Source organism: Oryza brachyantha, chromosome 6, assembly GCF_000231095.2.
Source record: "Oryza brachyantha chromosome 6, ObraRS2, whole genome shotgun sequence".
Taxonomy (NCBI): domain Eukaryota; kingdom Viridiplantae; phylum Streptophyta; class Magnoliopsida; order Poales; family Poaceae; genus Oryza; species Oryza brachyantha.
Genome location: NC_023168.2, coordinates 17,324,255 through 17,394,543, shown reverse-complemented (window position 1 = coordinate 17,394,543; position 70,289 = coordinate 17,324,255). Strand labels below are relative to the sequence as shown.

Here is a 70,289-nt window from a genome sequence, read left to right as displayed (position 1 = left end):
ATACAGGTAAGAGGGAGCTCCAACTAGAGCTTTCCCTTCCTCTGTCTAGCTCTCTAGAGTCTGGTATGTGTTCGTCCCTCCTTTCCTATCCCTTTCTTTTTTAGACATGTCCCTTCTTTTATAATAGGGGCAATTTCGTTCCTAACCTTGTTTCAGGTTCTAATACTGATTTTACCTCTCTTTTTTAGGGTTTTCGTTTTTGCCCTTGCTTTTTTTAATTGAACGAACTGGTTGCCCGTCCTTTGAATGGAAGGACTAACGGTGTTAAATGACATGTTAAAGAACTATTTTACCCTTTCATGAGAATGTCATTTTTATCCTTGTTTTTTTAGTCATTTGTGTTGTTATCTTTTGTTCTAAATCATAGCAATATGCAAAATCAATCACATATAATTTATTCCCCTTGCAGATCCAGTCTGATGACAAAATATACTTTTAGTTCTATGTATGTGAAAGTAAATCCTACTCATTGATTTTTGGAGTTGAATGCATATGAAAAACATAAGCAGAGATTTGATGCATATACAGTAAAGTGTGAAATCCACTGCATCAAATCTATCCACCCCAAACATACCCAAAAGGAAAGTGCCAACGCACAATACAACATATTCTATACATGAGCTCTATACATGAACTGTATTCATCTGGTTGGATTTATTTAAGGCACATGGATTGTACAAAGAAGTAAGTAGCAAAAAAGGGAAAAAAAAAGCTTACTGCTGCTGCGTACACAGCAAAAACAAGTGCAAAAAAGAAAAAACAAGCTTGCTGCTGCTGCGTATACAGCAAAGAACAGGTGCAAAATGGAAAAAAAAACAAGCTTGCTGCTGCTGCTGCGTGTGCAGCACCCCGGCAGAGGACAGCGCGGTAGAGGTCGGCCCGGCTGAGGACAGCACGGGGGAGGTCGGCGCGGTGGAAGACGCGTGGGGGAGGACGGCCTGGCGGACAACGGCGCGCCTGCATGAGTACTGGGTGCGTGCTTGCACGGGTGAGGGCCAGGCCGACGACGCCGACGCCGCGCCCTCTCCCCGCCGCCGTGCCCCCCTCCCCACCTCCGCAAGCCCCATTGCCGCACCCCCCCTCCTCGCCGCCACAAGCCTCGCCGCCGAGGCCCACGAGCCGCCGCTCGATGCCTCGATCCTAGCTCTCAGCTCTATCTTCCCTTCAGTATTTACCACTCCCAGGCCCCAGCTACTTAAATTTATTCAGCTCTCAACAGGATAACATGGTCATTTATTATTTTAAAAATTAAATCTTTTATTTTTTAAACTAAATATATTTGACAACTAACCGTCAACATAACTTCCATCCAAAATAGGGGCAATCGGTTCATTCGGTTAAAAAAAGAGGGGCAAAAACGAAAACTCTAAAAAGAAGGCGTAAAATCAATATTAGACTTGGACGTAAGGGCAAGAACAAAATTGTCCCTATATAATACTAGCAAGGATGCCCGTGCTTCGCTACGGGTAAAAAGAATCATTACATTTTAAAAGACACCACTAAAACATATATGAAATTCAGAATTAATTAATTAATTAAGTTAACCAAATGATAACTATATGTCATGTTTGCAAAATTTAATACACAATCAAGCCCATAAAGAGTATAAGTTAATCATTGCATATCTTTATTATACATGGTTAAATAATAGACATGTAACTGTGAAATTGGTTCATAATTTGTAAAATTATTTTGCATTATAATCTAACAAAGATAAATTGGATGGTAGACCACTTGGGCAAACGAAAGACCCGCATAGTGCACGCGACGTGGGCGACGCGACCTGACCGACTCACTTGGGCGAGGCAGACAGACAAATAAAAATACAATCAATTTTTATAATAGTAGATAGCAAAAATATACGTGTGTTGCATGGGGTCAAGTTAATTTTAGTTGTGCAAATTAAAATAAAATTTTAAATAAATTTTGAAAATAAAGTACGCGTCGAGTTAGGAATAGTAAATTATTGTCAACATACAATTGAATTGATTTGGGAAGCGTACGTTTTATCGAGAAGCTTATATTTGAGAATAGTAAATTCTGTTCAACATCTTAAGCAAATTAAGATAGGTGATATTTCGACTATAAAGGAAGATGGAGGCACACTAAACCCTATTATCAATTTTCAACCAAGTTTTGTATGTCCTACACCCTTTAATTTTTTTATTTAATGCAAATATTCAATTTTAAACTTTGCACGGTGACGGCTACTGAGAACCTTTTAATTTTCATTTTTTTACAAATCTTCTTATTTTCTCTTTTCTCTTTTTCCTTTTCTATCATTTCTTCTTATTTTCTTATTTCTTTTCCATTTTTCTTTTCACTTATCCCCCGTACAAGCCATTTTTCTCGTGCAATTCTAAAACGATGGACTAAAATCTGAATTAGATGTGATATTACGTCCGATTTAAGCAAAACATATGCTTGAAATCTAAATTGGACGTGAATTTTATGTCTGATTCAGGCAAAACATATGCTTGGTTTATTTTAAAAAACATGCAAACCATCGTGTGCAATTTTATTTTCAAAACTTACTTTAATTTATATAATTAAAATTAACTTGACTCGGTTATTTAATTTTAAAAAGTTATAGAGATACGATGCGTGGAGCTTGCAGCTAAAAAGCCAAAAGAAAAGAAAATTTTAAAAAGATAGCGTCGTCCGCTCTGTAGCTGATGGGGTTAAACTCAGGACCTCTTACCTGTAGAGGCAGGCCTTATCCACTGTGCTACGAATTCGTTTGTGAATTGGATTGATTGAGAGAGACATGTATAAGACAAGGTCACGACACGGTCCACCCCGCAACGGATGACGGAAACAATATTCACTTTTATAATAGTTAAGATAAGGGGATACCATAGTGCTATGGATGAGATGGCTACAATAGCCTATTGAATATGAGGAAAATGTCTTCTTGATGGGATTGACGAAATTGGACAGATGTATCCTTTTTCCATGGAGATATCAAGAGGTGTCCCATTAGCTTAAATGCATGGTATGGAGAAAAATGTGTCAGACACTATGTGTATCTGACACGATGTACATACAACATTGACTGCGGTAGGTGCAACATTAAATTTGGCAGGTGGAGCATGTGAGGGGTCCCATAGAACCCTTCAAAAGGACCTTGTTGCTGGGTCCCGGATGCTGCCTCATGCTGGGAGGCGTCGGGCTCAGAGAGCCCAACCTCCTAGGGGGACGTCTCCGCCAGCTTGACCGAAGGGGCCGGCTATCGAGGCGTCGGGCTTAGGTCGCCTGACCCCTCCTTTGGCGGAGGATCCTTCCGTGCCACGAGTGGACGAGCCACTGGTGTGGGGACATTTTAAAACTGTTGCTCCCTTCATCCCATAATATAAGACACAACTATCACTAACACAAATACCAAAAAAGAATTATAACCACCTCCTTATTTAGATTACCTAGGTGCATGTATGCATGCATGTAATGTGGTTGGACGTTTTGATAGTGAAGAATTTAAAATAAATCAAATTTAGAGAAAAGCTAGTTAATGAATGCTTGCATGCACGATATATATTATGAGACTATAGAAAAGAATAGTTATCCCTTATATTATGGGATGGAAGGATTATATTGAAAAACTATAGATTTAACATCAAACTTATTACATATTTAACTTATGTTGTTGCAGAACTATAGATTCAACATTAACTTTATTCAAAGGTATAGAGTTTAAAAAATACATCAGGATAACTATGCTAGCATGAATCTCTACAATCTGTAGTTAAGTGACAAGTTCATTGCTAACTCTGTAGTTTTGCAATACTATGGATTGAATCTGTAATTTTGCAATTCAATGCTAAATGTGTAGTTTTCGACGCTAAATGTCTAGTTCTGCAATATTGTGGCTTAAATCTCTAGTTCTATGATATTTGCCAAAGTATTGTAGCTCTATGAAATTTACTTATATATATGCTGGAACCTTATGTTGTCTTTTGACCAGTAAAACAAATTCTATAAATGATCAGGACCATGTGAACCTGTGTTGTTTCGCATTGTGGATATGATTGCCTTCTGTCTCTTTTCCAAATGGCTCAATAACATATGCAGAATTTTTTTGGTCCCAATAATATTTTTAGTACAATCATATTATAGTATCTTCATTCTGAAGTACGTAAAAGACTAAAATCAAGCTGACACCAGCTTATTGAACACATCAGGCTCCAAGTTTGCCTTTTCTTTTGTTTCTAATAAGCTCCTGAAAATTTCTTGTGTGTTCTTATGTTTTTTTGGTCTATTGACCATGGTTATAACAATTCATGACTTGAAACATTTATGATTTACTTGTGATATTCCACAGAGGATTTTTTTTATCATGGCCGAGGTTTCAGCAACAAGTGGTGTAGGATGGATTATTTCGCCAATCATTCGGAAAATGGTTTCTGCGGTGCGATCGTATATATCAAGCCAGTTCAGCTGGAAGTCTGAGATGATGTCCGATCTCAAGAATCTGGAGGCCACTTTGGTAGATATTCTCATGGTGATTGACAAAGCCGAAAAACAAAGTAGCAACGACATTAGTCAAGTGATGTCATTGCACCAAATGAAAGATGCAATCTGCGAAGCTGATGATTTCTTGGATGAGTTTGATTATATGGTCCAAGAAAAGATTGAACATCTAGGCATGGCTTCTGCTGTTCTTTCTATTGGCAAGCGTTTAGTTAGAATTGAAAAGCTCAGATCAAAATTGCAAGAAGTTTTAAAAACATTGGGCAGAGTTAGATCTTCTTCAGGTATGTTTGCTCAAGTTATGGCAGGGGAGTCCTCTAGCTTCAGTCATTCTCCTGACTGTGTCTCAACAAGAGCCACAGGACCTATTTTGCACGAAGATACAATTTTTGGACGAACAAAGGAGATTGATGAACTAACCAGTCTGTTGGTGAGGGAATGTGATGAACATTCATGTTATGATGGACAAACATTTAATACAGTGGTGCACTCTATTGTTGGTGTTGGGGGCATCGGCAAGACTACACTAGCTCAAGCCATTTATAATGATGAGAGAATAACAGAGACTTTTGATCTGAAGATATGGGTTTGTGTCTCTAATAATTTTGACAAAACTAGAATAATTAAGGAGATCATAGCATGTATAGATGGTGGAGAAAATATTGAATTCACCAATTTCAATTTCAGCATGCTGCAACAAAAGCTTCGACGTAGCCTGGATTTAAAAAGGTTCCTTTTGGTGCTGGATGATGTGTGGTTCGATGAGAGATTTGGAGAATATAGGAATAGTGAAATGTGGAAGGAGTTGATAGCTCCCATAAAAAAAATAAATATAAGTCCCAGGGCTCTATACACAAAGAGGACAGGAAGCAAGATACTACTGACAACCCGGGCAGAACTGGTAGCAAAAATGCTAGACTCAAGAACCCTATTCTTTTTACAGGGACTTGGAAAGGATGATAGCAGGATGCTCTTCAGGAAATGTGCATTTGGAAACATGAATCCTGCAGATTATCCAGAGTTGAAAACAATTGAGGACCAAATTGTTGAAAACCTTAAAGGCTCGGCTCTAGCTCTTAAGGTAATAGGAGGTCATCTAAGTGGAAAATACAATACTCTTGATTGGAACAGAGTTCTTCAAGAAGGTGTACTCAATCCAAATGACATTATGACAATCTTACGGTCAAGCTATGAAAGTTTGCCAAAATACCTCCAGCAGTGCTTTGCATACTGCAGTTTATTCCCCAAAGGTTATTGCATTGATCCAAAAAGGCTGATCCATATGTGGACAGCTCAGGGGTTTGTTCGCCAAGATGAAAACAACACCAATACTACTCTGGAGGATATTGGTAGAGGATATTTCAATGGTCTGCTTGATAGATCATTCTTCCAAATGCTCCGACGTGGGGACCAAGTGCACTATATTATGCATGATCTAATGAGTGATCTGGCACTTCATGTTTCTGGGAGTGAATGCCATAGGGTTGAACACGGTAGTCAGTTTGAGTTACCCCATTATATTAGGCATTTGTCTGTTTCTGTGGAACACTTGGAAAATTTTGTGAATTGTGATCGTTTGAGAAGATTACGCTCACTAATAGTTCTTAACAAGTCTTGGTTTTGCTTCAATTTCAATTTGACTCATGGTATACTTTGCAAGCTGAAGGGGGTGCGGGTGCTGGATCTAAGTGGCTGTTGCATGAAACGCTTACCTAATGCTGTGAGCAATCTCATTCACCTGCGTTTCCTAGCTATACAGCGCACATGTTACACACTACCTAAATCAATCTCTCGACTTCGGCATCTACGGGCCTTGTTTGTGCAGTATCATTCATGTTATTCATCTCAAAAGTTTTGCTCTCAGCAATGTTCCTCACGCAATTTTTTCAATCTTAGACGGGGGCAAAGGAACACATCTGGACGTTATTTCAGTCTCCCTGAAAGTATTAACAAACTCAGCAACTTGGTTCATGTTGATATAGAGAGGTCATATGCTCTGATGCTAACAGGCAAGCATCAACTTCCATGTGTTGAGGGTTCAGGAGAATTCCATGTTGGCAAGAAGGGGCAAAGTATAGTTGGGCTGGAAGATCTCAATGCACTACGTGGAGAGCTTGCAATTAGATTGCTGGAGAATGTGAAAACAGGAGAGGAGGCTGCAAAGGCCCATCTTGACCTAAAGAAGCACATAACAAAGCTGGAGCTGGAATGGGGATTGGTTGAAAATGATGGTGACACTAGCAATGACTCTAATTTCGATGTGCTTAATGTCCTAAAGCCACACCCTAATCTTGTTGATATTACTATAAGTGGATACCCAGGTGCTAGATCTCCCACTTGGCTAAATTCTAGTTGGCTGAGCAGTTTACAACTGATTTGCCTACGTGATTGTAAAAGATGGGAGGTACTGCCACCTTTAGGGGATCTACCATCGCTGAAAACTCTTGAAGTTCGGAGAATGAAAGAGTTAAAAGTTCTTGGTCAGGAGTTCTTTGGCCTAAAAGGATTCCCATCATTGGAGAGGCTTCTACTGGAACGCTTGCCCAAAGTAGAATGGAGTCTAGTAGAGAATTACCAGTTGTTTCCTGCCCTCATACATCTCTCAATTGCTGGATGCCCAAGGTTAAGACAATACCCCACCTATCTGCGTACCCTCAGACATATTGCTATACTTGATGAGGAACAAATCCACTTCAAGGTTTTTATGGACAACTTTGAACTCACAAGATCATTTTGCTGCATGTTATCAAGCTTCTTCCATGTCTTGCATGCTCATCACCTAGAGTTTGTGGAAAATATGAAGATCTACGTAGATCATTTTGTACACATTCCTAAGGCAGCTTTCAATAATATGAAATCACTCAAAGAGCTCACAGTACATGGCTTAGGACCATCTTGGGAGAATACATACCCCATAATTAGCACTCTGTGGGATGAAAGTGGGGCTACTGCGCTTCCTACATCACTTCAATATCTTGAGCTATTGAAGTGTCACATGCGGGCCAGTTCTTTATCCAAGTTTCTGAGCAACCTCATATGCCTTGATACATTATACCTAGGACCTTGTGAAACAGTTGGAATGCCGTGTCAATTACCACTAAGTGTGCACCAGTTGAGGACGCTTAGGCGGTTACATATATTTGGCTGTGGCTGGCTAATTTCACTTGAAGGATCTGAAGCACTGGTCTCCCTCAAAGAGTTCTTTTTGACCAATTGTGATAATTTGGAGTCTGTACCAGACATGGAGAACATGCCATCCCTCCAAACTTTACGTCTACGGAGTTGCCCCCAAGTGACGCGACTATGCCAGTCTGGTTGCCACACAGCATTGCAGGAATTGAGAATTGAATCCTGTGATGGGCTAGCATCACTAGAAGATTTGCATGACCTTGTTTCCCTTAGAAAGATGAAAGTTGCAGAATGCTCAGCTCTCATAGCACTGCCTGATATGGACACCTTTTATTCTCTAAAGATTCTGGTCATTCATCGATGCACTCAACTTAGGGTACTGCCGAGGAATGGTCTTCCTGTATCACTGGAAGTCTTCTTCCTGATAGAAGGCCATCCATTATTAGAAAAACAGTTTGAGCAGAAACATGGTCCTGACTATAACAAGGTTGCAGCCCTTTCAGGATGCATGTGTCGTAAAAAGGAACGTAAGTTTACTTTGTATTCACTATTTTAAATTTAATGTTGGAAAATGGAAATATCTTGTTCATTTATTGTGAAATATGAAAATTCTTGTTGATACAGACATAGATTTTAACTGTAGTCTGGTGCCATAACCTGCTTCTTGCAGTTGAAGTATGGGAGTACTGGAGTAAATTCTGAATTGGCAACCAAGCGGAACTTTTACTTTAGGATATCAAAGTTTGGTAAGAAACATTACACTTTTGTTTTGCTCAAATTGCAGATTGTAATGTCTTGCAATTCAAATTACAACTAGTAGACGAGCAAATACACACTCTAACATATGTAAACAATCGTATGACCACACATTAGGACAGTTTCAAGAAGCACCTGAAAGCACCATTCAGTCTTTAGCTGGAGGCTAAATAAGGATATCAAGAGTCTTTCTGTTCACTATTCTGGATTAATTAATGTACTAAGAGCAGTTTCTCTTCTCAGTAATTTGAGGTGCAATAGCTGATTGTTATGGTGATAGGCTTGACCCTATTGTTTCTATCTGTTTCATCATTCTTTTAGAATGCACTGTAATCTTAAGGGGCATTTGGGCAATTTCTGAGCTGGCAACCGAGCTAAACTATTAGTATAGAATAGTTCCAAGTTCGTCCAAGTGACATAACACACCCACATACACCAATGCACCATTTGAAAATGCAAGTTTGTAGTGATTGTTTATGGTTTCCTGATGTATGCAGATGGCTTCTTGGCGTTTTTGTTGACTCGAGTGGAGATCAAAGAATTTTTGAAGATCAGTGTGGTCAAAGAATTTGAAGATCACAATAGGTTGCACTGGCTTGAGGAGCGATCTAGTTCTCCAGATAAACTTGGGTGTCAAAGGGGTAAATGGCCGGCGTCCCTGCGTTTATGCTGCTGTTCCTGCGGAAAAGTTCCAACTGCATGCTAAGGTTTCGTTTTCCATGTGGCATGTTACTGAAAAGATGCACCTTTTGGTTTCTGAAATATGCAAAAATTTGCCTATGATTCAATTGGCAAAATGCAACAATGATCTCAGTAACATGTCTATCATGCTGGTCCACATGTATAGTTGATGTGCACATATATTACAGATCGCAGCTGTCTAAACAACTGCTCATGCTCTCGACTTTAATTAATAATTAATATTTTCTCGTCTAATCATACATGAGCAGAAGTGCTATGTTTATGTGCCAGAGATGCAACACGTTAATTTTTTTGTCTCTGTCTGAGACGTTGTCGCAATACAGCTGATTCAATGATTATGTTATGGTCTTATAGAGGCTTGAATATTTTTTTTGATACTGAATTCGAAATTGCTTTAAGTTTTAAATTTGAAAACCCACTTGAATTTGACAGATAAGATTAGGGATGGGCAGAAAAAACCGAAACCGAAAAATCAAACTAACTGGAACCAAAAACCAATTTTTTTTGTTCACTAGGTTGTCGCCAGTTGGGACTAACCAAAATAATTTTGGTTAATTCTGTTATAGTTATCGGTTAACCAAAATAACCGAACTAATATAAATAACCGTATATCAAAGCATAGTACCCGTAAAACCCGTCAAATCATACAATTATGATGCTATGGTTAAAGATATATTTGTAACTTAGTGTCATCTTCGGTTGTTGGACTATGAAAAAAGGCATAGAAGTAGGGAGGTGTTGTCATTTCTTATTGCAGCCTTAATATATCAAATTTCGGTCATGACTGAAACTGAATTGCTTAGTTCTGACTTTCCTAAACTAATTTCGATATTGATTTTCTGATAAAATTAATTTCCCCTGTAATAGATCTAAACAAATACCCACCCTAAGAGACGGACCTTGCTTAAAAAACTCACGACTTCATTGCACTAAAAGATTTGTTATTGTTACTATCTCCATTCCATAATAACTTTATTTTTCGATTTCTACGTCTAATGTTTTATCATTTGTCTTATTTAAAAAAATTATACAAAAACTTAAAAAATTTTGTCACGTATAAAGTACTATTCATGTTTTATCATTTAGTAACAATTTAGTAACAATAGGAATATTAACCGCAAAATTTTTAAATTAGACGAAGAGTCAAACATTGTATCAAAAACTGAAAAATAAACTTATTTAAGGATGGATGAAGTATTTGTTTTGAGCAAAACACGCTAGTGGTACTTAAACTTATGAGTTATGTTATCAAACTTCTAAAAATACATGCATGTCTCTAAATTTGTTGAAGTAGAGTATGTAAATTAGGACTGAGCTGTCCTCTAACAATCTTTTATCCGAAGCATGGCTTAGGACATGCTCAAAGGTAAAGCCTATTATTGACTCTTAACTAACCCATATTAATAACAAGAGCCTATTTTATAATGATACGTACAAAGGCAGAGCCAGATATGTTTTCTTCATTAATGCAATAAAATATTTTTTTATTATACTAGTTTCTTTTTTATCCACTATCATGTTTCCTTTAATAAATGCTACGAGTCGACTCTAAGCCGTTGACAACACCTTTTCTCTCTCCTTTCCTCTCTTTCCTCCATGTTATCCAATTTGCTTATATGGCGATTGAGAGAGTCAGTTAATAAGCGCATTTGTACGTGCCCTAATCGATATAATCGATCAAAGCAAAGTTTCTTACTTTTGGGTGATAAATTCCCTACTTAACTCGGTGCATAGAGTATTGCTTTCATACGGAAGTCATTGGTTCAACCTAATAATAGATAGGTAGGTAAAAAATTACAGATATTATTGTGCTTACTTCCCTTCGCTATGTAATAAAATGGCGAGGATTTCCTTTTCCATCACTAAGAAAATCTGTAGTTCCAAGCAATGAGCTTGAGTAAGAGACTATAATGATATCGGAGCGAGGGAGAGAGGTGTAAGACATCAGCCACATCAACACCTTGGAAGTTGTTAAAAAAAAACACCATGTAGTTTTACATAGGGACGCAGTTTAGGCCTACATGACATCCTAGGTTTATGGATCTACTCCCTTCAATTGTCACAATCATGCTATATTGCCATGGGAACAAGACTTGCAGTGTATCAATGCCAATTTCCCTTAAGCTAGGCAAGACTTTCTCGTATTCATAGATTCATAGATTGTTCAGAAGAGATTAAAGTTTTCCAAATATACTTTACACCCTTATCTTTTCATCTATGTTTATACTTATAAGCTAAAAATTTAAGTTTTCAACCTTAAATTTGGAGTTTTTTTTGGAGTTTTTTTTATCATAGTATATTTTTCAGATCGCTAAGACATGTATATAAAAGTTTTTATCACAAATATTTCTGTTTGTAAATATGTTATTGCGCTTATTCGTGGAATAAGCGAAAATATGAGCACCTTAGTGTCTATTAATAAATACGAGATGAATGAACGTGGTAGAGCAGATGGAGATAACATAGAAGGAAATTGACGGAAAACGATTGACTTGAGAAGGAGTATTTATATTTAGAACAAATTTACAGTCCGTGAATAGGTACCGAGATATATATTTTAGTGGTAACTTCTCAATTACCATAAAATTACTCTTATATTTATTTTATTGTGGATACTGTGAAAAAAAGTTTGAGTCATAGATATGGCCATATGGGTATGGCTAAAGTGCACGCGGCATAGTAGCACCTAATCACCATCATTAGCGCTCATCATTAATTAATTCATAACTAATAATTTTAACTATAAAATAATAAATAATTTGAGCTGAAAGTTCCAAATTTAGGGTCAAAAAATCTCAATCTAATCAAAAGTTTGAATTAAAAGTTTCAAAAATAAAGTTGAAACTTTCCTGAATTATTGATAGAAAATCTACCCTAGTTGTTCAAAACTTGAATTAAAAGTTTTTGAAATTGGAGTTTAAAGTTTCAAATTTGATTTTAGAGTTTTAAAGTTTGGAGCTGAAAATTTCAAAATGGAGCTGGAAATCTTGAACCGCATCCTTTCCTCATGCATGCATGGGGCCCACCCCTTCGCATAATTGACGTGAGCGCTTATGGCGTGTACACCATTAACATCATGAGTCATCAAATATTTGGATGGAATAGATACCTACTTTTTTATAAGAATATGCAATGTAGGGTGGTACTCTCTTCGTTTTTTAACGCTCAATCGCTAATAGCTTTTGTATCTACGTTTTACTATTTATATTACAATATTTAGAAATTTTTAAATGCTTAAAAACACCTTTTGTAATAAAACAAATTATAAAATTATTTTTTAAATATAACAAACAGAATGAACGATTTCAAATAAAAAACATACGTGGTATTGTTTATTTTTTAATATTGTAAACAAAAATAATTTATAAATAAATTTTTATATTCAACTACAGATAAAAACCTTCAAATCAACTCTAAATTTAAATTGAGAACTTTCTTATTATTCTTGGAAAATATCTCAAGCTTCCATACTTTTTAGTGTAAATAGTGCAGTACCTTGAAGTATATTGTATCTTGAGCACCAAAAATTTATAGATATCTTGAGATACTTTTTAAGTATGGTAAAAAACCCTTAAATTTAAGATAGAAAATTTAAATTTATATTTTTTGCTTAAGCATAAGGGAGACGGGGCTGAAAAGTCGAGGTCTTCGTTTCAAAAGAAGAAATATAAAGGAAGTCGAGGTCTTCTGAGTTCTGTGCATCCCCTTTTGGATCCTAAATTTCTAATCTATTAATCCTCCGTGCTCCGGTCTGGTTACGCGTCAAATCTGGCTTGATCAACGAGGAGATTGGAGCTGTGATCCTCCCAGTCAGGTATGTATTTGGTTTGCCCTGTGACCTAGTTTTATTATTTATCCTAGAACTCGTCGCGGTTCTGCGGAATCGCGCTCATCGTGGCGCAGGATTCGGTCCTTTTATTATACATACCCTTTGTTCATTTTTGCGAGGAAAGGATGATACTTTATAGTTGAATCCACAAAGTTTTTTTTTTGACAACTTTAGTTTATTTTGGGGGCAACATGGAGAGATACTTCAGCTGATGCTTTATTTGGATTTTGGAAATGGAGATACAAGTTTGGATTTTTTTTTTCGAATGGGGATGCTTCAGTTGATGCTCATATTAGGAATGGAGATGCCAGTTTGGAGGCCCAATCGTTTTGAATACGTACATGACGAATTGTCGAGAGGCCCCTTTTCGGAATATTTCAGGAAACTGATGTTTCTTCCCTGTTTGGGTATCTGTCCTAGCCTTAAAAACCGAGATAAATTACAGCCAGTACTCCTCCTAGAGGCCTAATGACTTGATAAAACAAAACAGAAGAACAGAGTATAATGGGAAAATTATGTACTTATTACAGTTGTAGTATATCTGACAGTAATCTTACATGCATTTGAGTAATGTGAATGTTATTTCTGAATAAATGATCTTACCAATACATGATAGGTACATCAGTTGAAAGCAGTAGGGAGAAACTGAAGAAGAGCCAAGACAGCCTATAGAGCAACATGGCCACTATACCACTAGGCACTGGCGTTGGATGGGTTGTTTCTCCAGTCATCAAGCTTATGTTTGAGAAGGTCCAATCGTATATATCAACCCAGTACAAGTGGCAGTCCAATTTGGAGGATGACCTTAAAAAGCTTGAGACCATTTTGACTGAAATCCTTTTGGTAGTAGGCACTGCAGAAAGGCAGAGCACACTTGATTTCAATCAGCAAGCTTTACTCTGCCAGCTGAAGGATGCCGTCTACGACGCTGAGGACATCTTGGATGAATTTGACTACGTGCTTCTGAAAGCAAATGCTGAAAAGGGAAAGCTAAGAAGCTTCAGCTCCAGTTCTATTTCCATTGCGAAGCGTTTGGTTTGCCATGACAAGTTCAGGTCCAAGTTGGGAAATGTGCTTAAAAGCTTGAGTAGAGTAAAAGAATGTGCTGAAATGCTTGTCAGAGTGATGGGAGTACAAAACTCTAGCTTACGCATGCTACCTGAGCCACCTCAATGGCGCATCACCAGTTCGTTTTCACTTGATGAGTTTGTGGTTGGTCGTCAAAAGGAGCAGGATGAATTAGTAAATCAATTGTTGGAACAAGTTGATAGACCTCAGCCAAGAAGCAAAAGAGAAAGATCAGCATCGCCAGAGGTAATTACTATAGTTGGCAGTGGTGGAATTGGAAAAACTACTTTAGCTCAACTTATTTACAATGATAAAAGAATAGAGGATAATTTTGATATGAGGACATGGATATGTGTCTCACATGTCTTTGATAAGGTCAGGATCACCAAAGAAATCCTAACATCTATTGACAAGAGGATTGACCTAACGAACTTTAATTTTAGCATGCTGCAAGAAGAGCTCAAGAAAAAGGTAACAACGAAGAAGTTTCTGCTTGTGTTGGATGATGTTTGGTATGATGAAAAAGTTGGGGGGGCCATAAACGCTGATAGGTGGAGAGAATTATTTGCTCCTTTATGGCATGGGGTGAAAGTAATCAAGATTTTAGTTACAACAAGAATGGATATTGTTGCAAATACATTAGGCTGTGTCACTTCATTCTCTTTAAGCGGTCTAGGGGGTGAAGATAGCTGGGAGCTTTTCAGAAGGTGTGCATTCAACACTAGAGATCCAAATGAACATCTGGAACTGAAGTCTATAGGTGGACGAATTGTGCAAAGATTGAATGGCTCAGCATTAGCTATAAAAACTGTCGGTGGGCATCTTAGTTCAAACTTCAACAATAAAGAATGGAACCAAGTTCTAAAAAGTGATCTATCAAATGAGAAAGATATTATGACAATTTTACGTCTAAGCTACGAATGCTTGCCGGAGCACCTTCAGCAATGCTTTTCGTTCTGTGGATTGTTCCCAAAAGGTTATTATTTTGAGCCTGACATGTTGGTGAACATGTGGATAGCTCATGAATTTATTCGGGATCATCGACACACTTATAGAAGTTTGAGTAGCACAGGAAAAAGTTATTTTGATGAGCTGTTATCAAGATCATTTTTCCAGGCACTTTTGTATGGAGGTACAGTACATTATGTTATGCATGACCTCATGAATGATCTTGCTGTCCATGTATCCAATGGCGAGAGCTATAGAGTAGAAGCTGACGAACCTGAAGATATTTTGCCAGAAGTTCGACATCTGTCTATACCGGCAGAAAGAATTGACCTTCTTCGTGTCTGTAAGCTGCAAAGGTTACGCACACTAATAATTTGGAATAAAGACAGTCCTTTTTGCTCAGGAATTTGTTTGGAAGCAGATGTTTTCAAGGAGTGCAAGAGCATGAGATTATTGGACTTGAGTGGTTGCTGCTTAAAAAGTTCACTTGACTTTATAAATCATATGATACATCTTAGGTGCTTAACACTTCGAAACACCAACCAGCCACTACCTGATTCTCTCTGCGGTCTTCACCATTTACAAATGTTGTCTGTACAGCCACATTCATGTTTTACAAATACAAGACTTGTTATCTTCCCCAAAAACCTGGATAAAATGAGCAGCATTTTGCATATAGATATTCATAGGGACCTCCTTGTTGATTTAGCTTCTGTGGGGCATATGCCATATCTTCGGGCTGGTGGAGAATTTTGTGTTGAAAAAACAAAAGTGCAGGGATTAGAGGTGCTAAAGGACATGGATGAACTTCAGGAATTTCTTATAATCAAGTCTCTTGAGAATGTGAGTAACAAGAATGAGGCAACTAATGCTCAGCTTGTTAACAAGAGTCAAATATCTAGATTGAAGCTGCAATGGGGTCCTAATATCGATAGCAAGTCAGATGAGGAGTCTGATGTGCTTAATGCTTTAAGACCTCATCCTGGCCTTGAGGAATTGACTCTTGGTGGATACCCAGGTTGCAAATCTCCGTCTTGGCTGGATTCCAAGTGGCTGTCTAGATTGAAACACATTAACATTTATGATTGCACATGTTGGAAGTTGCTTCCACCTTTAGGTGATCTACCATGTCTCAGGGAACTTCATATTGATACAATGAACGCATTAGAGTGTATAGGCACATCTTTCTATGGAGATGCTGGCTTTCCCTCCCTGATAACACTAGGATTGACAGAATTGCCAGAGCTGGAAGATTGGTCTTCTGTCGATTATGCTTTTCCTGTTCTTCATGATGTATTCATCAGCAGGTGCCCAAAACTGAATGAACTGCCAGCAGTCTTCCCTCCACCTGTAAAAATGAAAGTTCTCTCATCCACAATCGTTTGCACGCAGCATACTGATCATCACCTGGACACATGCATCAGTCAAAACGTTAGTTTAACCAGCCTTGTGGGTATTTTTCATCTTTGTCACTTGGATTCTGAGGATATTGCAGACATCAGCTTTGACAGAGCAGACATGTTGAACGATGGGCTTAGAGATTTAAGCCCCATTCTTCCATCCCATGGAGGACCGTTTATCGACTGGTGCTCTGATTTTCACTGTACATTTGTGAGGTTAAATGAAATGGAAATGGTAAGTTGCCCCAATGTAACATCATTGGTGGACTTTGGGTTATTTCCTGCTCTCCGGAACTTGATCATAATGGATTGCCCAAATTTGAAGGAATTGCCAGAGAATGGCAACCTAACAGCATTGTCAAAGGTTCTTATAGAGGACTGCAACAAACTTGTATCACTTGGGAGCCTAAAAAACCTTTCTTTCCTCACCAAACTGGAGATCAGAAATTGCCTGAAGTTAGTGGCTCTGCCTGAGATGGTTAACTTCTTCTCCCTCAGAGTCGTGATCATACATAACTGCCCTGAACTTGTTTCCTTACCGGAAGATGGTCTTCCTCTGACCCTTAACTTTTTGTATTTGAGCGGATGTCATCCATTGCTAGAGGAGCAGTTTGAATGGAATCATGGTGTTGAGTGGGACAAGTATGCCCTGTTGCCGTCATGTTTGTATGTTGATAAATCGATAGAATATAGTCAAGGTAATTCATAGCAGTTTGAATTTTTACAAGGGTAGGTCTAGCAATTTTTTTTGTTGCAAAAATATTACCACAACTGACTGATTTGTGTTAGTGCCAACCTATTGCAGATATAGCTGAGGAAATAATTCTTGAGAATGATATAATCGAGCTGTCAATTCAGACCAGTGTACTGCATCCAACTGATTCTGCAGCAAGCTCTTCCCGTTTACTTCAGTGAACTGTCTGGGCTATCTATCTATTGTGGCATAGATCGAGATGGAAAAGACCGAGCATTCCGTGCATTGAAGCTCTAGGTCTGCCCGGTGATTACTCATGGCATGTTGTTGCACCTACCTGTCACTGTGCTGACCCAGCAAAAAAAATCCACCTATGTGTTTCATTTTAATCAAGCCAACTTATTATGAGGCTTGTGCATTTTCGCAATCTAAACCTATTGTTTATGCATTACAGAGCATTCACCGTCCCTTGCCTGCATTTTATACTTTTGCCCCAAGATGTAATATGCTGAACTGCTAGATTGTGTTCATGAATTGATTTCTGAACATGCTTGCCACGTCATTCACTTATTCGGTCATTTACAGAAGTTACTAGTTCTGTCTGTGTATGTGTAGCTGTACTACTGTAGCATGTACATTTTTCTGCCATGTTACTTTCGATAGGAGGATCTTCAAGAAGGTGCGAGTTCGTGCGGTCAAAAATGGTGTACAGGCTGATCTCGTGATTCCTGTGTAAGTTCATACTATGCAAATACTCGTCTTCAGTGTCGATGTCTGCTTTTTGTTTCCTGGCCAATTTTCAGAGAGAACAGAGCGGCTATCTACTCGTTAAAACAATTCTCAATTCTTCTTGCTGAATCATTCCACGAAGCAAAAGGTGATGTAGCTTTTGATCATTGTCTTGCACTGTTGTTGCTTATTTCTTCGGGTTTTATTCATTTTTCTTGTTCCTTCACAATATGATATCATGATAGTATTATTTTAATGCTCATTTGACTGATTAACTCTTTCTGACAATAGAAGGGAAAGATTTACCTTTTCTGATCTGGTCTTTCAAAATGCCATGTTTTCTAAAGATTTTTGTGCGATGGATTGAAGCTCTTTGTGGCTGTCCAAATTGATCACAAGATTAATTCATGTTTATCTAGTGCTCCCATGTACTATATCACTGTATGGGGTTCTATAATTTGCCAGAGTTTTATAAGAAAATGGATCTGTCAGTGGGAGATTCTATTGGTAAGGCCTGGGTGGTAAGTACTCCTTCCATATTTTTTGTACGACACCGTTGACTTTTAGGTCCACGTTTGACTTTTCGTCTTATTCAAAAAAATTATATAATTATTAATTATTTTGTTATAATATGATTTATTATTATATGAACTTTAAGTATACTTTATAATTTTGCATATTTAGATATAAATTCTGAATAAGGAGAACGGTGAAACGTGATTCAAAAGTCAACGGAGTCATATAAAAAAAATGGAGTGAGTACATGATAAAATGGGCTCTTTTTTTTAATCATGATAAAATAGGCTCTTTGAATAGGCCGAAAGATTTAGGTGATTTGGGTTTTCGAAACACTGGTTTATGAATGCTTGCATTATGTGTAAATGAATAATGAAGCTAGAGAATGTGGTGTCTGATATCTGCTATGAGCTACTGCGGTAGTACTTGGTGAACCATAAGAGTTTCTTTAGGAGTTCTCCTGTTGGGGATGCCAATTTTGGAAAGGTTTACATGAGAATAAGAAATGGATATAGATATTTGTTGAGAAAGAGGTTCATGGAGGGGAGGGGAGCACAATTTTGTAGTGACGTGGTGTGATGAAGCGCCCTTGAAAATCACTATCCTGATCTGTAAGAGATCAACAAGCATCCGGGGGCTGTGGTGGTGGATCTGTATGACGAGGGAAGATGGAGTTCAGAAGAACCTTGAATGGGACCTGATTTGAGAGAGAAACTGAGTAGAAATGTAGAATTCAGCTAGATGATTATCCTGACAAAGTGGTTACACCGTACGATAAGAAAGGCAGACATACTACCAAATCTATGTACATCCTCATCTCTTTTGTGTCATTGTGTGTGTTTACTGGGATGCAGAAAGTGTGGAAATCTTAAAGTACCTTTGAAAATAAAGCACCTCTATATGATAACTAGGAATAGGTTTCTGTAAATGTGTGGTAAAAGACTATCAATCACGTTATGTTTCGATGCCCCCTGCCGAAGTTTGCCTGGTGGGTGTACTGAGGGATGGACCACATTTTTAGTCTGACAAACAATTTTTGATGGCTACTGTTTGTTGGGCCTTGTGGTTGATTTAGGAATGGTTGTGTTTCTGAGAATATTCCTTTTTTGACATAAAAAAGTAGAGGTGACTCTACCTTATAGCCGAGTAAATGAAGTATTACAGGTTATACTAGAATTTACAGAGTAGTCTATACAAGTTAGTCTAGGTTTGTTGTTGAAGCCACTGTGCAATTTTTGCTTTTGTTACAGAATTACTTCCGTGGCACCAGAGGGTGAGAGTCTCTCTTATCTGTTGAGTTGTATTTGAAATTTGCAATGGTTGCCCTTTAAAAACTCTAGCGTTTTGTACTTTCCAAAGTGTATAAGCACAAGCTGTGAACCAGATTGGTTCGTTTCTGTAATTCATACCTTTCTTCAATTGAACTGTTAGCCAGGCTTATCAGGTTTAATTTTTTCCATAGCTTCGATGCTGTTTGACATGTGAGAATAATGTGATCTGCTGTCTCTATAGCCAGGCAGGATAAATTTAATGATTTGACACTTTCTTCGTTGGTCAATTGTTTATGTTGATACTTGTGATTATGATATATAGGACCATTTGAATCAATGATAGTAGGTCATGATGTCAAATAATCAAACCTTAATTTTACTAGTGTTAAAAAATCAAATTTCTCATTTATAAAGCATTGCCTTTCGTACATAGATGCCTCATGCTACAAGAGAATGAAGATCGAGCTACCCTGGGAAAGTGGTGAGATGCGATTATGGACTATCAGCTGAGCTCGAGTCCTTTTCTGTTTTTCCCCTTTGTTTTCTGAGAAATTTTACTGTTATTAAGAAAGTACAGATATTTTCTTTGGGCTTTCTTGCAAAGCCGAATCAATGCAACTGATCTCCTATCTTAAAAAGATAATAACAGCAGCTGAGCGTGACAGAGTGGATGGCAATTGTGGCAGGCATGCAGAAGCACACATGATTGACATTTCTTCAAGGAGAGACATTTTTTTTTGGGGCAAGATTTAGCAGATGTTCATCTGCCATATCACCAATCACATCTGGGCGTGGTCACAAGCGAAAGCCGAAGCGCAGGAAGAAGAAGCAGAGCTTGGCGAGGACGACGACCGACTCGATCACCCACAGCAGGTGGAACACCACGTTCTCGTACAGCAGCTGGACGACGTCCACGCGCCGGAGCCCGAGCCCAAGCCGCCGCCTCCGGCGCAGCACCGCGGCGGAGAGCGCCCGGACGCGCCGCGGCCACCCGCTCCCGGCCGCCGCCTTCCTCCGTATCCACTCCCTCTTCCTCCCGCCGCTCATCGCCGGAGATCGATCGATCGATCGGGTCGGGCGATAGCTTCCGAGCTCTTCTGTGTGCTGGTCGCCATGGCTCTGCTGTGTCTCGAGCTTTTTATGCCGGATCAACACGCGGTTTTGTGCTCGCGCCTTGGGCAAAAAAATACAATTTTTTGGAGTTGAAGCAGGCAAGCAGGCGAGACCTTTTTTCTCGCTAAACCGGCGGATTGGCGTATGTGATTAGCAAAGAATTCTTTGAAAAATGAGGCGAGGCTGGTCAAGGGATGAAAGTCGCGTGGACTCGCTCGGGCGGCAGCTTCCTGAGAGGATCATGGAGTAGGTCACCGTCTCCACCTCACCTCGCACGAACACCATGGCCTTCGTGTCCTGTTCTGTGTGCCACTGTGAACACATTACTGGAGACGGTGAGGCCGTCTGGCCGTAGCCCGTGTTCGTATCGTCTTGCAGTAATAGTAATGTAGACGGTCACTGTTCACGTGCAGTAACGTAGACGGTCACTGTTTACGTGAGAGTAACAGCGCAAAATGCCATGAAAACGCCGAAATTCGGTAGACACACAAGGTTTTTATTTAGAGTATTTTTCTCATCCTTGAGAAGATACCATAAAGTATCACTGTTTTCTATATAAAATTTAGTACCTACCTCCTTAAGGATAAGAAAATTGCTCTTTCATTTACGGTAGCGACTACTGCAGCGCTTGATTTAAACCGGTCGCTTAATTAATCATATACTAATCTGTTACTATATTTTCGTACCTCCTTAAGGATAAAAAAATTGTTCTTTCATTTAGCACTTGATTTAAACCAGTCGCTTAATTAATCATATATTAATCTGTTACTATATTTTCGTGCTGGTAACTTAACCCACCAAAGAACGGCGCCTTGGCCCTCGGGAATCCATGATCTCTACTTGGGAAAACAAGCGGGACCGCAATCCAAATTAGCCCATAATAATTTTGTAACATCCGATCCATTTATCTCCAACTATAGTTTGTGCCGCAAGCTGGTCAAGATCCATTTAGGCCCACCGCTATGTTGCAAACTTGTTTTGGGCTTTTTGAACACGCTAACCCATCCGGCCTGAGAAGTCTAATTCGCGCGCGCGTGCTAGGCGTCTCTCCTCGCGAACACGCTCGGACACGCGTATACGTCCATGCATATATATGAAACGAAGGGCCACGAGCAGCAGACGTGGCTGATAATCAAGGGCGGCCGGTCGTTCGCTCGTTGCACCAACGTGTCGTACTAACACGTACACATCTCGACGTCTATGGATCTGTTTAGTTGTCTGTATGAAGCCTGTCTCACATCCGCTCGTACAACTGGCATATGTTTGGTTGCCTGCACGACTCTCAGGGTCTGGCCCAGTGCATACAAAATAACTCCTCAGCCAGGCCAAGAGAAACGCATGGATCAAGCGTCTCTCCTCATCCAGGTTGTGTGCCTACAGGGGTGGGGGCGCGTGGGTGCAGGGGCGAGAGGGGTCGTGCACGCCTCACCTTCCTCGGCCCCATTCGTCCACGCCAGGCTATACTGATGCAAACAACCAAGCAGCTACATATGTAGCCTCGTAGCCAGGCCACACTCAGCCTGGATAAGAGAGATGGGCCAGGCTAAGGCGATACGAGTAACCAAACACACCCTATTTGTATCTGTATCTCCAAAATGCATATATATGCATGGACGTATAGGGGGTGCTGTTCATGGGCCGGTCTGTTTATGCTATATATGGTTTTTTACTTTATAGGTATAAAGTTTTCATGTATAAAAATTTTTATATTAAGTTTATATCAATAATATATATATATAATATTTATATCCTTTTGTGTTTGTATGTATATGTATATGTGTGTATATATATAAGTTTGCATGTATAAAGTTTATTAGTTTATATGTATAAAGTTTATATGTCTAAAGTGTGTGTATATATATTAAAGTTTATGTGTATAAAGTTTGCATGTATAATGTTTATATGTATAAAGTTTATGTGTATATATATGTGTGTGTAAGTTTATATGTTTAAAGTTTACGTGTATAAAGTTTGTATGTTTAAAGTTTACGTGTCTTGTGTGTATATATATAAAACTAATATATGCACCTCTCTTATAATAAGCTATTCTATGCCCCCTCCCCTCATAAGGCCCAAACCCTCTCCCACCCCTTCCAAAGGCCCAAAACCCCTATTCTAGCCTGGTCAAACCCCTCTCCCGCCGGTCAAACCATTCCTTTGACCCTCCTTCACACCCCACATTTGTCAACTCTCATCTATCTGAAAAGTATAGTAACACGAAGGCAAAAGTATTGTAACATACCTTATAAAATGCAGTAACAACGTCAAAATATAGTCATGACGGATCTAGTTTTTTAAATCACATTTTTTTAACCAATGTGGTGAAAATGGTTTTGAAAAATAATATAAAACATATGAGATATTGTTTTCTAAAGATTAAGAATACAATATTTTTTAGCTCTCTCACATGCATTAGTTGTATTGGAACAACATTATACAGTCATAATGTTACTTTATTTATATCATGATGTTACTGTATTTTTATTACAACGTTACTACAATTGTGTAACACACACATTACTGTATGTATATCACGATGTTGCTGCACTTCTATCACGACATTGCTGCAATTGTGCAATAACAATACACATATTTTATAGCAACATAGCGTTATTAATACATAGAAGGGATATTTCTTAAGATTTAGAACTTTAAAGAACTTTATCTCTCACCTTATATATTATTTTTTAAGAACTTTTGTACCATATTATTTGAAAAAAGTTGTTTTAAAAAAGTAGATCCTTCATGAGTATGTTTTGACGTTACTGCAAATTAGTTGTCGTGTTACTATATTTTTGTCGTCGTGTTACTGCACAATTCCTGTGAGGCGAGATGTGAGCTTAGATAGACATGAGGGGAAGCCCATAAAAGGGTTGACCCACGGGATTAACACTTTGATCAGCCTTTAAATGAGGTGAGGATGATTTTTGGACCTTGAGAGGAGGGTTGGAAGTGAGATAGGCCTTGGGAGGCCTTGAAAGAGAGGGGGTGTAAAATAACTTATACTAAAGGGTATACATATGAGTAGTTACTCTCCTCCATTAATGGGTTTGGGTCTTTGTTTGTAATATTATTTGATCTAATATCGTTAACAGAAAAAATAGTTGCTTGCTACTTCTCCGGATTGAGAAACAGAAAAAGAATCGTTGTTGGCTGCTTCTTCGTATTGCATCAGAAAAAACGTTGCTGCTTCTTTTTTTTTTTATCTGTTCTTTTGTCCTCCCCGACCTCCACCGCTCGGCTGCACTTCCCCTCTCCCTGCTCCACCGCTGCCAGCATGAACCCGCGCTCGACGCTCACGCGCGGGCTTCACACCGGCGACCCGCTCTGCCCACGGTCAACGCTCCTGCGCGGGCTTCACGCCGGCGTCCCTCTCCGCCTGAACGGCTGCTTTGCCACCCCCATGCCGGTTATGTTTTTGATTGTCTAATCTGATATATATTCACTACATTTTCTTATGATCTTGCATAGTTTTAGGTAAAAAAGGTTTGTCTAGTCGTACTTTTTTATGTGGACATGGAAATGTATCACACACCGCCGGCAGCCACGACGGCGGAGATGCAAGAGGTGGTAGTTCTTGTTTTGTTTTCACTAGAGCCCTTCCTACTGCTAGAGCCAAAAAGATTTATCAGAGCAATCCTCATGTTACTAGATTTTCAAACACCATAAAAATCACCAGAATCAACGGTAAAAAATCAGACCAAGATAAAATTTACACCAGATGTTCTCCTACCATTACGTCTGATTTGTTTCTAGATCTTGGAGAACAATAGAAGGAACTTGTGAAGGAGATGGGTTTTGATGGTTTGTTGAGCGTGAAGGATCATTGCTTCCTAGAAAATGCAGAAAAAATATTGAAATGCAGATTCTGGTATTGTAAACAATCATATGTTCTTCTATCACAAACATAAACATCTGAAAATTTATTTCTGCTCTATGCAATTAGCAGAAACAAGCATCATCTGTCAAAAATTATTTCTGCTCCATGCACAACAATATTTAGTTGCACACCAACTACCCTTGTGCAATAAGCATAAGCACTGGTGGTGATTCAGTTGTAATGGTGGTGTCCCAGTAGGTTGCATTTCACTTCTTTCCTTTTCTGACACATTTTTTGTATTACTGATGGGTCAGTTAGGATGAATTTCAACTGCCCAAAATCTTTCTTACCTAGAGCCAGACTGTGATTGTCTAATCTAAAATTCAGAACATATGAACAGTGTTGAATTCTAAATTCAAAAAAATGCAAAAAAATTCTTTAAACTGTACATTGAAACTGACAGAAGAATACAAACATATATTGCACCTGTAAGAATTGCTGATGGTGTATTCTCATGCATTGCCTCCGTAAAAGTTTGGAAAAGCCATTCGAACGCTTCAATTGTTTCTTCCCTCAACAAGGCACATCTAAAAATTGATGTATCTATTTACTCCAACAAATATTCCAAATGGCATGTTGTATCTATTAGTCCGATAGGTGGATCAGAAGTGATAGCATGAGGTACTTGTGAAGGAGATGGCCGCCCACCAAATGATTTTACTTGATGACGCAGTCGATTCGTTGCCGCCGCAATCCTCTTCCACCGCCGTTGAAAACTAATCGCTGCAAACTAACCTACTGGTCTTACGGGTTTGCATGCATGCATGCAATTCAAAATGATTGGTTTGTTTTTTCTGCAACATTCGTTGTTGCTTCTCCGGATTTGAAAAGCAGAAAGGATACCTGTTGGCTGCTTCTCCGGAATGAAAAACAGAAAAAAAAAACCTCAGGTGGCTCTAAAACCCGATATCCGTTATACGGTAAACTTCAGGGGACATGTGGGACATGTGTCAGATGCTTAGTGTAGGAGTAGTTACTATTTAATTCTTTTTTGGGCCCACCTAGCTGGGCTAGCCCACCTTGGCAACCCAAAAGGGAAAAAAATTAAATAGGAAAAAAAGATGCGCGGGCTAGTCTTCACGTGGGCTGGTTACGTGGGTTGCATGGGCTGGTTACGTGGGCTGGTCTTCACATGGGCTGCTCAAAAACTGTTCGCGCGCGGAGGACGGCCCGACTCGCGAGCGGGCGAGCGTTGTCTTCTTCTTCGCCGGTTCGCTCGACGGCGCTCGCGTTTGCCTCCTCGTCTCCCTCGCCGCCGCGACGCGCCTCCACTGCCGCCGACGAATCACGCCGCCGCAGGTGAGCTTCTCTTCCCCCACTAGCGTTGGCTTGGGTTATTGAGTTGTAGATCACAAATGCGGAGCATCCCTGGTGTGCGTGAGGATCGAACGGAGACCAGCAACAGCCGCGGCCGCGTGAGGGGATTCGGGGAGGGAGGGCCGCTGGTCGTGGTCTGCTCGAGGCAGGCCGCCAAAGATCGCCGGTGCCATCGTAGATTCGGAGGAGGGGAGGGGAGGGGATGCGATCCCAGATCCGGTCGGTGAGGGAGTTTTAGATGTTACAGCTCAAAGGCAAGGATCATTTTGGAGAGGGAACGAAGGGCAACGGAATAGTTCTTCCTGATTTATTCGGATTTTCCCTATTAGTCATTTCGAAGAGGCAAGCACCACTGTGTATTTCTGACTCCTAATGCGAGGAAATTTGGTGCACTGGTAGCTACTGTCCTGAATGACTTTTCATTCACAAGATAGATCTCAGTATCTCACCACTCCTGTTACCTCTATTTTGAGTTCGATTTTAGGCTACCTGTTGATCATCATGTGTCTAAGCCTTTTTTAATCAACTCTGTCTAGTGGTACCAGTAATCGTGTACTCAGTGCTACATTGAATGAGGTGTCTCACTTGCTGTTGAACCACATATAGATACCATAATGTGGTTGAAGATGTTGGTCAGCCTGACACAAATTTTGCTTTGGTGCTAATGCAGAAACATTTTTTATACTTTCGGACTTTCCATTGTTTCAGTAGACACTGGGAATGCAAATCCACATCGGCTCACCAAAAGCATTAGCTAGTTTCCGTTGTTTCATTTTATGGTGTTTAGTTAATGATATCATACTATGCTATTTTCTCCCTATTTTTATGTATAATTTTATCCCTATTCAAGTTTTTACCTTATCGTTCTCAGTTGGTAGCTGTAATATGGCTACTGGTCATATCTTGATTATTTTACAGTATTAGGATTGACATGAGAATATTCAACTGCATTTGGTTGACACTGTTTTTTTTAGAAATTCTATTGATCTAACAGAGTAACAAATGGACAATAGTGATTGGTTTCTTAGTATATTACTTTCATTTTTTTTTTGAGACACTGTAGGGGATACTTGTTAAGGCTGTAGATTTCAGTTTAGCTCTAAAGATTGATTTCTGAGTGTTTTTTTATTCGTTTCTGTTTATGCAGTTACCATGGCAGCAATGAACAGTGACCTGGGAGGACTGGGAGGCAGACCTGCTCCTTCACAAGCTAACCCTTTTGAAAGTGCTTTATATGGAGCTGGACCTGGACTCATCCGAAGTGGGTTAGGAGCATATGGCGAGAAGTTTTTAGGTTCAAGCTCTGAGTTTATGCAAAGCAATGTAAGCCATCATTAAGATCTCATTGTGGGAAACATATGCAGCCTATATTTGTGTAATGCATTTTCCTCAGAGCCTTTGAATCTTAACTTTGCTTCATCACATGGACAGATCACTCAGTATCTATCCAATCCTCAGTATTATTTTCAAGTCAACAGTCAGTATGTGAGGAACAAGTTGAAGGTGATCTTGTTCCCTTTCCTGCACCGGGTAAGGTTTAACCTCTACATTCCTTTTTCTCTTTGGGGTATTAAATGCTGATTGCAAAATTTCATGCAACCCATTTACAAATTCCCTTCCTCCAGGGACACTGGACAAGGATAACTGAACCAGTGGGAGGAAGGCTGTCATACAAACCTCCAATTCAAGATATCAATGCTCCAGATCTGTACATTCCTCTGATGGCTTTTGGCACATATGTTGTAATTGCTGGATATGCGTTGGGTGCTCTTGGGAGGTAACTACTTGTTTAGTCTTATACAACTTTTTAGTGCTGACTCACTTAAGTAGGGAAGAATGAACACTGCATTTAGTGGGTGAGTGACAATCGCCAAGATATGCACCTCTAATCAGTGAGAGAGCTTGAAATAACAGTAATTGTGTTCAGAATTTGAAGAGAAGGATATGTGGATATTGGAGAAATCCTAAAAAGTACAAGTAACTAAAAATTAACTTCTGTGCTGCATCATTTTTTTTCTTGAATGATGCATTCTTGAAACATTTCTGATTCAACCAAGTGTCCCACTAATAATATTTACTGATTATACAGGATATTCTCTATTCATTGATACATGTTTGAAATTCATTTTCCCTGAATGCAGGTTTACCCCAGAGGCACTTACTCTACAGTTCACAAAAGGATTACTTGGCTGGTTTCTGCAAGTAATCCTGATCCGAGTTCTACTGTACACACTGGGAAGTGGTGAAGCGCCATTGCTGGACATTGTGGCCTATGCTGGGTATGGATTTGCTGGTACATCACTTGCTATGCTTGTCCGTGTCTTCTGGAGCCCATCATACTATTTTGTACTGCCGTGGTTCTCAATCTGCACCGGTGTGTTCCTGGTCAAGACGATGAAAAGGGTTCTTCTGGGTGCACCAAGGAGCTATGAGAGGCATCCCAGTCGGAATCACTACTTTCTTCTCTTCCTTGCAGTCGTGCAATTCCCCATGCTCTTCTGGCTAGGCAACATCAGCGGGTGATATTTCAGTCTTATTTTAGAACCCTGCAAAACTCAGTTTATTCAAGGTATTGCTATCGGGAATAGGTTTGAGATTCAGGCTTATCTGTCGTTCATGCTCTTGTGGAGGTGGTAAGTTGCTGGACAAGAAATTGTATAACAAATGACTGTCGTTCACCCATTTCTGTCTGGCATCAACTGAGGACCAATGGATACACGGATGTTCTTATCGTGCATTGTCACTGTTTTGCTTTTTGTATATGGGAGTATGGGACTGCTTTTCTTTTACTTGGTGACATGTCTATAAAATCAGATGACAGCATTCCTCCCTGTGCATTTACATTGCTTCTAAAATGTTATTCTACTGCGAGCTGGGGATATTATGGGTCCGGCGTGTCAAAACGGTCGGTCGGAAATTTCCTTACCTGTCAGTCAATATAAGGACCCGTTTGGCACATATTTTGAGTGAAGTTGACGGAGCTGCTTGATCTGCCACTCATGCTACTATATATTATTAGTAATATTTATATTGTGTGTTAACTATCATATAGTATTTTATAACCATATAGTTGTGTTGTTGAAGTTCAAAAGAAAAATAATCAATATTTAATGGTTTAATCATGACTACACATAATCCGCAAGGCTATTATTGTCAATCTACTTTTTATTCTCTTTTTTAGGAGTTCTGGAGCAGACTAAGCTAGGCAAATAGTTTTGATCTGCTCTCCGGCTTCCACAGGAGCAGCTCTCACTGGAGTGGAGTTTGGAGCTAGAATATGGAGTTTAGAGCTTTACCAAACAGGTCCTAAAACATAACCTACACTTCATAACTTTTTTTTGTTTGCTTTTGTTTAGATTTTCATGGTTGATCCAAATGGGATGTTTCTCTTTATGGATTTTTAAATATATGTAGAGATTTAATATTGGTAGACATTATTTTGAGTTGAAACATATTGTGTGATTGTTTGTTTTTTGTTCATGAAAAATGTCAAACAATATATTTACAAATAAAAAGTACTCTGTAAATAAAACTTTTTATATATCATATTTTTAGCACTCTAAAGCCAAGACTAAAAAATAAATTATGGTAAAAAAAACTCTAAAAACAACGTTACAAATTTAAATTTTGGCCGATAAATATAGGCAGAAACAAAAAGATGGGGGTGATGCTCTCTTTAGTTTAAATGTTTAAATGTTTGATGTTGTTAACTTTTGAACACATTTTTTTTATCATACGTCTTATTCAAGTTATTGTTTATTTTTATTATGATTTGTTTTCTAATTACATGTACTTTTAGGCATGCCTTATGTTTTTTATTTTACATATTTTTTAATAAGATGAACCTTCAAACGATTAAAAAATCTATGTTGTCAAATATTAAAAACTAGCACGGTTTATCTCAAAATTAAACACACAAAAAGATGCACGATAATTTATGGATTGAAAAATACATCTAATGGATAAGGGAAAAAAAACAATCACTCTAAGTATCATGGTCAAAATCCTGAATAACAATTGAACCCGATTATTCCCGCCACTCATCTCCACCACCCCGAACATCCATCCTCGCCGGTGACCGGCGATCGACGGAGCAACCGATCATGAGCACCACGGCGTGGCTTGGGCGGCGGCGAAGTCCTGCGGCTGCGCCCACGCGTACGTGAACGTCACCGGCGACCCGTTGGCCACCGGCATGCCGTCGTTGACGAGGCAGAGCCCGAGGTCCTCCGCGCGGATCTTGCTCTCGTCCACCGGCTCGACGCTCTGCACGCCGCCGGGGCAGCTCACCCGGATGCCGTTCTGCGGGCACGCGCACCCGTTGGCGACGGTCACCTCGTACTCCGGCTGCCCCTCCACCACCTTCCCCGTCCTCGCCGTCGTCACGGTGATATCCGACAGCTGGCAGCCACCGGCGGCAATGGCGGCGCCTGAGCGTGCTGCATGGCAGCTGATGACGGCGGCGGCGCCGACAGCGAGGAAGAAGAAGACGGCGGCCTTGGCGACGTAGGCCATTTCTGCTTGCTGATTACCACCCTGTACAAGCTTGATGCTGATGGGGTTGGCTTTGGTATGGAGTGGAGGATTGAGGGGATTATATGTAGGCCGAGAGGATTAAGAATTTAAGACGATTAGAGTGAAATTTGGCGTGTGATGATTACCTGCCAGCCTCGTTGCTAATGTTGCTAGCTTTCTCAAAATTATTACTTTCCTAATTTTATTAACGTGATTTGGTTTCTGATCCGATCGAGCATTAAGAGCTTTCCTGTATTGGTTCAAATCAAGATTGATTCGTCTTAATTTTAGCGGAGATTTGATTCTATTCTAAAATCTGAACCCAACTTAATTTAGCAGTAAACTGGTATTAATTTCATTCCCTTTTAATGTGCTTGAAAGCCTGTTACCTCAGGTAAGTTTTCATGCTTCTTTGAACTCATTCATGGTGTAATGACAGACTATCCGAAACGAAAGGAACCGAATAGGGGCGAGCCTAGAAGAGGGCAAGAAAATGTTAAAGATTTGAGCAAGAAAAGACAAGAGTGCCCTCTTCCTGTGTCAAATGGGATCCTATCGTGTGATAAGGCACGATGTATATCGAATGTGTCCCAAAGGGGGTGTTTTTCTTTTCGATAAAAAAACTAAAAGTTTGTTAGCTTGTCTAATGTAATGATTTTTTAAATCATTAAATTTAACTCAATTCGTGGAAAAGACTGTACAATTAGATATGCAGTCCCCATTACATAATACCAACGGTTCGCTTCCATAAAACTTTGAATTTTTTTACTCTAAAAATTCTTCCAGATTAAAATGTAACAATTGATTTTTCATTTTATATGTTATTAATAGACACCGAACCATTATCATGGTAAAGCTCTTTCAAATACAAATATACTGTAAAGATATGCTTAATTATAGTTGGTCAGAATCTAGCAAGTTTGACCTTTTCAAAATCAAAATACACCTTAAAAATCATAGGAGATACTGTAACATGTGAATCCAGTATGTATGCACAGAAATTTTATATCTCTCCTCCGTCAAAATGTAAACATTTTTAGAATTCAAATTTGTACCTCTCTAATTTAATAATTCTTATCGTTTTGACCAATGGCATGGTATATTAACATAATGAACCATTGTTCAACCATGGTATATTAATGCCATGATCGGTGGAGTTTTTCCTGATGGGACTGTGCAGCAGGAGGCGGTCACAGCGGCGAGTAGAGCTGGATAACGAGCCGGCTCGGCTCGGTCCAGCTCGTTAAGATAACGAGCTAGCTCGACTCGGCTCGTTATCGTAACAAGCTAAGAACGGGGAGCTTGTCTCGGCTTGTTATAAAGCTCGAGCTGGCTCGTTAGGCTCATGAGCCATGCATAAAAAGTTAACATAAATAATTTTTCAATAGGTTATTCAAGCAAATTTTTATTTTAAACATGCAAATCATATAAAATTGTATTTAAATATTAAAGTTTGAACCAGCAAATCACATGATGAACCTATGAAGTACTGAACACATGTATTTCAGGGTGAAATCAATGAACGCCAGTGAATCTTGTGTCTTTGGTCTAGCTCGTTAGGCTCGCGAGCAGCTCATGAGCCAGCTCGAGCTGGTTTGCTATCTCTAACGAGCTAAAATGCTAGTTCGGTTCGTTTGAAATGAAACGAGCCGAGTCGAGCCGAGCCGAGTTTGTCACGAGTCGAGCGAGCTAACGAGCGACGAGCTTTCTGTCCACCCCTAGCGGCGAGCAGGTGAAATGCCGAGAAACCGAGGAGTATGCAGTGCCGCTTTTGTCCTATAATAATTTTTTTCCGTATATAACATTTAACCATTTATCTTACTTAAAAATTTATACAAAAATTAAAAAAAATAGTCACACATAAATTATTATTCATATTTTATCATAACAAAAATATTAATCGTAAAAAAATTTAAATAAGATAAATAGTCAAAACATTGTATTAAAAAATTAAAAAAAAATCTTATTTCGGAACGGTGACAGCAGTAGTACGGCAGCAGCGGCGGCGCCATTCTCCACGATGTCGGAGCTAGCTGCCGGAGAAGTTGCCGCTCTGCTCCTCATACGTGTAGGAGTATTCTTGTACGGCGAGTCTGTCCATGTGGTTTAAGGCAGCCGACTGGCGATCCGAGTTCGCCGGAGCAGTACGATACGCGTTGTACGGGTTGACGTTGCCCGGTGAGAGGGGATATATCGTAAAATTTATTTGATATTATATTCTAGTACACATAATGGAAAATAATGAAATTTATTTGGGTTGTGCAGGTACTATTCATTTGTTGGTTTTATTATTTTTATTTCTCTGGTTGTCGATTGAATTAATGTTTGTATGTTTGTGTATACTTTGTATTTGGTTGTGGTGTTGGGTTGAGTTAAGATAGAGCCATAACACTCCTAGATATGGTCGTTCGGTTTGGAGACGAGTGAGATGCGTTCGATAGGATTTCCACCAAAATCAGCCGGACCGAACATGGAACCAGAGTTGCTGCCCACCATGAATCTGCCCGCATCGGAGCGACGCTTGTGGGGTATTTGACCGAACATTGAAGGTGTTAAAAGTTGTCCATTCCATCTCACCTCCATCCCTTCTACTACTTCGGTTTTCATTTAGATGTTTGATTTTTTTTATAACGTTTGATTATTTATCTTATTTTAAAAAAAAATAGTATAAATATAAAAATGATAAATCATGTTTAAAGTTCTTTTAATAATAAGATAAGTCAGAAGCAAAATAAATAATATTCTTGATAATTTTTTAATAAAATAAATGGTCAAACATTATAAGAAAAATATCAAACATCTCACGCTATAAACAGAGTGTTAAAAAAAAAACATCAGAACCAACTTACACGATTGGGGGAATTAATGGTCGATGGATGGAAGAAAACAACAGGGTACCGTAGGAACTATGTTGTGGCTCACACGATAGAAGAGAAAGAGAAATGCTTGTTTATATGGCTTTGCTACCTGTAAATTACTAACCTTGTTTAGTTAGACCTCAACCTTGTTAGACTTTGGAATTAATGGCGACGAGTCCACGTAGCAACCGGGCTGGTCACGCAGCGCCTCGGCATCAACCACGCCGCCCTCCAGCATCTGCACCACCTCGTGCATCGTCGGCCGGACCGCCGGGTTCGGCTCGACGCACCACAGCGCCACGCGTGCGAACCTCTCCACCCTCTCCATGTCCGCCGCGGCGGCCACGCCGTCGCCGTACTCGTCGACGCTGGGCAGCATGAGCTCCGTTCTCCCGGTGCCCACCAGTTGTCCCGCCCACCCGAACAGCGTCACCGTCTCGTCGCCGCTTCCGCCGTCGTGGTGGTCCTCCGGAGGGAGCGGCTCCTGGCACCTCCGGCAGGAGATGATCTCCAGCAGCACGACGCCGAAGCTGTACACGTCCGCCTTGGTGTCCACGCGGGTGTCGCCGCGGAGCCACTCCGGCGCGATGTACCCCCTCGTGCCCCTCACGTCGGTCACCGTGGCGTGCACGGTCTGGTCGCCGATGAGCTTGGCGATGCCGAAGTCGGTGATCCTCGGGTTGTTCTTGCCGTCCAGCAGTATGTTGTCCGGCTTGATGTCGCAGTGGATGATCCGCGAGGCGCACCCTTCGTGCAGGTACTCGATCCCCTTGGCGATGCCGAGCGCGGCCTCGGCGCGCCAGCTCCACGGCGGTCGCCGGCCGGGCCCGAAGAGGGCGCCGCGGAGCGAGCCGCCTGGCATGAACTCGAACACCAGCATCCGCTCCGCGCCTTCGTTGCAGTACCCGATCATGCGGACAAGGTTCCGGTGGTGGATCTGCCCGACGGACTGCACCTCGTTGGCGAACTCCCGCTCGCTGTACTCGTTCGAGTTGATAAGCCTCTTCACCGCGATGAGCTGTGGCTCCGGTGACCTCACCGTCCCTTGGTACACCTCGCCGAAGCTTCCTTTGCCGAGCAGCTTCGCCTTCGCGAAGCCATTGGTGGCTTTGTGGAGCTCCTTGCTGCTGAAAGATCGCACGCTCGTTGTCACCGGCTGCTGGCTCTCTCTGTTCTTGCGGCGGTGGTTGTGTGCCAGGATGCCACCGGCGATGATGGTGGCGAGCAACAGAAAGGCCAAGCCGACGATGGCGACTATGTAGGGCGTCTTTGCTCTCGCCGGTGGAGGAAGATTACCCCGAGTACGACTAGTACGCACCTTGACGAGCGCCTTCGTCGTGACGTCATTCGCCTGCCGCCCGTTCGTCAGCGCCGCCATCTCCACGCAGTTGGTTCCTCCGATGAGCAGCGCGGCGGCGCAGTAGCAGTCTTTGAGGCAGTACTCCCGGCACTGACTCTCGTTGGTTGACAAGAACTTCTTGTAGTATATGGAGGCCTCCCATGTGGTGCTGGGCAGCTCGACGAGCTCGAACTCGTCGGAGTCGCCCTTGCCCTCCTCGCCGCCGCACGTCTGCGGCACGAACGCCGGCGTGCAGCCGCTGTCCTTGTGCTGCGCGTCGGTGTAAGTGTACCCGCTCGGGCACACGCAGCTGAGCCGGTCCTTCGTCTCCACGCAGTACGAGCCCGGTCCGCACATGCCCTGCAGGCCGGACGTCCTCTTGTTGCAGCCGTCGCTGGGGAACGCCCCGGCGATGGTCCAAGATGCGTTGCCGGCGCCGGCGCCGGCGACATTCTTGGGGCTGACGTAGACGCGGACGATGCCGTCGGGGTCCATCCTGGCTAGTCGGTAGTAGCCGCCACCGGCGGTGGACGTGGAGGTCGCCGGGGGCGAAATCAAGCTCTGGACGCTACCGTTGTTGAGAGTGTAGTTGAGGCGGCCCTGCTCGTCGAAGGTCACCGTCGTGTTGCCTTTCGCGCTGTTGGTGTAGGCCTGCCAGTAGGCGTTGTCCGGGCTGTTGCCGGAGAGGAGGTCGACGTAGAGCACGACGTTGCCGTCGGTCTGGATTCCCATGCTGAAGCGGCCGGTGGTGAACTCCGCGTCGGCGCGCTTGGCGAAGAGCTTCCCCTCGAAGCGGGCGTCCATGGCCAACGACTGTCCCGGCAGGAGCGTGTCCGTCGGGTACCAGAAGCTGTCCCACAGCACGTTGCCGGAGTCCCCGAGGAACTGGAGGCTGCCGGAGTCGCGGAGCACGAGGGCGGAGCCGCGCGCCAGCCGCGCGATCGGCGCCCTCCACAGCACGCGGTTGGCGGCGTCGGCCAGCGCGAGCTGGCCGTCCGCCGTGACGCTGAGCGCGGACTGCGCCGTGCCGACGGCCGTGTCGCCGGACACCGACTGCTTCACGAACCACACCACGGACTGCGGCGCCGGAGGGGAGGACGCATTAACCCCGCCGCTGCCGCTGCCGCCGCCGGCGTTGAAACGGAACCACGTGGCGAGGATGAATTTTGCCGGGTTGTCGGAGCCGAGGGAGAGGAAGCCGAACGCGAAGTCGCCGGACGGGCTGGTGATGTAGTTTGGTGGCGCCAGTGCGGCTCCGGCGGTCAGGTTGGTCTCCCGGGCCTGTGCCGCGGCCACCGGCAGACGCGCTCGGTGCACCAGCGCCGCGGCGAGACAGAGTGAGAGGCAGCAGCGCCAACGCGCCGCCATGATGGCTAAGCTTAGCTAGCAGCAGCCAGCAGGTGGGGTGGGGTGGGTCTGGGTGCAAATTGTGTTGTGCAATCTTTAATCTATGCTGTCGTTGACGGGTCGTGGGGATTTTACTTTTTTCAACTCTCAGTATTTTTTAATTTTAAAATGCAACCGCTTAATATTTTATTTATGGGTCGGGTGGAACGTTGAAAAGTTTAATTTCATTAATTAAATCCAGTCTTGATAATAATTTAAAAATATATGTAAGTTAAAAAGCTCGTTCATACACGTTCTTCCCACGAGCCTTCCATGCATTAAACGCATGTTTGACAATAAAAAATTAAACATTTGATCAATAGCGAAGTTGTTTATTTATATATAAATCTTTTACTCGCTCTGATTTTTTTTGACTTTCTGATACCCTTCGTCTTATTTAAAAAATTATATAATTATTGATTATTTTATTATGTTTTGATTTATCATTAAAGTAACTTTAAATATGATTTGTAATTTTGTATATTTAAATAAAATTTATAAATAAGATAAATGGTCAAACGTAAATAAAAAGTCGAGGACGTCGGAAAAAAAGGGAGAGAGTACTGCTTAACTAGACTACCCCATCTGATTAAACAAATCAGGATGCCATTAGAAACCATTGTCGCGCGAGTATAACTGGCGTATTCAAATTATTTCTTTTGAGCATATTCGTATTATTTAACATGTCAAATAAAAATATATCGCGAATGTTTGAATCTATAAATAAGATTTAAAGTGGTTTAGTTATAAGCATATAAGTTACTTGTACCGATAATCAATCTATACTACTTTTAAAGTAGCACGGTGAATCTGTCCGACACCACTCCATCATTAAACTTTTAAAATTCTGAAACTACTGTTCATGCTTTGAACGAGTTAAACTTATCAACCAAAAACGTCTAATTAAATCTAAAATTTATAATATATTTGTCTTTTTCAATGGGTTGATGCGGCTTTCTTTTTTATTCCGTAATTTTGCCAGTCAAGTCAAAAGAGGGCACGGCCAGGTCAATGGGCCAAACACGTCATGATTGAGGATTTAAGGCTGACGATGGTTTATTGCAGCTACTCTGCCGTCATGGTTGTCTCTAGCGTGCCAGTTTGAAAAACATGCTTTTAAAAGATTCGTCTAGCGGATTCTCATTTATAAAATTAGTTTTTTATTAATCTATATTTAATACTTTAAATTAATGTCTAAACATTCGATATAACATAAAATAAAAAATTTAGACGCATCTAAACAACTCGGAACTTGCGTTTCGATTCATACAGTTGTTGCAACAACCCATGATTTGAATGGGTAAAAACGCCTCCGAAAAATAACCAAAATTTAACACCGGCGACGCGTCGAAACGCCAGCCGCTCGCTCGCTCGCTTGTTTCCGTTTTTCGCATGACTCAATCGTGCTTTCAAAAAAAAAGAAAAAAAAAAGCGCCACTGAGGCCGCCGTCCTATGTTCCAAGCTGGTCAAACTCGCTCGCTGGCCGTGTGTCCTCTCCTGTCCGGCCCGATCCATGGTGCACGCGGATGTCCCTATGTTTTGGAAACAGAAGACCTCTTAGCAAAACGTGGATTGATCAGGGCCAATATGGACCATACCGAGAGATGATGGTAAGCCTTTTTTTAGTTTCTCTTTCTTTTTCTCCTTCTCGTTCAAGCAATCCGTTAAGGAGAGCGAAAACCAGCCGTATCTAATACGAGTTGTACATAATGCTTCTCAGCCTAATACAGAATCGCCGGATTAACCGGTTGGTTTTTCAAAAAAAATATCATGAGAATTATTTTTTTTTGAAAAAAATAAAAAATCTAAAAAAGATCATGGTGCCACGATGATTGTGACATAGCTTTCATAAAAAACCACGATAATCGATATCGCGAAAATCGCCACAATTACCGTCTCATATACCGTGATTATTATTTCACCAAAATCACGACAATAATCGCTACCTACGGTACAGTTTGAACTTTAAAACTGTGATAATTTTATCTTAAAAAATTAAATTCAAATTCATATGATTTTCATATGATTATCATGATTATCGTCGATAACGGTGGTATCGTTGGCGTGTAGTTTTGAAACACTGTGACTGACTCGTCTTCTTCGTGCTAATTTTAACTTGCATTGCATTTGATTTTGCACCGTGTTAGTCGGGTGAGATCGTGAGCCTGTCTCGACGATCCAAGTGAACCGTCCTTCTCCATCGATGGGTTGTTACTATCTAAAGTACCAATAGAAATTTCTCAGCAATTTATGTCTGACTGCTTGGGAAAATTTTAAGAATCAGGGTGAAGAAGACTAGCACAAGAGGGGTCAAGAGAGGACCAAGAAAAATCTGAGAAATATGAGCCAAGGCGCTGTCTGGACTATTCCCCCTCAATCATGATACAGAAGTTATACTCTCTCTGCTCATTTTTACTTGACGCTAGATATTTTTCAGATACAACTGCTTGTCATTTACTTTTTTTCTTTTGCAAAAGTTGTATTAGTATTTATAAAGACAACGTATTATCAAGGTATTTGCATGCTAAATATATATTATTTGTATTCATCGAAACATTGCAATTTTAAAAAAATATGGGTCAAAGATTAATTTACACAGGTCAACCATGTTAATTAAAAACGAACAGAGGGAGCATTATAGGCTAAGTATTGAGTTATCCATAATACAGAACTCACACTGTTCCAAACGACTTTAATTAATTGTAGCATTGTCAGGAGTTTAACTGCTTGAATTCTAAGTCAGGAAAACAAATGACATGGTAACATAAAATCTAGAACATTATAATTAGGGATTTGTTTTAGTCCAACAAAAAGTACCTTGAGGTACCAGTAACTCGTGATACCAAATTATTTTTGATAATTGGATCTAACAGTGTACATCATACTTAGCTAGATCCAATGGAGAAACGTTTTTGGTACTAGAGGTACCGGTACCTTGAGATACTTTTTGTTGGACCGAAACAAATCTCTTATAATTAATACATGACATTTAGAGTTATACAGGTTGAGATGGCGCATACCCATTGAAAATGTTGTAATGAGATTTTTTTTTTCATATGTTCATTTTTGATGCATATGGTTCTGTTGATGTTTCAATATTTGAAACTCCTTGTTTCGTACGTTAGAGCTAAATGTTTCAAGTGTTATTCAAATTTGTTTCACCATTTTATTATTTTTTTGTTTCAAATTTTATCCGTGTTTCAACCATTAGAACTTGTTTTCCATACGTGAGACAAATATGTTTTAATTAAGAATGGACGGTATTTCATGTTTTAATTATTTTAATTGTTGTAGTTTATATAAGTAACTCGATTTTGTTTGGTTTTGAATGAATGTTTCATAGACGGTCGTCACGGTACGATGTTTCACACTAGTACACTACCTCGACTGAGTTCAAACGTGAGTAAAGAAGAAAACAAAGATATCACATAAAACGAGGTATTTTATTAGTGAATAATAAATCTAGTACTATTTGTTGGAGCAAAGTCCAATAGTAATATAAAATCCCTAAGGCCTGTGGGTTCGCTGGATGGTAGGGTGTGCCACGTCAGTGTATTCTCTCTTTGCGTATGTCTGGCTTTGTACTGTATGTGTACGTACACGGCAGCAGAACGTGGTCTAGACGGCGTCGTCTCCTGTTGTTGTATGGTTCAGGCCCTCCTGTATTTTTTATTGGGCTGTTGTACTTAGACGTAGCTCCCCTTCCTTCATCATGATTAATTCCTAATCACATTAGTTGGCCCATTTGTTGGCCCGTTGTCTCGGTTTACTCAGCGGCTCCAGCCAGCAACGCTGCATCGATCAATCGGCATCTCCGGCATCCCTGTACGACGCTTGCGGGGCTGAGCGATTACGCCGCCAGCTGCGCCTTTCTCCCTCTGTACTACTCGCCGGATTGGGCGATGTTGCCGTCAGCCTCCGCCTCCGTTCCCGTAGTGGGTAGTATCGGAGGCTACGCTCACAAATCGACTGACTTCTCTGCCCTCCCCGTACGGTGGTCACCGGATTGGTCGACGACGGTGCTGAGCTGCCACGCCGTACGTGGTAGTGGACGCTGTAGTCAAAAATCCCCTTCTCGACTGGTCCGGCCGCCTATCTCCGTTGCGTGCTTCTTGGTTTCTCCGGTGAGGTTCTCAGCTCTTTCATCTCTATCCTTTTCCCCTTTCTTTCAGTTCAGCCTCTATCACCTAATAACCTAGCCATCCTTTCGCTGTCTTCTTTGCTTCATCATCGTTCGCAGCTCGATTTGCGATCTTCATCTACAGATTACCTATATTGCCGGTTTGGTTTGCTGTGGCCGGTTCCTGCGGAGGCCCTAGGGGCCTCCACTCTACCCAGCAAAGGTTAATAGATTTATCTATTCTGTGTTACATGTATTTACTTACATGTTACCATCTTTGACAGCCTTATTGCTTATTGCTCTTTCGTGGTTTCTTCGTGGGGTTTTTACTTTGTTCTTCCTCCTTAATATACATTGCTCTTTGATTTTTCCTTTGTATTCCTATTTGTTTGCGTCACGTCTTAACATTTTATCGCCATGGTAGTGACCTACATCTGCTTTGCTTCTATGGATATTCCTGGTTCATCACAGCAACGCACACGAAGATGTGGTATATATACTCCTTCACCTCTCTATTTGTGCTAGGTGTATGCATTTATAGTCCCGTAACTTTGTGTTGGATTTGGTTCTTCTTTCTTAACTTTTTCTGACATTTTTGTGCCTCCGTTGGCAAAATGGTTACTATATTAGTACCATTAAGTTTGCTCCATCGAGATGGTGACGCACAGTCTCAGACGGGTGGTTCTGCGACACTATTAGGTATGGTGGTTGCGTAAATAATGCACTTGGAAACATTGGCATAAAACAACCATCAGACGTCGTCTCAGCGATTTGCAGACTTGCCAGTTCATTATATAAGTTATGTTTGCTCACTTGGTTGCACAGCCAGGACAGAAAAGTGTTGCTTCTTTTTACCGTGCATGTCAATTTTTTCCCTAGCCGCTCAGCCTATGGCCTTAAATTTCGTTAATCAGGACCACTCACGGTGCCTTCATCTCAGCGTCGACCAGTCAATAGTCAGTATATTTAGCAGAGTTCCTTCCATACCACTATGCACTTCTGTTCTCTCTAGCCATCTGTTTGCTGACTACGTGTGTCTGCTCCATTTTTTTTTGTAGGAGACCATTTTTACCCCATTGTATCACCACATATTGCCCGCCAAAATCGATCGAGGAGACGTGCTATCAACAATATGCGTCGTTCTATCTGGCGGGCCACCTTTTCACTAGGTTTAATTTTTTCATTCCTGTTACTTATTATATGCTTATTACACATTCAGTCCATCAATATAGCATTATTCCATTCATCGTTACTGTTATCTACGATTGACCTAATAGCACTTACGTTTTCGAAGGTTACATTCCATCTGGTCCTTACATTCCACCTATCCACTCTCTACCGAGGGAGTATGTTTCGGCTGTCAAAGGTGACAAACCTCCCTTTGTAATGGTGTTGTCTCTTTTATGCTGCCATGTGACTATTGTACTAGATGGGATCGTTCTTGTGTAATTAACATTATCTATGTTGTTTTCTCTAGCTACATATCCACACCGCTCATACTATGGTGCGCCTGATTATACATGTACCCATTGCTTTGCGGTCTTTTGGTATCAGGAAAGGGTTCAAAGTCAGAGTTCATCTTCAGGTCATAGGATTGCCTACAATTTATGTTGTCGTCATGGAAAGATAGCTTTGCCTACATATAGGGACTTTCCTCCTCTCCTACGAGATCTTATATGCTTCGATGGCACAACCCGTTCAAATACCTTCATGCGCTTGATTCGCCAGTATAACTCTTTATTTGCGTTTACATCTCTTGGAGTTAACATTGATACTGCTATCAACACTGGTGTTGGACCATATGTCTTTCGTATTAATGGTGTTGTGCATCATCGTATTGGTTCTTTATTACCACCTGTTGGGAGACGGCCAGAGTATGCTCAACTGTACATATATGACACAAACAATGAGTTAAATAACCGACTCAATCTTTTTCAGTATGATGGTCCCTATCATGATTAGCCTGATCCTTCCATTATCAATGAACTTATACATATGCTAGACACACACAACCCTTTGGTTAGGCAATTCAGGCATGCACGTGATAGGTTACTCTCTCCATCCGCTCCTGATATTGCTATTAAACTAATTGGGTCAACCAGGTCACAGGATAGTCGATTTAGTCTTCCTACCTGCAGTGAGTTGGCTACTTTAATTGTTCCAGCCTCATCTGCTGAGGTATCCAAATTTGATGTCATTGTTGAGAAACAGTCGGGCGAATTAAAGAACATATCACCGATCCATCCTGCATTAATGTCTTTACAGTATCCCATCCTTTTCCCATATGGTGATCCAGGTTTTCATCTTGGTATCCAGTATAGAGAGGTTGATGATGAACCCCCTGGTGCACGTACAGATGTTACACAGCTTGAGTACTATCGTTATCGCTATCACTATCGAAGAAACCAACCAAATCCATTTATTTGTTGTGGCCGTCTCTCGGATCAATTAATTGTGAACTCATTCTCAAGCATTGAGGCAAGCAGATTGACTTTCCTTCTTTTCAATCAGAAAAAACTTCGCTCAGAGACATACCAAGGAATATCTGATGCTGCTTGCCATGCAAATGCAGCAGGAAAGGATATCGGTATCAAAACCATGCTCCCTGCAAGTTTTATTGGTGGGAGACGATATATGGTGCAGAACTATCATGATTCCATGGCAATTTGTCGAGCTTATGGGCCTCCAGAGCTATTCATCACTTTCACATGTAATGCTAAGTGGTCTGAGATCATAGAGGCCATACAGTGTGAACCAGGCTAGCGCCCAAGCGATAGGAGTGACATGGTCCGTAGAGTATACCACATTAAACTAACTGAAATGCTCACTGACATCAAGGATGGCCATGCTTTTGGTGCTGTCCGTGTTGGTACATTCCTGCTCACTTCTATTATCTCTATATATGCCTTTAACCTTATTTACCATCTACTCATGTTTATTTTCTGTCTTTTATAGTTGTTTACACGGTTGAGTTTCAGAAGAGGGGACTACCTCACGCACATATACTTGCTTGGTTAGCTGATAGAGGAAGAGATCCTACACCAGCTTTTATTGATGACATCATATGTGCTGAGATACCTAACATAAACAACGATCCGCTCGGATTTGGATTAGTTGATGAGCTTATGATTCATGGTCCGTGTGGTGATCTCAATCCTTCAAGCCCATGTATGAAAGATGGTCGTTGCTCGAAGAACTACCCAAAGCAATTTCGTCCAAAAACAACTATTGATCAGAATGGATTCCCTCAATATCACCGTCGTAATGATGGTAGGTTTGTTATCAGAAATGGTGCCAAGCTAGACAACAGATGGGTTGTTCCTTACAATCCTGCTTTGCTTAAGAAGTTCCAAGCGCACATCAATGTTGAATGGTGTAACAAGACATATCTTGTGAAGTATTTATTTAAGTATATCACAAAGGGCCATGATTACGCAAACATGGTGTTGCGTGCTTCCAATGGATCTGAAGGCATAGATGAGATTTCAGAATACATCAGGGCAAGGTATTTATCTTCTCATGAATCGATCTGGCGATTATTTGGTTTTGAGATTCATGCCAGAACACCAGCTGTTGAGAGATTATCTGTCCACCTTCCTAATATGAATGTTGTCACATATGAAGAAGAATCAGATTTACAGGCCATTATCGAAGATGCCAGAACACTATGCTAACTGAATGGTTTACCACTAACCAGCGCTTTGTGGAGGCTCAGGACCTCACCTATTGTGAATTCCCTACCAAGTATAGTTGGAAGGCTGATCAGAAGATTGGAAGAGAAGGACAAGGGGAATCAAGATTGGTAGGCTAAGACACATCCATCCAAACACAGGTGAACCATTTTACCTCAGGATGCTTTTGATGGTTGTGCGTGGAGCAAAGTGTTTCGAAGATATCAGAACATATGAGGGGAAATTATATGATACATATCGTGAGGCATGCCAAGCACGTGGTCTTATTGGTGATGACACTGAGTGGGTGCACCTCTTTGATGAAGCTATTGTTTGGGCAACTTCTTATCAACTCAGAAATATGTTCATGACAGTTGTGGTTTATTGTGATGATGGCAATATTGCAGAGCTGTATGATAGGTATTGGACATACATGGCTGATGACATTGCTTACAAATTACTTCATGCATTAGGTCCTCAACTTGGTACTATTTCTGATGAATTGTTGCAAGGTACATTGCTGAAAGAATTGGACAGTCTCTTCTCGAGTAATGGTCTTTCGATGTCATCATATAGTCTCCCACAATTACCACCAACAGCTGACTCAACCAACACAAATAGGTTGCTTCTACAAGAGTTGTGTTATAATAGAATTGAACTATCTCATAGAGCACACCAGATGTATAGAGATCTCAATCAAGATCAAAGGCAAATATTTGATAAGGTCCTTGATGCAATCTCAGCTAACAGAAAATGTGTTTATTTCGTATCTGGCCATGGTGGAACAGGAAAAACTTTTTTATGGGATGCTATCATTACTAGGATTAGATCACAAGGGCAAATTGTCCTTGCTGTTGCATCTTCAGGTGTTGCAGCACTATTATTACCCGGTGGGTGCACCGCTCATTCTCGCTTTCGCATTCCTCTTGATATAAATGATAGAAGTCTTTGCCACATAAAAAGAGGGACTATTCTGGCTGAACTAATTATGAAAACTAGCCTCATCATATGGGATGAGGCACCCATGACTCATAGGTTCTGTTTTGAAGCATTGGATCGCACGTTACGGGATATATCGTGCATGGAAAACCCTGCAAATGAAGGCAAGCCATTTGGGGGTAAACCAATATTGTTTGGCGGTGATTTCAGGCAGGTTCTTCCAGTAATTGAGGGTGGGACACGGGCTGACATAGTTTCAGCCTCTTTGATCAAATTACCACTTTGGAGACATGTTGAGGTTATGCACCTAACAGTTAATATGAGATTGTCAAATCCTTCTTTATCAGAGGCTGATAAGGAAGAGTTCTCTACATTTGCACAGTGGGTTCTTAGCATTGGTGAAGGCCACATACCAGCTCAAAGAAGACCGGGTGAAATTGATTGCTTTTGGATAGATTTACCTCCTGATTTGCTTCTTAGCCCTACTGGAGATAAAGTGGCTGCTATCATTGATGAAATATATCCTGATTTCCATCTTAACTATGCCTCAGAAGCATACTTGGCAGAGCGAGCTATTGTTTGTCCAGTAAATACCATTGTAGATGAGATAAACAGCAGGATTCTTGATCAGGTCCCTCAGCCTGCAAGATCTTATCTCAGCTATGATCTGATTGCCAACTCATCAGAACAACCGATGATATTGATCTTCTGTATCCCATTGAGTTTCTTAATTCCATTACCCTCAATAATTTCCCTGGACATAATCTGTCCCTCAAGCTAGGTGCTCTTGTTGTCCTTCTTCGCAATATTAATCAATCAGCTGGCCTATGCAATGGTACAAGGCTAATGATCACCAGGCTAGGCGATCATGTGTTAGAGTGCAAAGTGATCACTGGTACACATACTGGTGATATGGTATCCATACCAAGGATTGTTCTTAATGGGAACAGCCCCAAGTGGCCATTTACATTAAAGCGGCGGCAATTTCCATTAAGGCTTTGTTATGCAATGACAATAAATAAATGCCAAGGCCAAACATTACGATATGTTGGTGTCTATCTCAGGAACCCTGTCTTCACTCATGGACAATTATATGTTGTTGTTTCAAGAGTCACATCCAAGAAATGCCTGAAGATATTAGTTGAGAACGAAGATCGGAGTACTGGTTCAACAACCAAGAACATTGTCTACAATGAAATAATGCCTTATATATAACTCAGCCTGCAGCTCATCTAATGTTGCCATATATCTTCAATGCTTCTTTTCATGTCTGCTCATAAATCATCCTATGTATCAAATTACCTATGCCAGTGCATTTGTGTGTTATAATATATCAATATCATCATCACCCTTCGACTGCTTTTATATTCTATTTGTTCTATTTATTTATGTTCTTTAGTCTAAATGGTCCCTTTTATTACCTCTCAGAGCGCCTTTGGGTTTCACTTTTTATTTTTCGACTGCGCTTTTTTATCTCAACGATCTGCTTATCTTTGCATACCCTTTTTTCTGCTTCTTCAGCCTAATTTTTGGCTTTTCCTGTTTGGTGCTTCTATATTTTTATCACATATTGTTTGTTACAGACCCCTACTAACCTTATTAACATCCTATATACAGATGCAGTACTCACTACTGAAAGATGTTACACAAGAATCACACTCATGGCGTGTCCGTGTACAGGTCACGCGCTTCTCAGAGTACAACAGTGAGGATCAACCACCTGTGCTTTTGCGCCTCGACCTAGTTCTCCTAGATGAGGAGGTGAGTTCTATCATTTTTGTTTTCAAAAATACTCTCTTTTTACTTAGCAACCTGTCCTGGTCACACATTTTCCCCTTAACATATAGGGAACAATGATGGATGCTCAGATACCTGGCAGACACATGACATCATTTTCTCCCGTTCTCAAAGAAGACCGGGTCTATTATATAACATACTTTGAGGTTGCAGAAGCAAGAGCGTCGTATCGTCCAGTTGATAACCCAATAATGGCAAAATTCACAAAACACACCCAGATCAAAGAGATCAATCATGTCCCTGACTCATTTCCTCGGTATGCATGCAAAGTCATTCCTTTTGAGACTCTCCAAGCACGTGTAGACATAACTGATGTGCTATCAGGTAACTATCCCCGCCTATATAATTGGAATCAAATAGTATGTCGTGCAACAACCATTTAGATCCTTCTCTATTTTGTCGAATTATCTGATGAGCATTCCCAATTTTTGCACAGATGTTGTTGGCATGCTGACTGCAGTTTCCGCCATATCAACAGTTCGAATCAGAGGAGGACACAAAGAAGTTCGTAATATACAAATCACCGATGGGAGGTGCTCTTCTGTTTTTCTTATATTACTTGCTCTACTTTCCCTTCATAGGATAGATATATATTCTTTCTATCTAACCATATCCTTCCATATAGTCATTTGCTTCCAACATAGTTCAGCAAACACCTACACTTCAGCAAACACCTGCACTTGACAGCTATTTTTCTACTAGATGTATTTTAGCTGCTTCAACTTATGCCTTAACAACTAGCCATGTTCATGCAATTCTTATTTCGATCACACACTAATAACACTCACACTATTTTTTCCATACATAAAATTTCTTATCTGTTTGTCATGCTCAACGAATGGCAACATTAGGATACAATGCATGTGTATCTTTATGTGTTTTTTCCACTTCTGCATTTAGAGAGACAATATCGGTTTCATTATGGGGTCCACATGCAAGGCAATTTGATGCTGAAGGGCTTCAGGCTGAGGCTAACATGCACCCAGTCATCATGCTCTTTGTTGCTGTAACCTCAAAAATTTGTGAACGTACATGCCCTATTTCCCTATCATTTCTTACGGATGATGTAATGTACTACATAAAAAGCATTAAAGAATATGTTTCTATGGCTAATGTTGCTTCCACTATCATCTTACTGGCGCAGAGCAATTAACTTTGTATGGCAGCACTATATGCAGATGGTATTCTAATGCAATGATACCAGAGGTTGTTGCTCTACAGCAAAGGTGCCAATTAGCTTTTCTCTGTAGATTTATTCTAAACACATGTACCATGTATTGGATTTTAAATTGTATATTGTTTATCCATCTTCTAAACTAATTTATTTTATGTGCAGCCTTACTGCCAAACCACATGGGGTCACCTGGTTTGGCCAAACCGTGACCAAAAAACAACATTCCAATGTTACAGTACCTGACATAGCCGGTCTAAACCCACATGACATTCTGGTTAATACAACGAATCATGCCTGATTTTTTATACCCCTTATCCTTCGCGGTGTTGGTGCTAACAAGTGCAATGCAATCTTATAAATGGTTCATGTTATTTTATAGGGCAATACATATGTTCTGAACATAGCTATCAAAGGGATTATTCCTGGTGACAACTGGTGGTACATAGCATGTCAGAAATGTAAGAGGACAGCTGCTCAGGAAGGAAGCTTCTACAAATGCATCAAATGTGGTGTAACCCAACCTGAGACTAGGTTTGTAAATCCCTCATGCCTATAAAAGGTTACAATAACATGCCACCAATTACCCTTTACAGTTATATGTTTTCTTGTATATTGTAAGATGGAGAGTTTTTCAATTATATTCATTATCCTCTAGAGGATCACATGTTCTTATATACTACCTCCGTTTCATAATATAAAATGTTTGACTTTTGTTGTTGTAATATTTGACTACTCGTCTTATTCAAAAATTTAGTATAAATATAAAAAATGACAAGTCGTGATTAAAGTGCTTCTGATAATAAAGTAAGTCACAAGCAAAATAAATGATATTTTCATAATTTTTGAATAAGACAAATGGTCAAACATTGCAAGCAAAAAAGTCAAACATCTCACATTATAAAACGGAGGGAGTAGTTCTTAAATGTATGCGGAAAATTACAATGTGGTCTGTGTAGAGCTTCCTGGCTAGGCGGTCACAAACCGATGATCCCCATCGTTAAACATTTCCAACAGTTCATCCAAATTTTATCATCTATATTCTCATTTAGATGACTATCTAAAATATATATATAGATCCTCTCTATTCACATCAGACATCACCTCCAACATATCATCCATATTGCATATTATATATATATATAACTAATATTTTCCAATTATTTCATCTCATGTTGATATTGCTCTCTCCTTTTATGATTGAGACATGGATGTAGGAGAGAACATCGATATTTGGAGTTTCTATTTTTAGATGATAGGATATATGACCTGTTGGAACTCTTTTTTTTTCTTCACATTATCTATTTTCATAATATATTATAGTATACATGATCTACTCGGTTTGCTCACCTCCTGGTATAGGCTATCTCATGGTATTATTTAATGGGATAGAAACCTATAAAACTTACTTTGAGAATGCACCTAGTTAGGCCACATTCGGCGTGGGGGAGAAGGAGGGTTAGTTATCTATCATGAAAAATACAGTAACAGATTAGTAAACGATTAATTAATTTTTAATTATAAAAAATTATAAAATAGATTAATATGATTTTAAAGTAACTTTTCTATAGAAATTTTTTACAAAAAACACACCGTTTAGTTAAGCGTTCGCGTGAAAAATGATAAATATGGTTAGAAAAGGGGGCAGCCGAACGCAGGTCAGCTCGCTAGGCGTTGGCTTGGGTAAATCCTATGGATCTTTGCCACTTGCATTGTCCTGGATTCACAGTCTTTAAATTGCTTCCATAATCCCTCTTCCCAGTTTGTCGGGAGCAAGTAGGGATGTTAACGGATCGGATATATTATCCGATCCGAATCCGCTTGAATTGAGAATGTGGTAGGGGTTTACAGCTATCCGGCGGGTACGGATTTGGATTCGGATAGTGAGTTGCGGATTCGGATACGGATATGGTATTGTTAATATATGGTAGATGCAGATTATCTGATTTTCTTATCGGATTATTCGATAGACATTTTAGCGGATAATCCGAGTTTTTAGCCCGCAAAGCACTCAATCAAAAGCCCTAAAGCCCTAAGTATTTTTAATTCAATATTAGATGACTATGTATTGATTACATGTTATATCCGATCATAATAATCCGTTTTCGAACCGACTCCGCACCATTTCCGACATCCACAACAATCCGCATCCGTATCCGTATCCGGAAACATCCGCACCCGCTCCACATTTGCTTAAAAATATGGTTTAGGATATGGTGTGACAACTATCCATCCGAATCCACTCCGTTAACACCCCTAGGAGCAAGCCGCTAGGGAGTGTATTGAATGCGCATAGTCTTGTCAATATAGGTCCTGGAAGGCCATTCACAGTGCTTCACTCTGGAGCGTGGTCTTAAGAATCCTCGTCGGATCGAAACCGAGCTGGAGGTGAGAGGGAAGAAAAGAAGGGTTTAGAGCAAGATCAATAGAAGAGTTGGCTGCTTACTCTAATATTTTTCCATGTCATCAAGAGTTAGCTAAGAGCTAACTCATACAATATATCAGCTACAAGATGGCTACAAGCATCGACGTCTCCTTTTTTTTTCTTCGCTGGTGTGGCCCTGTGTTCGCTCGCCGCTTGGATCAGACGGGAGCAGGAGATCGCCTGGATAGCTGTGGGACCCACAAAATCTGCTTTGTACCGTATTTTCAGGCGCTACCGCCGACTATAGATTAAGCGTCTGTTCTCCTCTTTTCTCTCAATTCTCTCCCTTCCATGTAGTGCTGACATGTAATTTTTGGAGCCTACTGACTCATGCTATTGTACTTGCTCTTATGCAAGCTACGTGCGTCCTCTACAAAACACAGTAGCCTCATGCTGAAAATGGTAGGTGCATGTGGTCCCTCCCCAAGATGCTTGTAGAGTATTACCATGGTTGAGAAGCTCGAACAAGCGGCGACCAGAGGAGGGGGGGGGGGAGGGGGGAGAAGGTGTCCACGGCGCCAAAATCTGCCCGCTGCCATACTGGGTTACTGACCTTCATCTGTGCCACCGCCATGAGGTCCCGCAACGCCGACCTTCGCCCGCCACCGCGCCAAAATCTGCCCGCTGCCATACTGGGTTACTGACCTTCGTCTGTGCCACCGCCATGAGGTCCCGCAACGCCGAAATCCGCCCGCCACCGCGTGGACCTCCGCTCGCCGCCGCTCCGAGATCCGATAGCCGCCGCGCTGAGATAAGCCCATGCTGCCGCCCTGAGCTCCGGCGCCCGCCGTACCGACGACCTTCATTAGCTGTCGCACGGACCTATGCCTGCCGCCATGCCAAGATCCAACAGCCGCCATCGCCGCCGCGCTGAGATTCGGTAGCTGCCCACCCGCCACTTCGACCTTCGGCCACATTGTCTGGGGAGTAGAACGAGGACTTGGTTGGAAAGTGACGGAGAGGAGGGTAGGGGTAGATTTAGTAGAAATATTTTAATTTGAGGGTTTTTATTGTAAAGATTTGTACGCTGATGTAAATAGAGAAAATATGTGAACTAAAATAAAAAAATATAGGGCTGAAATAAAAAATATTTGGTTTAGTTGGAGCCACTTGCACTGTGGGAAACTTGTTTGGATGAGTGGTCTCATCCTACGTGGATGCTAGGGATCTTTGATGGGGCTCCCTCGCACCGTGAATGCCCTAAGGTATGGACTTTAAAGGGCTTTGGAAACCTGCACTCCGAATAGGCCATGGAGTCTTCCCGGAGTAGGGATGGCATGGGTCAGGCTTGGAATGAGTTTTGTAAAAACACACCCGTCACCAAACCTATGATTGTAAGGTAAACTCATACCCGTAAACCTTTATGGGTGCAAAACTAAACCTGTACCCATACCCGTTGGGTACTCGAAACCTAATGGGTATCCACGAGTGAAACCATGTCAAATAAAAAAATATCTTAATCAAGACATCTCTATGAGTGTATTAAGGTTTTTCAATATTTAAATGCATGGAATAAGCAAATGAACATAGTCGATTGATTAATATAGTAACAAGAAAATAAAAAAGGTATAATAGTAAGCAAGTAAAGCTAAGCTCGACGAATTCTAATGTCCAGACATACAATCATATTAACACAACCGGCAAATCATGCATAAATAATATTCTTATGCTCCCGACTTATAATACTGAACAATAAGCATGCTCCATGTCAAATATTTCAAGGTGTCGCTAGATTGTTGCACTCCAATGGACACCTATGGGTTAAATCTAAAGTCATACCTAACTCATAGCTTCACGGATACCCATCCCCACGAACCCATGGGTATAAATCTTCAATCATACCTGTACTCATTAGGTAAAAAACCCGTTAGAACCTGGATCCGTGGGTCCAATTACCATCCCTATCCCGAAGCACCTTCTTAAAATCGACTAGCCTCACACGCAGAGTATGCAGCGGAAGATCGAAACGCTTCCTTGCATGTTCTCTCCCGGGGGAAGCCAGTCAAGCTTGAGAACACAGATATCACACAGTGGATGTGTCAACACGCAGTTTCGCATTTGTATTGATCTGTCACCAGTAAATGCGTGTAGAATTTTATCGATGCAATGCATAAGAGGAAAGCAATTTTAATTTACTCCTACAACTCATCAAAAAAAGAATCAAAAAAGGCCTGAGAACACCGATCAAGAGACACACCATCTTATTTTGGGGAAACAATTTTTAGCACACGGGTGTATGTACATCCGTGTGCTTGCATGCTATTTAAATAGTTTTTAAAAAATATGAAAAAATTTAACAAGATATATTAATATGAGTTATATCACTTCACAAACATGCAAGTTTAAATTAAACTTCTATAAATTGTAGCAAAAAAACAAACAAAACTGAAACTAAGTATATGCATATTCATAATTGTTTTTATTATTTTTGCTATAACTTGTAGAAGTTAAATTTAAACTTGTATGTTGGTGGAGTGATATAACTCATATCAAACTATCTTGTTAATTCTTTTTATATTTTTCTATGACTATTTAGATGACATTGTTTATATATCCGTATGTTAAAAAACTTGTTCCCTTATTTTGCGAAAATGAAACCGTTTGCTCGGTTGCTGCTGATGATCGTGCTGCTGCTGCACCACCACCCTCGCCTGCTGCTTCAAGCGAACCTCACGGCCGGATCAACTCTTCGTCCTCGCTACATCACCAGCCCGTCCGGCGACTTCGCTTTCGGGTTCCGCCTCGTCTCCGGCGAGGACAGCCAGTTCCTACTCGCCGTATGGTGCAACGTCAACGACACGCAGAAGGCGGTGGTATGGTACGCGACGGATCCGGCGTCTGGATCGGCGGTGACTGCCACGGCGCAGTCCGTGTTCAGCGTCGCCCTCGGCCAGCTCGTCCTCGCCGCCGACACCACCGGCGGCGGGAACATCTGGACGAACTCGAACGCGGCCCAGCCGAACGGGTTCGTGCTCGTGCTGCGGGACTCGGGCAACCTCCAGTTCCTCGCCGCCGGCGACAACTCCGTGGTGTGGGAGAGCTTCCGGTACCCGACGGACACGCTCCTCCCTGGCCAGTCCATGGCCGCTGGAGCAATCCTTCGGTCCAGGCGCTCGGATGCGGATTTCTCCTCTGGCCGCTTCGGCCTGTTCGTGCAGAACGACGGCAACATCGTCCTGTACCTCATGAACCTCGCCGGCGGCGGCAATGCTGACTCGAGCAAAGCGTACGGGGCGACCCGCACCCAGCAGCCCGGCAACACCCCAGACGGCAACACGACTCTTTTTTTCGACTCGACGGGGAGCATCTACTACCAGATCAAGAACGGCTCGCTGCACGAGCTGACACCTCCCATGGCGAACTCCACCGCCGGCAGCTACCAGCGCGCGCCGCTCGACCCGGACGGCATAGTTCGCGTGTACGTCCGGCCTAGGAACTCCGCAGCCAACGCGTCGTGGACCGTCGCCGGTCTGTTCCCAACCACAGGTTATGGCATGTCAACCCGTGCCCTGGACGGTTTCTGCGGCCCCAACTCGTACTGCGTGTCCGGCTCCGGCGCCGGCGACCGTCTCGACTGCGCGTGCCCGACCGGTTACACCTTCGTCGACACGAAGCTACGGTACCTTGGTTGCCGACCGGTGTTCGCGCCGCAGAGCTGCGACGTGGAGGCGAACAGCTCCGCCGAATTCCGGATCACCAGGCTGCCCAACACCACCTGGACGGCCTCGCCGTACATGGTGTATCCACGCACGGCGGAGGAGCAGTGCGCCGACATGTGCCTGAGCGACTGCTTCTGCGTGGCGGCGCTGTTCGAGTCCGACGCAACCCTCTGCACCAAGATGGCGCTGCTGGCGGGCTCCGGGCAGCAAGGGCGACACGTCACCGCGAAGGTGTTGATCAAGGTTCGGACGAGCAGCCCTCCGGCGCCGCCGTCGCGGAGAAGGCTGCCACTGCTGCCGTACATACTCCTCGGTTGCTCGGTGCTTCTCCTGCTGGCCGCTGCCGCCTGGCTTCTTCTGCAGCACCGGCGCATTAGAAGAAGCAACACCGACCATGACACGGTGAGGGTTTTCACCAGGAGGGAGCTCCACCGAGCCACCAATGGTTTCCAGAGGTTGCTAGGAAGAGGAGGCTTCGGCGAGGTCTACCATGGCGTGGCCAAGTCAGTGCACCCACATGACATCGCGGTGAAGAGGCTCGTCACCTCCAACGAGTACAGCGAGAGGGAGTTCGCCAACGAGGTGCACTCCATCGGGCGGATCCACCACCGGAACCTGGTCCGCATGGTCGGCTACTGCAAGGAGCGTGAGCAGCGGATGCTCGTCTTCGAGTTCATGCCGAGTGGCTCGCTCCGGAGCTTCCTCTTCCGGCGTCCACGCCCACCATGGAGCTGGCCGCGCTCGGCATCGCCAAGGGGATCGAGTACCTGCACGAAGGGTGCACTTCGCCGATCATCCACTGCGACATCAAGCCGGACAACATACTGCTGGATGACAAGAACAACCCAAAGATCACCGACTTCGGGATCGCGAGGCTCCTCGGCGACCAGCAGTTGCACACGACGGTGACCGACGTGAGGGGAACCAGAGGCTACATCGCCCCCGAGTGGTTCCACAGCGAGAGGCGCATCGACACCAAGGTGGACGTGTATAGCTTCGGCGTCGTGCTGCTCGAGATGATATGCTGCAGGAGGTGCCAGGACCCAGTATCTGGCCACGGCGAGGACGGCGGCGGCGATTCTGTCACGCTGTTCGGTTGGGCAGGCCGGTTGATCAAGCATAACAGGGTCGCGGTTCTTCCGCGTAGCGACGACGACACGGCGGCGGCGGATCTGGAGAGGGTGGAGCGGTTCGCGCGCGTGGCTTTCTTGTGCATCGAGAGGAACCCGTCGCTTCGGCCGACGATGCATCAGGTGGTGCAGATGCTGGAGGGTGTGATTCAGGTCCACGCGCTGCCTGATCTTCCTAGCTTTGCGGATGCATCGCCATAGAGATATTTCTACGGATTCATATGCTCTCAGGTTCTTCTTCTCCGGTTCAATTCGATTAATTTGATTTTGTTCAGGTTTTATCTCTTTGTTCTCATTCGTTGCATGCACTAGGAACGATTCTTCAGCTTTGTTCATAAGGATGTATCTGAACTTTAACTCTATATCCTCTGACTTGGTTTTCAGTTTTAATCGTGATGAACTCCTATGCCTTTAAACCCTCGATAGAAACCTTGAGTCAGGTCAATATATCGGATATATCAAAGAAGACAGATGAGATATATAAGAGCAATTTTACGGTTCTTCAATAGGTACAAGTAGGTACCAAAATTTTATGCCTCCTGCTACTTCTCAAGTACTATAAAATTACTCGGTATATAAACCTTAACGAGTTATGTCCCTCCTAGGTAACTTTTCCATACAGCTGAGCGTCTCTTTCATAGCCTTTGGAAACTATAAACACTCTCGACCATACACAATCATTTCTAAGTGTTATATGAAAGAGTAATTTTACAGTCCTTTAGTAGGTACTAGTATCTAGATATCAAAATGTACCAAAATTTTACACCTCTTGATACTTTTTCAAGTACCGTAAAATTGCTCTATATGAAAACCCTTAGTTACTATTCCCGAGAGATATATTAAAACTCTCAGTTACTATCATACCCCGTTAACCACTTATAATCATTTCAGAGAGGTATCATAAAACCCTCGGTTACTTGCTGAATATTCTTGTTATAACCTTCAGTGAAATATAAAATGGCCGACCACCTAAATCTTCCCGTCTGTTTGTAGGCTTTTTAACTAAACTCTAGGCAATTCTTGTGATTCTAGTAGTGCACTAACAATATTTTCAACTTTTACCAAGTGGGTTTATACCGTCAGCCACCTGTAGAAACTGTTGGCCATATATTAATCATCCGTCACCAGTAAAATTCATGACATGTCTTGCCTAAAGATTTTAACTGAAGCAAGTTTCTAACATTAAAAAAAACACATAGATTGAGAGCAAATTCTCCAAACTAACATGTTTGTCTATCTAAATAAGAAAAAAAAACAAGTTCAAGGTCTTTATGTGCACCTTTAGATAATCCAGAAATCATTATATTCATGGTCGCGTTCAGACATTGCATAATCCCCATCGGTATCATCGTCATTGCCATTGTCTTCACCAATCTCATTTCCCCCCTCTTCATCAAACGGACCCTATAATTATGGTTGTGTGTTAAACATGAGGTACTAATGCACTGGGGCAATTTTTGTTCAATATAACAGAAACATTTTGAAATAATTTTAATTCCAACCCGATCATGTTGGTGTTCATCCTCATCTTCAACTGGAGTAAACCCAGCATCTGAACTTGAGGAAGCTTGCAATTTTGAAGCAACATGTACATATTATGCTATGAGTATTTAGAAAGATAAGACTCTGACATAAGAAAAATGAAATAGAACAAACCACTTTTAATTGTTTTCATATATACACACACTAACATGACAGTTTAAAAAATAGTTATTAAAAAATAAATGGAAAACTAATATATATTATAGGGGGACTGAACTAACCAACTCAGGATCATATTGTTTCATAAGGGTGTCATAGCTCTGGGGACATCAAAATTTAATATTTGTGCCCCGAAAGAAATTCCTCATGATCGTCCAGGATTTCAACCACTCATAGAATGATAAAACAGAACAAGCTTTGATTAATTTCATGATAGTTGTTTATTACAACTCTAAAGGTTATAAGATCCAAACTAAAGGAATTCTTACAAAAAAAAAAGTAAAAGACTCCCCAAGCCAAAGCTCAAGTGTAGACAAAGCCTATATTAAGTCTTCACCTTAGAAGATCCCATCATCTTTCGAAGTTATCTATATATCAATTTATGCAAGAATGAGTACTTATGTACTTAGCAAGATATATTACTAGTTGAATTAAACAAGAAAATAAGAGCAAAGGTTAAAAAGCTAGTTAAAAAGCTAGAGAGAGTGTGCTAAGTGCAAAGGTTAAAAAGCTAGTTAATCTCCAACCATCTCAAAAGTGTTTTAGAGCTTTCGTGTTGCTAGAGAGAGTGGTGTGAAGTGTATATACTTCAAGTTGGAGAATTTGAGCAATTGTAATCAGAGAAGGAGAAACTCGTGACTTGCGAGCAATGAAGGTGTGCGTGGTATGTAAGAGAGAAGATTACGAAGGTTCTACCTCAACTCCAAAGGGAAGTGGTAAAGTGAGTGGAATTCAAGTTTTGCCTTAGTGGTTGCTTCGTAGAGTAAGCTTGATAGATCAAGTGGAGTTCTAGTGTTGTTCAAGCTTGGGTCTTAGTGGTTGCTTGGAGCATAGGTTTGTCCTTAGGGCCAGCATTGAAACCAAGACTTTATCATAGGTGGTTTCTCAATAAAGAGTATGAATGGTTGGTTCTGAGCTTTGGTAAGTAAATCAGTGTCTCATCTCTTTACGGTAATTTTTTAATTTGTCTCTTGAGCAATTTGGTGAGCTTATTGTCTCTTGTGTATTTATCTTCATCACCTCATAGATTATGTGAATTGTGAGTATGTCAAGAGCTTATCTAGTCAGGCTTTTGCATTTTCTCTATGAAGGTTGGATTGTGTGATCTAAGTCGGACCGTCTAGATCTCTTTGGTGCAAGGTGTGTTTCAAGTTTCTCTGAGTGTGATCGGATTGTCCAGAGCTAATAGGGTTGTCCAACCTAACCCCAAACTGTCCGGTCAGTACTAATTCCATTGCGAAATTTTTGTAGTTTTAGGTAGCACATATTCACCCCATCCCCTTAGACAATCAATGATCCTCGAGGTGCTTCCAATCCAAATTAACACTAGTGCATGCTATTAACATTATTTAAAGTTGAAAATGGTTATAAACATGTATTTATGTCGCACTTATAGGTATAGGTATGTATTTTACCGTCTATGTCGTATGTGTTGAACTCAATCAACATCATTTAGCCCATGATCTTAATGCTCATATCAAATTAGCTAACTAGGATAATTTTATCAGGGCATTTAACTTTTTGCCACTATTACGAATTTTCATAATAGATTTATCATTGGATCTACATGCCATAGACTCATGAAGATCTATATGTCATAGATAACGAGTGGTAAATCTGTTTTGATCGCTCGTAAGAGTGGTTAAAAGTTAAATTTCCCTTATTTGTAGTGCACAAGCACAAGCAAATTAACATTCCTGGCAGTGCACAATCTCACCCAACCAACACATGCTAATAAACATTCCTGGCAGTGGGATGCAGACAATTAAACACGTCTTCATTGACACTTGACACGACAAAGTTATACACCCCTATCTTTTCACTTTTATCTATATTTATAAGATATAATTTAATTTTTTTAACCTTAAATTTAGAGTTTTTGAATTTTTTTCACTAAAGTTTATTCTCAACCTTGTCTTTTAGATTGATAAAAATATATGTATATAAAAAAATTATTCGTAAATTATTTTTGATTTAAAAACACTTTCCGCTGCTAGAACGTGAGAACTCGGTTGGATCCAGACATCCATGGCTACTGATACATACATGCAATTCCTCCCATACACTCGGTCCGTCGGTCGTGGCATGCTTGATCCGTTGACCTGTTGACTATGAGCAAGACAAGTCAACATCCAATAGGTCAAAATACTCTGTGACGACGCACTGGGCACGCCTGACCCGTCCACCCCACCGAGCCTAAAAAGCTAAAACGTATCCACCCAGTCATCTGCTGGCTGCCGCTATATACGACGAAGGATGCTTGCACCGTTGGCTCTCAACGACGCGGCGTACGTCGATCATGGCGTTCCATTGGTGGCGCGATGCAGTTCTCTGTGTCGCCGTGGTGCTGGCGCACGGAGGAGCTTGCCAATGTCGTCTCGGTGGCCGTGGCGCAGCGAGAGACCAACCTGACCGCCGGAGTGGAGCTGACGCCGCCGGGGTACATCACCAGCCCGTCCGGCGACTTCGCGTTCGGCTTCCGCTCCGTCGGCCCGGGTAAATTCATCCTCGCCACGTGGTTCCGCTTCGCCGGCGGCGGCGGCGGTGGCAGTGCCTCGCCGCCGCAGTCAGTGGTTTGGTTCGCCAAGCAGTCGGTGTCGGGCGACACGGCCGTCGGCACCGCGCAGTCCGCGCTCAGCGTCACGGCGGACGGCCAGCTCGTGCTGGCCGACGCCGACGGCAGTGTGCTGTGGAGGGCGCCAGTCGCTCCACAGGCGCGCGGCTCCGCCGTCGTGCTCCGCGACTCCGGCAGCCTCCGGTTCCTTGGGGACTCCGGCGACGTGCTGTGGGACAGCTTCTGGTACCCGACGGACACGCTCCTGCCGGGACAGTGGTTGGCCATGGACGGCCGGTCCGAGGGGAAGCTCTTCGCCAAGCGCGCGGACGCGGAGTTCACCACCGGCCGCTTCAGCATGGGCGTCCAGACCGACGGCAACGTCGTCCTCTACATCGACCTCCTCGCCGGCAACAGCCCGGACAACGCCTACTGGCAGGCCTACACCAATGGCCCCCACGGCAACACGACGGTGACCTTCGACGACAAGGGCCACCTGGCAGCGTCCAGAGCTTGATATCTCCCCCGGCGAGCTCCGCCTCCGGCGGCGACTACTACCGCCTCGCTAGGATGGACCCTGACGGCATCGTCCGCCTCACGTCAGCCCCAAGAACGTTGCCGGCGCCGGCGACGCATCTTGGACCATCGCCAGGGCGTTCCCCAGCGACAGCTGCAACAAGAGGACGCCCGGCCTGCAGGGCATGTGCGGGCCGGACTCGTACTGCGTGGAGACGAAGGATCGGCTTAGCTGCGTGTGCCCGAACGGGTACACTTACGCCGACGAGCAGCACAAGGACAGCGGCTGCACGCCGGCGTTCGTGCCGCAGACGTGCGGCGGCGAGGAGGGCAAGGGCGACTCCGACGAGTTCGAGCTCGTCGAGTTGCCCAACACCACGTGGGAGGCCTCCATGTACTACAAGAAGTTCTCGTCAACCAATGAGTCGCAGTGCCGCGACTACTGCCTCAACGACTGCTACTGCGCCGCCGCGCTGGTGATCGCCGGCACCGACTGCGTGGAGGTTGCGGCGCTGACGAACGGGCGGCAGGCGAATGACGTCACGACGAAGGCGCTCGTCAAGGTGCGTGCCAGAGGCGGCGTTCCTCCGTCGCCAAGAGCAGGGAAGGTGCTCGCCATCGTTTGCTTGTCCTTCCTGTCACACAGCTGGCTCAGCAAGTACACATGCCGGCAGCCGGCGGTGACGACGACGAGCGTGAGAGCCTTCAGCAGCAAGGAGCTCCACCAAGCCACCAATGGCTTCGCGAAGCTGCTCGGCAAAGGAAGCTTCGGCGAGGTGTACCAAGGGACGGTGAGGTCGCCGGAGCCGGAGCTCGTCGCGGTGAAGAGTCTGATCAGCTCGAACGAGTACAGCGAGCGGGAGTTCACCAACGAGGTCCAGTCCGTCGGGCAGATCCACCACCGGAACCTTGTCCGCATGATCGGCTACTGCAACGAAGGCACGGAGCGGATGCTGGTGTTCGAGTTCATGCCGGGCGGCTCGCTTCGGGGCGCCCTCTTCGGGCCGGCCGGTCGCCGGCGGCGGCCGCCGTGGAGCTGGCGCGCCGAGGCCGCGCTCGGCATCGCCAGGGGGATCGAGTACCTGCACGAAGGGTGCAACTCACCGATCATCCACTGGGACATCAAGCCGGACAACATCCTGCTGGACGGCAAGAACGTCCCGAGGATCACCGACTTCGGCATCGCCAAGCTCCTCGGCGACCACACCGTGCACGCCACGGTGACCGACGTGCGGGGCACGAGGGGGTACATCGCGCCGGAGTGGCTCCGCGGCGACGCCCGCGTGGACACCAAGGCGGACGTGTACAGCTTCGGCGTCGTGCTGCTGGAGATCATCTCCTGCCGGAGGTGCCAGGAGCCGCTCCACGACGGTGGCGGCGACGGCGACGAGACGGTCACGTTGTTCGGGTGGGCCGGACAGCTGGTTGGTGCCAGGAGGACGGAGCTCATGTTGCACGGCGGCGGCGACGACGGCGACGGCGACGATGGCGCGACGGCGGCTGACCTGGAGAAGGTGGAGAGGTTCGCGCGCGTAGCACTGTGGTGCGTCGAGCCGAACCCCGTGGTCCGGCCGACGATGCAGCAGGTAGTGCGGATGCTGGAGGGTAGCGTCGTCGATGCCGAGGCGCCGCCTGAGCCACCCGGCTGCTACGTGGACTCCTCGCCACTAATTAATCACATGAAACCATGGCTCAGTTTAGATCCTCCTCAAAACATGACAGGTAGACATGACTGCAGTTTAAAAGTAATTAATTTTAGGATTGGTTAGTACTCGAAGAACAAAGGTAATAACGGTGAGTGTGGTAGCTATAAACAAGTCATGGAGAGTGGTTGACTGTAAGCACCTCGAATGTATCGTACGGACGGATAAAAGATATGTGATACAACTTAAGGCTATTTTATTGTCTATAAGCTATTTAATATTTTGTATGTAATTAAGATTAACTATAAATATTTTTTTTGCGGAGATACTATAAGTATATTATTCAATATTCATTATCTGCAAATCATACAACGGAGCCACACTGATTCCACCTCAGAGCACAAGCTCTTGCTGTCGCCTGGTGAGACAATGGTCCCGTCATCTGCACTGCAAACTGAGTTGAGAACATTTTTGCAAATCTGCCATCTACGACACAAGCGTTGTCATGCCCTATGTGGCCTACTAAATAATAGTCAACTGCACGCGAAATCTAAGTAAATGAGACCTACACTAATACATGTAGGCCTAGTTTAGGGGCATTTGGAATGATAAAAGTTTTGGTGACGGAAGTTTTAGTATTGTATTTTTATAAGTTGGTGTTTAGAGACATGCAAAAGTTATTTTTTTACAAAAGTAAGAGGTGGTCCGTGTCCCTATGTACTTTTTAGTGAAATTCGCTAGTCCAGACTGTCAAATGTCAAATTGTCATTTTCTTACCCTAGTGTTTAGATCAATTTTGCTAAAAAATGTTTTAAAATGGTAAAACTTTTGTCATTTTGAAGGATCTAAATAGGACCATAATATGTCAATATGTGTAAAGAGAGAAGTATACAGCTGAAAATATATTAGTAAAGTATGTCTATTGTTTATCATGTTAATAATCAAGTGCTATATGCTCTATTAATATAATTAACTTTAGATGGTGTGATATATGATTATCGCTAATGCTTAGCTACAGTATTAAACTTGCTATGAGAAAGTGTGAAGGGTCCAAATAGACCAGGGTGTTTGAGAGTTTGTGAGTTTTGTAAGGATCAGGAAAGTGTACGATATTATTCAACCTGGAAAATAATTCTAAACTCTTCAGGGGATATACTTTCGTCTATTGAAGAGCATTGTCGGAAGTTCAACTGCTTGAATTAAATATCAACAACAAATGACATAGTAACTTAAATCTAATAGTCGAGTTTCTTTTACCATACTTGAGAAAATGTCTTGAGGTACTAAAAATTTTAGTAAAAAATTCAAGTACCTCAAGGTACTAAATTTTGCGACTTTTTTATCGTCCTTGAAAAGTATCTCGAGATACCAAGATTTTTAGTACAATTTTTTGGTACCCCAAGGTAAAAAAAAGTATAATACCTTGAGATACTTTTTAAGGATAATAAAAAAATCATTTTTATCATGGTATCTCAAGGTACAATGTATAAATTTTAGTACAAATTTTTGGTATCTCAGGATACCATACATTTTATATTAAAAAGTATGCTAACTTGAGATACTTTTTTAGGATGGTAAAAAAAATCTAAATTTTTAGATACTTTTTTAAAGACGGTAAAAAAAAACTAAGACGCATACAACATTTAGTATTTTACAGGATATTCCGTACCATTCAAATTGGTCCATAGCATTCAGCTTGAAAATTCTTCCGTCCACCCGGCCAGCATAGCGAAAGATGTACCCGAAGGAAGTTTCATCGTAATCAGATGATTCAGCTTTTTCCGAGCAACAATTGAACAACTTGAGAAGGAATATGTGCTTCTACACAATTAATTGGCAGTTTGGCACTGATAAACTGCAAAGGTAATACTGCCCATACATGAGTTTCCGAAGCCTGTAATAAAACAAAAGCTAATGAATGTTTTGATATGTTCCCCACCCCATATTCCCATACAATAATTGAACTTATATACTTACATGACTTGTTATTTGGTTGAACTAAATGTATTAGAGTGGTTCAGGAAGGCATACCCCACATCGAGAACAATCAGTCATTACAAAGAACTGTTTGGAAACATTGTCAACAGATCGATTAGCTCTACCTGCCAGAGGACAAGTATTAGTAAAAAACAAAACCTTTTTAAGGAAGAAAATTCTAAGACAGTTAGGTGAACTTCACGATATTTTTGCCCAAGAATCTTCAGTAGGACTTGCAAATTAAATAGTAATCTGAGATACTTGGCACTTGTTTGTAGATCGTGATTATTCATGGCATGATTATAATGCAGCTTGAGCAACAACCATTGAGCTGATTTATATAACACAACACTACATACAGCAAGGAAATATGAACAAACCCCATCACAGTACAATGGAAATAAATAGCAAGCAGTATATACCTCTAGTTTCTTTTCAGGAACATGAGCAATCTTGTGCCATTCAGTACCTTCCCTCCTTTGAAGCTGCCTGTCTAATTCCGGATCCAATCGTGACAACAAAATTATCTGTACAGAAGTTGGTATGCCATTCTGGGGGAGAAATGTCATCTTTGGGCACCCATATATTGCTAATGTGTGGAGCGATATCACTGCATTCAGGTCACCTGGCAAGGAGCAGAAATTGTTACATTCTGCTACCACTAACTTCCTGAGGGCAATTAAATTTTCAAACCCATCCAATGAGGCTAGGAAATGACACTCTTTAATGATAATGGTTTCTAGAGCAGTAAGGTGGTGGGGTCCATAAGCAAACGATAACAAGTCCATAGAGTCACAGCTATTAATCACCAGGGTGGAGAGGTTAGTTAGGCCTTGCAAGTATCTTGGCAACAGACTGGACAGAATATTGCAATCAACTATTTCAAGATGGCAAAGTGATGGAGGGAAAAAGCATGTGTCACGATATTCATCTGCTCCTGCACTAACTGACGATAGTAATGCTGAACAGTTGCTGATTCTGAGCAACTTAAGGGAGCTAAGTCCGACAAATCCACCAGCTGGCATTGGATCTGTGCAGCTCTTCACGTTCAGCTCCTCAACATGGCTAAGTTGGTCAGTATTCAGGCTACTCAAGAAGCTGCAGCAGTTGACTCGCAAGATCAGATACGAGGCTGATGCCATTAGGGAGTCAAATAGACAAGAACTTGGTAGGGAATCCGATGTTATCTCCACTTCAACTTTTGGTCTTGTATTTAAGTGTGGTGCTTCTTGAAGCTTAGGGCACTTAGCGATGTAGAGTCTTGTCAGACATGGAAACAATGAACCATCTTCAATTCCAGACCATTTCTCCCAGTTGGGAATGCCATCAAATACTATTTCTTCCAACTTAGGAAATCCCTTTGTGTCACCGTTCCCATAGAATTCTTCATCTATCTGCCTAACAGCATGCATGTTTCTCAGTACAATGTACGTCAGTAGAGGAAGCTGTCCAAGAGGGGGCAATTGCACCCAACCCTTGCAGTTCTCAAGCACTACAGAAGTCAGTGCTTGCATCCAATTTGTCTCAAACCAAGAGGGTGAACCCACTCCCCTATAACCTGTGATATTCAGCCGGTCAAGATCACGGTGAGGTCTAAGGGCCTCCAGAACATCAGAATCCAACTCAGAAGTAATAGGCCTTGGGAGATCACTCCACTCTAACTGCAAGTGTCGCACATGCTTTTTACAATCTAGGTGGGCATCGACAGCCTGTTGCCGATGTTCCACGTTCTCAAGAAACCTAATACTTAATTTGCCTTGGATACTGTTCATCTCCTTTAACTCTCCAAGTCTGTGGCCAGTCTCCTTCTTGACATGGAATTCCCCTGGGCCATGCAGAAGAGTTTGCCCACCAAAACCAGATATCATTGCACCCCCATCATTAAAAAGGTAAGCTTTTCTCAATTTGAGTAGGTTCTTCTTCATGTTTATTGGAAGCTTGACACATTCACTTTCTCGACAAGAGTGACCTCTTGTGACTAGAACCTCTAGGTGATAAAGTTGGACCATTGATGTGGGCAAGGGCTTTTCAGGAACCCGAAAAGCGAGATAGCGCAAATGTTTCAGTTTTTTCAGTGATGTTGGCAGCCTCTCCAAGCAACAACCAGTCAAGTCTAGCACACGGATATGTTTGGACTTCCTGAACACATCATTTGGAAGGGACAATTCCCAGCAAGACCATGATTTGCTCCAAACAATCAAGGTGCGCAGATTTTTCATCTCTTCTTTCTTCACACCGTCCAACAAATTTGCCGATATAGACAAATGGCGAATGTTTGGTCGGATCTCCTTTTGCTTCTCACTCTCAATTCTGGCATACTCGTCCTTTGAAACATTCCTGGCAAGGTCATTGATCAAGTCATGCATGACATACTCTATTGGGAGGTTTAACAAAGATCTCTCAAAGAATGACCTCTGTACAAGGTCATTAAAGTAGCCCTTAGCAACATCCTCAACATTCATGTCATTGTCAGACACATCCTCCTTCTTAACAAAGCCCTGTGAAATCCACATGTCTGTAAGCCTCTTGGGGTCAAAACGCCAGTTCTTTGGGAATAAGCTGCAGAAGCTGAAGCACAGTTGCAAGTGGATGGGCAAGTGTTGGTAACTCAACCTGAGAACCTTCAAAACATCATCTGATATGTCACTCTCTAGCACTTTCTTCCAATGACTTGAATCTAAATCAACATTTAATAGGCGGCCGATTACCTTCGCTGCTAAAGGCAAACCATTTAATCTTTCAGCAATCTGCACTCCTATTTCCTTAAGTTCTGGAAACAGTCCAGGATGTTTCTCACCAAAGGCGCAGCATTTGAATAGCATCCAGTATTCATCTCTATTCAATCCCCCTAAAGGTAAAGATGTCCCGGCATGTAGGAGTTCACTGGCTCTGTTTGTTCGAGTTGTCACCAAAATTCTAGAGCCTCCCAGTCCAGTATTCAATGTTGATAAAACTTTGCTCCACACTAATTCATTCTCCCAATTTGTTCTGCTCTCATCATACCAAACATCGTCTAATACGAGAAGAAAATTCTTACCGCTTATCTTTTCTTGAAGAGCATTCTTCAATTCAGAAAATTCAGTAACGCTTCGATAATTTGCATCTGTTAAAGTTTCCAAAATGTCCCTTGTTAATCTCATTTCATCATAAACGTCGGGCACACAAACCCAAATCCTAAGACCAAAGTTCGCACGTATCCTTTCATCTCGGAAAGCTAATTGTGCTAGACTCGTCTTCCCGATCCCACCAACACCAATAATGGATATGACAGGAATACATGAGTTACTAGGTCCAGGTGCGCTACTGTCACTCGGCACAAGCAACAGATCTCTCAGCTTATCAAGCTCATCTTTTCGACCATATATGTGGTTCTCTTCTTTCAAAGGGGAAGTTACACGTGACCGTGTGACTGGGAGCAGTTTTGCAGTAGCACTATCAAAACTAACCAATTTGAACAAGGTATCAGCGGTGGTTTTAACCTCATCCAATTTTTCCAACATATCAGTTAGCTTCCTCCGAAACTTGTCAGTACCTACTATTCGCTTACCCAAGTAAACACAGGATGAGGTAAAGCGACTCACCATAGCTTGGCTGTCAATTTTGTACTTGAGGGCCATGTACTGGAAGCTATCAAGCACATCAACAGCACTGTAAATGGCATCCTTGAGCTTCCAGAGCAGCTTCCTCTGATTACGATCCTTGATCTCCCTCTTCTCAATGACGTCCACAATGGCCAAGATCTCTGTAAGGATAGTGTCAAGGCGCTCAAGGTCCTTTTCTTGATCCTTCTCCCAACTAAATTGCCCCCTTATGTAGGACAGTGCAGTATCTTGCATCTCCCGTATAATAGGCGACAAGAACCATCCTGTAACAGCTAGTTCAGTGCCCATTTCGGAAAGAGGGAAAATATCTGCAAATTACAAGAAATCCAAATACAAAGAAGCAAGGAAGAAGAGCCTATAGCGGAACAGAGAGCAAAAGGTATCAAAGAAAGAAGCTAAATGATATGTGAGCAAGGAAGGTCTTGGAAGGTAGAGAAAGTAAACCAGTAGTGCCTATCAGGGCGAAAGTGACCCAAGTAGTGGGAATCTGAGCCTCAAAGTCAGTTGTATTAAACTTCTATATATGCCCTCAAGTTGATGAATAGACAGAGTAACAGACCCACCAGGTTGACTTGACCAGCCAATTATTACGACATACCTACTGAATATCTAAAATTATTTGGCTACTTGATACCGGCGAAAAAAATAAGTGAAAAGGATAAATAATTCAGAATATAAGCATCAGATAGCAAAAGTCACACGAAAATCATCAAGGCATTTGTTAGTTTTAAATGCTCATCCATCATACTTATATATGTTATCAATGACAGAAAATAAGTCTGCTGAAAATTAGAAGTTCAGAAGTAACCTTGACTAAGATTTCAGATGTGCCCCTAACATGTAATTATAGAAATATGGTTAATACAGAGAGCTAATATCAATTTTAATTTAACAAATGGTGCAAACGAATACTATGGATAATCTATTTCAACCACTCAAAACTCAAAGGCAAAGGCACTACAGTGATGGACAGTGAGGAACTGAGGAATCAATGGTTCAACCTAGATATATGATTATATTATCATCAAGAAGCACTAGAAAAGTTTAAAAACTATATTTGAGCATGTGACTCTGCTGCTCATGCAAAATCTAAATTAAAGGCTCAAGGTATACAAATTTTCCATATGATATTGAATATGGGACCAGTTTGATTTGAAACCATAAGTCATACGACTGGCAACTTAATTCTTTGAATCCTGTCTACCATTTCCACCAGTTTCATAACAAGGGGTATGGGCCACCATTGCCACTTCAGCATTACAAATTCCAACTAATACATTTCGATTCTGTAAATTTCATATACTACTATAGACAAACAAGGAGAACAAAGAAACCTACTACGATGTGAACCAAACAAAAAACCCTAAATCAATTCCATTCAGAGTTACTGAAGAAGCGCATCAAAGGCCGGCTAACTCCTTAGATACAAAGCATCGAACACTTGGTGGGCAACTAATTGATCCAAACGGAGTTTTCTTCCCTTCACCCAACTGAAGTCGCCCACCCAACGTAGCACATGGTCTCATCAGAGCATACTCTTTCTGGAACACATGAAATACCAATCCACGAACAAACACCCAATACAAAAGAATCGGAAAGCGCAACGGGAAACTGAAATCCCCTAAAACAACAGCACAAAAAACAGAAGACAGATTTGTAATTTCGGAAAAATATATTGAAACAAACCAGTATGCGGACAAGCAAAAGCAATCTGGATTCCTGGATTAGCACTCATGAACAATTATCCGGAAGCGACGATCAAATCAAACGCGCTGCGCCACGCAGAATCCGCTGAGAAATGAAACCTCCCGAGCAAGAAGTCCGAGGAAAAACCTTTTTTTTTTTTTTGGAAGAAGAGGAGTTAATTACATGGGCTGCCATCCTTAACACGAAATGGGCCTTCTGAGTTCTGACCTAAACAATCAAACTTTTCTTGGCCCATGTCTACTTCTATTGGGCTGCTGCTTTGTTTTATTTTTTTTTCCTTTCAGGTTTCCATTTGATTTTTTTTCTATTTCGTGGAAGACAAGTACTCCAATGATTTGTTCGGCTTATAAACCAAAATTTGAATTTTAAAACTTAGTCTTAGAATTGATTTTGTAGTTTTTAACTATAGTTTATTTATAGCATTTGATTTTAAATCGCTATGAACATGAATATAAAAAATTATATATAAATTATTTTTCGGTCGTTAATAAGCCATTTCAATAATTTTTCCAAAAAAGCAAAATGAATGGAGACACGTACACCTACATTATTATGCACGTCCCACATGGCACGCCAATGATCATGTTGACTCAACACATACATAGGTCATCTTTTCACTTTTTAATGAAAAAATAAAACTGCATAGTTTCAAAAAAAATATATAAATACAACTTTGATATGTGTTCGTAGAGATTTAAAATAAAAGCTAAAAATAAACTATAATGAGAGAAGCCAATATCAACTCTAAATTTAAGATTAAAAATTTTAAGATTAAGTATTAGCATTAGTAGAAAGACGAGGGTATTAGAGAAATGGAGACCAACCGTAAATACTTGTGTGCACTAAATCCCTATATATAAGAGATTTGTTTCAGTCCAACAAAAAGTAACAAAAGTATCTTGAGATACAGGTACCTTGCGGTACCAAATCTTTTCTGATCGTTGGATCTAACAATGTACATCCTACTCAGTTAGATCCAATGGTGGGAAACGATTTAGTACCTCGAGATACCGGTACCTCGAGGTAGTTTTGGTGGACCAGAGCAAATCTCATATTATAACGTGTTAACCGTACGCTTACTGCTTATCTCTTTATGTTGATATGTGCACCAATAAAATTGAGACATTCTGAAAGTCAAAACGGCAATCTTGAAAAAAAAAATGCATACATGTTTAAGCACGCAATCTTGTGTACTTATGCTCTGAATACAGCGTGCTCTCCGACTACAAAAAATCTTTTATTTGTTCTCTAAATCACAAAGTTAATAAACAATTTTCTTTTGGCATCTTCCTGGATCATCCATGTCGATCCCAATCCAACCTCTTAAGATGTCGCTTTTCCAATAACTCGTGAGGCAGCGAAGGGGCAAAGAAAGGACGAACTGAGACCTAAACAAACAATAGCCACAATTATAAACCCTAATTAACCACAAGTGGATTAATAAAGAAAACAACTGCGAATTAAGCTGCCACCAATCAGGTCGCCATTCCTAATGTCAACCTCGCTATGTACATGTATGGTTATAATAAGTTGCAAATACTTCTCTCCCCTATTAACTGTTTGTGTGTAGTTGCATGCATAGATTGATTGATTTAAGGTGTGTTTAATTTTGCAGGGTGTTGTCAAGATATCAATGTGGTCAATGTTACTTCGCATGGTGCCAAGATTTACAAAAAAAAAGGGGGGGGGCAATTCATTTGTTTAGTTTGAAAGATTTGCATAATCTTATTGTCACTGATCATGTCTCATTCATACATGC

At 41.9% G+C, this 70,289-nt stretch overlaps 7 protein-coding genes and 2 pseudogenes across 26 annotated transcripts in view; 6 read left to right on the top strand and 3 right to left on the bottom strand.

Moving 5' to 3' along the window:
* LOC102702199 (disease resistance protein RGA2-like) overlaps positions 1 to 9,322 on the top strand; it is a 10,901-nt gene extending 1,579 nt beyond the window's left edge. For 2 of the 3 annotated variants that reach the window (XM_015838730.1, XM_015838729.1), the window contains exons 3-5: positions 4,319 to 8,123; positions 8,267 to 8,342; positions 8,850 to 9,322. In XM_015838730.1, coding sequence (XP_015694216.1) covers positions 4,334 to 8,123; positions 8,267 to 8,298 — 3,822 coding nt within the window. In that variant the 5' untranslated portion in view covers positions 4,319 to 4,333 and the 3' untranslated portion in view covers positions 8,299 to 8,342; positions 8,850 to 9,322. Of the gene's footprint in view, positions 1 to 3,989; positions 8,124 to 8,266; positions 8,343 to 8,849 lie in introns of those variants that run through there. The other variant, XM_015838731.2, reaches the window with a different exon arrangement.
* A 3,382-nt stretch (positions 9,323 to 12,704) lies between these two features.
* Positions 12,705 to 17,836, top strand: LOC102701921 (disease resistance protein RGA2-like). Of its 2 annotated transcripts, none has more exons than XM_006656198.3 (3): positions 12,705 to 12,868; positions 13,500 to 16,997; positions 17,105 to 17,836. In XM_006656198.3, the coding sequence occupies exons 2-3, from the start codon at positions 13,562 to 13,564 to the stop codon at positions 17,212 to 17,214; spliced, it is 3,546 nt and encodes a 1,181-aa protein (XP_006656261.1). In that variant the 5' UTR covers positions 12,705 to 12,868; positions 13,500 to 13,561; the 3' UTR covers positions 17,215 to 17,836. The 2 variants fall into 2 exon arrangements, with proteins under 2 accessions (XP_006656261.1, XP_015694381.1); XM_015838895.1 differs by having other exon boundaries at positions 17,089 to 17,196.
* Positions 17,837 to 25,669: 7,833 nt separating this feature from the next.
* Positions 25,670 to 28,557, top strand: LOC102701641 (protein YIF1B-like). Its single transcript, XM_006656197.3, has 5 exons — positions 25,670 to 25,801; positions 26,967 to 27,142; positions 27,251 to 27,349; positions 27,445 to 27,596; positions 27,961 to 28,557. The coding sequence occupies exons 2-5, from the start codon at positions 26,972 to 26,974 to the stop codon at positions 28,340 to 28,342; spliced, it is 804 nt and encodes a 267-aa protein (XP_006656260.1). The 5' UTR covers positions 25,670 to 25,801; positions 26,967 to 26,971; the 3' UTR covers positions 28,343 to 28,557.
* Positions 28,558 to 29,920: 1,363 nt separating this feature from the next.
* Positions 29,921 to 30,334, bottom strand: LOC102699517 (TPD1 protein homolog 1-like). The gene has a single exon (XM_006657079.1). It carries the CDS (start codon positions 30,332 to 30,334, stop codon positions 29,921 to 29,923), a length of 414 nt encoding a protein of 137 aa, XP_006657142.1.
* Positions 30,335 to 33,195: 2,861 nt separating this feature from the next.
* Positions 33,196 to 35,899, bottom strand: LOC102723066 (G-type lectin S-receptor-like serine/threonine-protein kinase LECRK3). The gene has a single exon (XM_006657078.3). The coding sequence runs from the start codon at positions 35,897 to 35,899 to the stop codon at positions 33,326 to 33,328; it is 2,574 nt and encodes an 857-aa protein (XP_006657141.2). The 3' UTR covers positions 33,196 to 33,325.
* Positions 35,900 to 39,738: 3,839 nt separating this feature from the next.
* LOC102700249 (replication protein A 70 kDa DNA-binding subunit B-like) lies at positions 39,739 to 48,293 on the top strand. 15 transcript variants are annotated; one of them, XM_040525644.1, is made up of 11 exons: positions 39,739 to 40,042; positions 40,159 to 40,994; positions 41,097 to 41,207; positions 41,333 to 41,404; positions 46,266 to 46,409; positions 46,496 to 46,769; positions 46,882 to 46,978; positions 47,346 to 47,473; positions 47,590 to 47,671; positions 47,782 to 47,893; positions 47,999 to 48,293. In XM_040525644.1, the coding sequence occupies exons 4-11, from the start codon at positions 41,387 to 41,389 to the stop codon at positions 48,173 to 48,175; spliced, it is 1,032 nt and encodes a 343-aa protein (XP_040381578.1). In that variant the 5' UTR covers positions 39,739 to 40,042; positions 40,159 to 40,994; positions 41,097 to 41,207; positions 41,333 to 41,386; the 3' UTR covers positions 48,176 to 48,293. The 15 variants fall into 15 exon arrangements, 14 of the variants coding, with proteins under 14 accessions (XP_040381578.1, XP_040381575.1, XP_040381577.1 ...); XM_040525641.1 differs by having other exon boundaries at positions 41,333 to 42,907; positions 42,994 to 46,409; XM_040525643.1 differs by lacking the exon at positions 47,346 to 47,473 and having other exon boundaries at positions 41,333 to 42,907; positions 42,994 to 46,409; positions 47,624 to 47,671.
* A 4,339-nt stretch (positions 48,294 to 52,632) lies between these two features.
* Positions 52,633 to 55,270, top strand: LOC102722780 (annotated as a pseudogene).
* A 3,582-nt stretch (positions 55,271 to 58,852) lies between these two features.
* Positions 58,853 to 61,370, top strand: LOC102722505 (annotated as a pseudogene).
* LOC102699968 (putative disease resistance protein RGA4) lies at positions 61,201 to 66,783 on the bottom strand. Of its 3 annotated transcripts, XR_001550452.2 has the most exons (4): positions 63,644 to 66,783; positions 63,222 to 63,308; positions 62,914 to 63,138; positions 61,201 to 61,268 (listed from the first exon to the last, which is right to left on the bottom strand). XR_001550452.2 is itself a non-coding variant. In XM_015838280.2 (3 exons), exons 1-2 carry the CDS (start codon positions 66,719 to 66,721, stop codon positions 63,252 to 63,254), a joined length of 3,135 nt encoding a protein of 1,044 aa, XP_015693766.2. In that variant the 5' UTR covers positions 66,722 to 66,783; the 3' UTR covers positions 62,823 to 63,138; positions 63,222 to 63,251. The 3 variants fall into 3 exon arrangements, 2 of the variants coding, with proteins under 2 accessions (XP_015693766.2, XP_040381477.1); XM_015838280.2 differs by lacking the exon at positions 61,201 to 61,268 and having other exon boundaries at positions 62,823 to 63,138; XM_040525543.1 differs by lacking the exons at positions 61,201 to 61,268; positions 62,914 to 63,138 and having other exon boundaries at positions 63,228 to 63,346.
* Positions 66,784 to 70,289: the final 3,506 nt, after the last annotated feature.

Coding starts and splice junctions, on each gene's coding strand:
- LOC102701921 (XM_006656198.3), top strand. CDS start 13,562: ATGGCCACTATACCACTAGGCACTGGCGTTGGATGGGTTGTTTCTCCA. Junction 16,998..17,104: donor ATCGATAGAATATAGTCAAG/GTAATTCATAGC, acceptor AACCTATTGCAG/ATATAGCTGAGGAAATAATT.
- LOC102701641 (XM_006656197.3), top strand. CDS start 26,972: ATGGCAGCAATGAACAGTGACCTGGGAGGACTGGGAGGCAGACCTGCT. Junction 27,350..27,444: donor TGTTCCCTTTCCTGCACCGG/GTAAGGTTTAAC, acceptor CCCTTCCTCCAG/GGACACTGGACAAGGATAAC. Junction 27,597..27,960: donor GCGTTGGGTGCTCTTGGGAG/GTAACTACTTGT, acceptor CCCTGAATGCAG/GTTTACCCCAGAGGCACTTA.
- LOC102723066 (XM_006657078.3), bottom strand. CDS start 35,899: ATGGCGGCGCGTTGGCGCTGCTGCCTCTCACTCTGTCTCGCCGCGGCG.
- LOC102700249 (XM_040525633.1), top strand. CDS start 43,891: ATGCTTTTGATGGTTGTGCGTGGAGCAAAGTGTTTCGAAGATATCAGA.
- LOC102699517 (XM_006657079.1), bottom strand. CDS start 30,334: ATGGCCTACGTCGCCAAGGCCGCCGTCTTCTTCTTCCTCGCTGTCGGC.
- LOC102699968 (XM_015838280.2), bottom strand. CDS start 66,721: ATGTTGGAAAAATTGGATGAGGTTAAAACCACCGCTGATACCTTGTTC. Junction 63,309..63,643: donor TTCCTGAAAAGAAACTAGAG/GTATATACTGCT, acceptor GTTTCCAAACAG/TTCTTTGTAATGACTGATTG.